The sequence below is a fragment of the Trichosurus vulpecula genome, chromosome 9 (genome assembly GCF_011100635.1).
Source record: "Trichosurus vulpecula isolate mTriVul1 chromosome 9, mTriVul1.pri, whole genome shotgun sequence".
Taxonomy (NCBI): Eukaryota; Metazoa; Chordata; class Mammalia; order Diprotodontia; family Phalangeridae; genus Trichosurus; species Trichosurus vulpecula.
The window spans coordinates 8,923,454-8,995,542 of record NC_050581.1 but is presented as its reverse complement, the minus strand read 5'-3'; the positions used below and the strand labels follow the sequence as shown (position 1 = coordinate 8,995,542).

Genomic DNA, 72,089 nt, shown 5'->3' with positions numbered 1-72,089 from the left:
TCAGAGTAACAGCTAAATAAATGCTTAATTAAATTGATTCGAAGGAGTCCAACTCTCAGCAACTTCAAAATCTGAAACACACATCCTCAAACTGTGGGAAAGGTTCTGAGCAGCTTAAATGACTATCACACAGCCCATATGCTTTACCAGTAGGGAAAGTTCTCATGTATTAAGAGACCAATGTATCTTATTCATCTTAGCATACATACTACGTAATGTCTAGCACATAATACTCTCAATAAATATTTACCAAGTGAATGAATTAAATTGATGAGTATATCCCTACCCTCAAGTTCTTTCCTCAGTCTCTGTTACCTGACCAACATCCTCTCCTTCCACTGATTTACCTAAAATATAGTCAGTTTAGTTCATGAACCCTGATTTTCCCATTCCTAAGACACTTTGAGACTTCAAGTGCCTATCCCTGAATTCCCACTTTAGAATAACTGCTAGCTCATTGCTTAATAGCTAAATAATGGTCCAAGGATATGAAAAAGCAGTTCTTAAAGGAAGAAATCTAAGGAATCAATAGCAATATAAAAATGGTCCAAATCACAATTAATTAGAGAGGTGCACATCAAAATAATTCTGAAGTTCTACTTCACATCTATCGAATTGGCAAAGATGGCAAAAAATGGAAAATGACAATCACTAGAGGGGCTTTAGGAAGACAAGCACAATGGTAGAGCTGTGAATTTGGTCCAGTCATAAACTCTGCATACATATCCTTTGACCCAGCAACATCACTACTACATCCCAAAGAGATCAAAGAAAGAGGAGAATGACCCATTACATACAAAACTATTTATAGGAGCTCCTTTGGTTGTAGCAAAGAACTGAAAACAAAAGGGATATCTATCAACTTGGGAATGCTGGAGCAAATTATGGTATATAAATGTAATGGAATATTAGTACTCCATAACAAATAATAAAAGGGAGTTTCAGAGAAGCTTGGGAAGATTGGTATGAACTAATACAGAAGGAAATGAGCAAAATCAGAACAGTTTCTACAATAACAATAACATTGTAGAGAAAACCAATTCAGAAAGACGCAAGAACTCCAATTAATGCAATAACCTAACCATAATTTTGGAGGACTGATTTGAGGGGAAACTGCTAGTGACAGTGTCGTTAAAAAGAAGCAAAAGAAGGTCACTGATGCATCTTTTAAAATGTACAATAGGGAAAAGAACGAAGTACAAAGGGAAATGTAAAAAAGTACGACAACTTTGAAAGCAATCTGTTGAATTATGGGACATTTTTAAAGCAAGCTGCATTTAATGAAGATTTATAGTTTCATATATAATCCTCCTTTTTTATTCACCTTGTATATGGAAATGTTCTCTGTCTCTCTTTTAATTGGGGAGAGGGGGAAGGATGTATTTGTAAATTGTAGAATAAAAAAAAATTTGAACCAATTTACCAGTGACTTAGAGGTAAAGACATGTTTATCAAATTTTCAAATGATACAAAGCTGTCAAGTTGGATCACACAGTAAGGATCCAAAAATTTTTTGAGAAACTAAAACATTAAGCCAAATCTTAAAAGATTATACTTTTACACTTGGGTTCAAAAATCACCTTCACAAGTATAAGATGAGGGGTGCATAAGAAGGTAGCAGTTCGTCTGAAAAAATCAGGGAATTTTAGTGGACTGAAAGTTAAACATGAATCTAACAGTGTATGGTAGCCAAAAAGCTGACGTGACCTTTGGTTGCTTTAAGAGAGGCACAGAGACCAGTACTACAACATTCAGTTCTGGTCAGATTTTAAGAGGGACATTGGTAAGGTAGAGAGTTTCCAAAAGAGGACAACCAGAATGGTGAAGGAGATCAAGAATATAACCCTGAACCTTGACTGATGGAATAAAGAGTATTTAGCCTGGAAAAGAGTTTGTGGGGGCCATGACATTAGTCTTTAAGTATCTAACAGATGATCAAGTAGAAAAGTAAGATTAGCCTCCTCTGCTTGACCAAGCCCCCCTCTCGCCCCAAGAGCAAAGGCAGGAACAATTAGTGGAAGCTGTGAAGAGGCAAAATTAGGCTTGATGTAAAGAAAAACATCCTAACAATTGCAGCTATGCAAAAGAGGAATACACTGCCTCAGTTGCTAATGGGTTCCATCTCACCAAAGATCTTGTTGGTACATAAAAGCACAGCTTTAGAGCTAGAAGGGGCCTCAGAGGTCAGAGTCCTGCATTCTACAGATGAGAAAACTAAAGTTAAGAGGGATTAAGTGTTGCAAGGCCACATAATTAGCATACCTGGGGCAGGATTTTGACTCAGATCTTCCTAACTTCAAGTCTACTCCTCTATCTACTGCACCACATTACAGAAAGGATGCTTGTTTATGTTTGGATAGGACTTGATGCCCTCAGAAATTTCTCCTAATTCTAAAATTTTGCAGTTCTGTGATGCTATTTCCTAATCCAATCTTGTCCAACTTTCTCATCCTACTCCATCTTCAGCCCATCTTACTGTTCAGCACTTGACCAAGACAGATGTTTTGATAGATTAATTCAATGGCCTGCACATCCACTCAGGTTTTTTTTTTACTTTTCAACGTGAATGTTTAAACCTTTTTATGCTTATTTTTTGCATTGCTGTGAGTTTTACTGAAGAGCAATGGTGTCAAACTCAAATAGAAGACTTACGGTGAAAAATGCTATCTACATCCAGAGAAAAAACTGATGGAGTCTGAGAAGCATAGTATTTTCAATTTATTTTTTATTTTTTTTTCCTTTTGTCTGTTTCTTCTTTCATTAAGATGACTAATATGGATATATGTTTTACATGATTGCACATATATAACCTATATCAAATTCCTTACTGTATTAGGAAAGTGGAAGAGAGAGAGAAAATTTGAAACTCATAGTTTTATATGAAAAAAATGAATGTTAAAAATTGCCTTTACGTGTAAGTAGAAAAAAATAAAATTATCTACTGGGAAAAAATAAAAACACTGGCTATGACTTGAAAAATATATCTTTAAAATATTTTAAATATAAAAAAATGTCAAATAGAAAGGCCTCTAATCTATACATAAGGATTCCTGTGGTTCGCATATTAACTTGATGCTACATGTGTTTTATTGTATTTTATTTTGTCAAATATTTGAAAATTACATTTTAATCTAGTTTTGCTACACTCAGGACAGTTTCAGGACACATGGGCTGCATGTTTGACTCCTCTGCTCTAGAGGCTTCATGGTGTTCTAAAGTGTCAATGCAATTAGTATGCTATCACCTATGATTAAAAAGAAATTTTAAAAGGATAAACATAAAATCTTGTATTTTGGTTCAGAAAAACCAGTAATACAAGTAGAAAATTAGCAAAGCCTGGCTAGACAGTAGTTCATTTGAAAAAGAATCAACTCTAAACTCTGTGGAGCCCATGCTGCCAGCAATGACAACCTCAGCCACAGACCCGCTTCTGGCACTCAATGCCACTGTGCTGGCCAAGCCAATGCACTTCAACTGTGGCTCTGTGGTTGGAAAAATTCAAGAGGGGAAGTTGCCCAAAGGAGAATCCTACAGTGTTAATGTCCCCTTCGCCAGTGATGTCTAGTCTCAGAACAGGACTAGAGTGGTGCCCTAGAGATGTAAAGAGTGGCATCAACTATCCAACAGCAAAAGGCAAAACTTATACCTAATTGAAATTCCAGTGAAAAGCAAATACTCTCAATTAAATGGTGGCACAGTAAGAGCTTGTAGGTGACAAAAAACAGAAGTCTTCTACTAGCAGATCCCAGACGAGACAGAGTAAGCTAACGAGCTAATTCATGCCAATATTCCAGTCTCAAGATGAGAGGAAATGAAGGTGAAGGATGGTTTGTTAGAAAAGAATGAAGCCTAAAACAAGTTCCGTGCCACAAGACAAAGGGAATGCTCCCAGAATCCGTTTCATTAATTCTTCCTTCTGCTTTGGATGGCTTTTATTTGAGAAATAGATAGTTTTTGCACTAGTTTATGGTGAATGCACAGGAACATATATCAGCTGGGTCTTTTTTAACTTAATTAACTTGAAACTTTTATGTACCTGGCAATACTCCTTGGAATAAAGTGTTTATAAATCTTTATAAAAAGATAAAGAATCAGAGGTTTTGGTGGACTACAATTTCATTGTGAGTCCATGTTAACACAGCACCCAACAAAGCAAATAAATTTTAGGCTGCATTAACAGCATAGTGTCCAAAAGAAAGATGTGATAGCCACACCGTTCTCTGCTCTGCTTTGATCACATCTAGAGGATTTTTTTAAGTTCAATTTTAAAAACTACTTATCAAGCATGGCTTAATAAGATTGTTAGGATAGGTGTTAGAGGAGGTACAAAACTTAGTTAAGACATAGTTTCTATCCTCATGCAAGTCACAGTCTAGCAAAGGAATGTAACAAAATTCACAAATATCTAAAATACAAAATAGACATGATAAGCATACGAAAGATGCAAAGTACTATTCTGAGGGGTGAAGAGATGGGAAGGAGACAATGATTAGGGAGAAAATGAGGAAGCTTAAGAGGACAAAATGACAACAAAAGGATCTTAAAGAAGGTAGAATAGAGGGATTATCATTTCTGAGACAAGAGATAAGAAGAAAATCAAAGGTGATGCTGGGAAGTTTTCAGGAATGAAGAGATTGAGGAAGCTCCTCATCAGATGCCTAAATTTTTCTCTGTGAAATGAGGGTAGGTTATTTGCAATAAATATAGTGTATCTAGAAGCAGCTATGGGGACTTGAAAAAGAAGAAAACTGTCTAGAACAGTTAATACGGTAAATTAAATAGGAAGCAAATAAGAATAGATTAGAAGTTTTATGGAATTATAGGACAGAAATTACCAAGGGTCTTACATTAATAGATTGGCAATGGCAGGTCAGAGAAACAAGCAGCTAATGAATCATAAAAATAGCAAATTATAGAGTCACTACTGGATATGGAAGCCAAGAAAAACTATAGAAAGGAGATGGACTTGGAGAACAGGGAAGAGTCTAGGGACAGAAGGTAATGATAAAGTTGAATAGGAGGTTTATTGTGAATGAAAGTACCAATGGGAGAAGTAAAAGATAAGGGATTATGATAAGAGACTGAAATTCTTAAATTTAGAATCCTGGATGTGACACAGTTTTCAAATGTCAGATACAAGGTGTAAATAATAGTATATACTTGAAGTGAGGTAAAAAGGAAATCACTGGAGCTAAGTTAGAAGAGACATCAACATGGACACTGAAGACTCAGAGGATGATAACAGGCAATAGGATAAATAGGTCATAAGAAAAGCCAAGAAGTTTGTTTAGTTATCTGGAAGTTGTTAGATGAAAGCAACAGAACAGAGAGAGGATAGTATAAACAAAATGTACGGACTTTAGGATGAGGGATAGGCATATTGAAGGATGGCAGTAGGGAAATGGTCTGGTAGCAGTAATGTGTACCAACTCTTTCTTCCATTTCTATGACAATTAAGTCCAATGGAGAGAGCTGTAAGGAAATGTAGTGTCCTTGAAAGAAATCCAGGTTTCAATTAAAGTGGAAGAAATACTGAAAAAGCTCAAAACCAAACATGAATTTATTAATATAGAATGGGGGTCCTAAAGGGCACAATGGAATGGGAAAAAACAGGGTGAAAATAGTGGGAAGGAATAGAATTGATCTGAAATAAGGGTTCTAGAGATAGTCAAGTATACAACTTTTATCTAAGACACTGGATGACAGGGGATGGGAAACTAGTATGTCTGCAAATAGGTTGACAATGAGGGGAATTTTTTAGTCAGTATAAGTTAACTAATAGAGAAACTTGTACATTTAATTGATCCCAAAGGTCAGTTTCTGGGTTTCATGCTTTAGTAAGGATATTGACAAGCTGGAAAATGTTTACATAAGAATAAGATTTCAAAGAAACATTGTCAAATGAAGACTAAATGAGGAAATTGGAAATAAACATGGAAATAAGATGATGGCTTAGTGAGTATATGACAAGCTGTCCTCTAATACCTGAAGTACTATAATATGAAAGAGTTATTCTGTTGTGGTACCAGAGGGTAACATTAAGACCAGTAGGTACAAGAACAAAAGGATGCAGGTTTTGATTTAATATGAGGAAGAAATTTCTAACAATTAAAGTTGTCCAAAAATGGAGCAGGCTGTTTTGTGGGGTAGTGAAATGTCAAAGTAGAGGCTCCATGATGACCTGTTAGAGATATTCTAGAAGCTATTTAAGTATGGTTGGACTATGGTAGATGATCTCGAAGGTATTTTCTAATTCTAAGATTCTAGGTTGATTCTAAGTTAGAAGACAATGGATTTGGGCTCAATACAAGAAGACTTTTCTAATAATCAGAGTTGTCTAAGAACACATGTTACTCCCTCATCATTAAAGGTATTCACACAAAGGCTGAATGTCAATCAACTGTCAGGGACAACATCCACAGAAGTCCTACTCCAATATCTTATCATGGTCTAAACGTGACTCCAGGTTCTTGAAAGTTATGCCAATGGAGCACAAGCTCTGGCAAGTTCTGTCATGACGGAAAGGCTTTGAGTATGGCCTAGAAAATAGACCAAACTTACTTTACAAGGACCAGTCTAGCTAAATCAGTTGGGAGGCAAGTTGGTGATCAAACTTTTTTGGCCACTGCAATTCATGAAATGGGGAAAGTGAAAGATACGTCTCAGTCCTGAAGTCCCTTCTACTTCTGCAGCGACAGAGGCAGAGTGGTAATAAAGGGGGCAGAGGAGCCCAAGAATCACATTTTTTAGACTGATACAAACATTAACTTGACTGGCACTCTAAATGTGAAAGCCTTGTCTAATAACCAAGTGGACTTATTTCTGGAAAAGCTACATCAGTACTGACATTCATTTTTGCATCAAACAAAAACCAAAAGAAAGAAGGAAGTTGAAGCTAGACAGAAGGATGGCTAACACATACTCTGATGAAGCAAAGAGAGGAGTTAGCAAAGTGGATTTTATCATTTACCCCAAAACTACAAGAAATATTATTTCATGAGACATATGTTCATAATGCAGTGAAACATTAATAGCGTCTGCCAAAAGCAGACAATAACTACAACTTATGCACAATATCACTTCCTAAAGACAAAGAAGAAGAAAAAAATCTATGCAGAACTTGGAAAGGCCCTCCAAACAAATCAACATACCCTCTGATACTTGATTACTTCAATGCAATGGTGGGAAAAGATAGGGATGGGGAGAAGTGTATGGTTCACTAGAAAGAATTTAATGAGGCAAAAGACATGTATAGAAACATAATGCCTCTATGCCACAAACATATTCTTCAAAAGAAGAAATGAAAGGTATTAGACACGGTCAGAAACAAAGAACATGACAAAGCAATTTTAATAGACAGGAAATAACTTATAGATGTGAGAGTCATCCCTAAGTCAGCTGTCTATGCAGATAATCATTTAGTAAGAGCTAAGATCAGAATTTTTTTTATTTTTTGACATTTTTATTTAGAGTTTTAAGTGCCAAATTCTATCTCTCCCTCCCTCCCCTCCCCCTTCCCTGAGACAGTAAGCAGATATAGGTTATACATGTACAATTATGTAAAATATTTCCATATCAGTCATTCTGTACAAGAAGACTCATATAAAAGAAAAAATGAAAGAAAGGAAAAAATAGCATGCTTCAGTCTGTATTCAATCAGTATCAATTCTTTTTCTGGAGGCAGGTAGTATGCTTCATCATTAGGCCTTTGGGACTCTTTGGGGATCATTATATTGCTGAGAAGAGCTAAATCATTCACAGTTAAGATCAGAATTTATTTTAAAAAAATAAGAATATTAATGAGAAAAACATATTTAAAACATAATTAAGAAGATATAACTCTGAATTAAATAAGCTATTAAAAATCAAAAATAGGAAATGGACAATAAAAATGACATTGAAACCAACTATAATAATTTCACCCAGAAATTAAATGAATGCAAATATGTAAATTTTTTGCTATAAGGATAATAAAAGGGCCTTCACCTTAGTCAGCAAACATTCAATTTACTTGCTAAATAGAGATGACCACCAAAGGTAACTCCAGGTTAGATATCAATTCATCTGTAAAATCTCAAGAATAAATGATAACCAAATGAACATCACGCAGCAGACAATGGAAAGGTACATGACAGGTGTAAGCAGATAGTAACATATAAACAGGAGTAAAATATGTCATCAAAGAACTGGCTATAGGAAACAGGCAATGGGCTAGTCACATGTCAAAAGCAAAGGATGGCAAGTGGACAACCAGAGAGTTAAACTAGTACTATTAAAAGAAATTGAGGAAGTCCTCCAGCATTTTGGTTGGACTCACTCTCATAAACTTTTGGGAAGACATGTATTTGGATCATACAGTATGGTTAGGGATCCAATCAGCACCATTAAAAAGAATTCCCAAATGGCTAAGATCATAGATTCACTGGAGTATTGAGTCATGGAGAGGATTCCTGTATAAGGTAATTGGTTAGGCCATATAACCTTCAAGGTCCCTTCTACCTCTAATCTAATTCTACCAGTCTGAATTGGCTATGCCTCATGGGGGCGCTTCTAACATAGTCAAGCAAATATCCCAACTAGCATACTTATTATTGGGCTAAAAGTTTAAGCTAAGCAGCAAAAGAACTTTTATAACAGTCCGCAGGACCGATATTTTAAAAAACAATCTTAATCTCAATTAACTAACACCCTTTCTGTGTTCAGAAACTAGTTGATATGAGCTCTTTAACTGTGATACATGCATTCCTATAAATAGGAGATAAAGGAGTAAAGAGGCAGTTAGACGGCACAGAAGATGGAGCACAGGATCTGGAGTCAGAAAGACCTGAATTCAAATCCAGCCTCAGATATTTACTAGCTGTATGACCCTGGGCGAGTCACTTAACCCGAGTTTCCTCATCTGTACAGTGAGGATAACAGCACCGATGAACCTAGGATGTTGTGAGGATACGATAAGATGTTTGTAAAGCGTTATGTAACTTTTAAGGCACTTGTTGTTCAATTGGGTCCCACTTTTCATGGCCCCTTTGAGGGTTTTCTTGGCAAAGATACTGGAGTGGTTTTGCCTTTTCCTTCTCCAGCTCATTTTGCAGATGAGGCAACTGAGGCAAACAGGGTTAAATGACTTTCCCAGGTCACACAGCTGAAAAGGGCGTGAGGTCAGATTTGAACTTACACAGATGAGTCTTTCTTCCTGACTCCAGGCCAGGCACTGGACTCACTGTGCCACCCAGCTATCCTATGTAATTGTTGTTTGTTGTTGCTGCTGCTGGTATTGCTGCTGGTGTTATTCTCCATGCATTTTACGAAAGCATGGTATTTCAGTATAGGTGGCACACAGTCATCAGTGTATTTACTTACGGTAGAAAATGTTAAAATATTATAGGAGTAGTTTAAAGATTTAAATATTCAAATTTCTTGCCACAGCTTCTATTCCTTTTGTAGAATGGTGGTAAACTTATGGTAAATGCACATTTCTCATGAAAGTGCAGTAAAAAGTCATTCAATGTGATGTTTTAATTTTTTAAGCATTCATAGTATTCTAGCATCCACTTTATGTAAGTTGTCCCCTCCATCCCCTGACCACCATCACCAAATAAAAGTCTATTAACATAAGATGAGAGAATGGAAAGGAGTCTTCATTTTTACCGCTACCCACTTCCCATGTAAATATGTATTCTGATAATCTATCAAAATGTGACAGTCATACGATGATGATCCATCTTGCAAGGAGTAAGTATATCTGGAGATCCTGGTTTTAGGGGACAACTGTTTATAGAGATTTTTTTTGTGACTACCATAAAACTGTTTACGTTATGATGCACAAAGTGTCCCAAAATTATTATGTATGTAATCTTGAAATGATTCCACATCGTAGTGGCTCAGTTTCTAATTCAAATCCTCAATATATGTCAATCAACAAGAATCTAAAAAGCATTTACTCTGTGTATGGCAATATGCCAAGCACTAGATACATAGAGCTTATGCCTCACTAACTGCTGCTGTTTTTTAGAATACCCACTTATTTTGCTCAGCCACATTTCCGCCAGTTAGAATTTCTACTATTTATCGTCTTATCATACAACAGAATAAACAGTATATTTATCTACATTTGTAAGTTTCTTATCAACATTCTAACTGCATTTATCTTATTGAAATGTTCGCTTTTTAATTTCATATCATAGAATCACATTCAGTAAATTTTTTCATAAGAAAATATTTCAAACCAAAGCCTGGATTTATTCAAACCCTAAAGGTTACGTTGAACGGAACAGAACAGAGGGGAGTGGAAAAGAGTAATAAGGCACAAGTAAATCTGAATCATAACAGCTACCACTGAACAGAGGGCATTACTCCCACTTACAGCTCTTGATGACATTTTACAATCAACAAAGCCAAATACTAGGACCTTGTTGGCAGGTAGGTAGCTCCGAACCTGCTTGTCTCAACTGTCTGCAGTGACTTCATTGTTAGAGACTTATGCAGTCAACTTCAACAAACCACAAGAAGCAAAATCCAGGAGACTGTTATTGATTGATGTTACTAGCAGACTCTGGCTCAGTTACAGACCATTGCACTGACAGAAAAGACTTTAACCTTTTACTTAACTCTACCACCCACTTTTACCATAATTCTGGGAATTAAATGGCTGATATGGAACAACTTCCTCTGCCTATCTCCAGTCCCACCCTCATCCCCAACATCAAGCGGACCGTTCATATCATTAAACCATTTGCTTCATCTCTGGGATCTGCCAACAACCAAACTGGGAGAGATTCAATGCTACAAAGAAACAAAAACTGAAAGGAAAACTAAACTTGTCTTCCTAGGAAAATAATGCAATTACCACAATGTTTTCTATCCTGTTGAAGTATATACCCTTCTATCATATCTTTTACAGCCAGACTTCTCTGATTCTATACTAGATGCCTCTGCCAGATGCCTAATGATCCACTCATACCTTTACTGTTTGCATTCTTTCACTACTCCCACTGTACTAAAACCATTCTCCCAAAGTTCACCAACAATTTCCTAATTGCCTTTTATCAGTCATAACCCTTGATTTCTCCCTTGGGTCTATACTTATTTTCCTCTTATCTCTCTCACTACTTGCTTTGTCTCCGCTGTCTGTGTCTTCTTCCTGCAACCACAAAAGAGAAACATTCCAAAAATTTCTGTCTTTAACCTTCTTTTATTCTGCCCATATTATTCTCCCTCAGCAACTTCATCCATTCACCCGGCTTCAACTATCTTCTGTGTGAATGACTTTTCCAGTCTGTTGTCCTGATCTCTATCTCTAATGTAGCAGCTCCCAATTTTTCATGTATGAAGACCCCCTACATAAGAAAGGAGTTTTACTGTTATTATCCACTGATTGAGAATATGTACAATGTCAAAAAGCTACTACAAATTCTGTAATACTTTCAAGGAATTTTTATTTTATTAATCACATCTATACGATACATATATTTTAAAAGAGAACTACTACTTATTCCACATACATTGTACATTTATCTAGATTCTAACCAAATGTAGCTACTCCACAAACTTGACATTATATCTCCTGCCTCTGTGCATTCATATAAGCCACCATCCTCATTCCATGTCTATGTCACATATCTCTTCTTATATGTACAGATATAAATAACCCAATCCTTATCTTCATTCAAGACTCAGATCAGGTGCTGCCTCCTTCATGAAGCCATCTTTGATCTCAATTATTAGTAGTATCCCTTCTCAAATTACCTTGTATTTATCTCTGTGCATGCTGTATATGTTCAGTGAAATATACACTATGAGAGAAGAAAATGTGATAATTTTGTCTTCATAATGTCAATACCTGGTGCCTTGCACATAGTAAGCACTTAAATTCATCTGATATTTATTAAACCCCTACTATATCCAAGGCATGGAGCTAGGTATAGAAAAACAAAAATGAAATAGTCCTTGACTTCTAGGAGAACTTAATAAGCCTTTATCAACATGTCTTGAATGTGAATTTGTGGACCCCTTACAATAACTCTACTAACCCCAAGGGGTCTACAGTTCAGATTCATAACAACTGCTCTAATCCTATATTTCCAACTGCCTACTGCATATCTGTTCCATGTTATTCCACTGATAACTTCAAAATTAGTATATAAAACTTAATATATAATCTTGTTCCCTAATTAGCTTCTCCTCTGGACTTCCTTATTTCTATTCATAGTACCACCATCCTCCAAGACTCATCTTTGTCCCTTGATCACTCACATCTTATCTAATCACTAAGTCTTGAGTCACTGAGTCCACCTTTGACATCTCTCTTTAGAAATGCCGTCCTTTCTATTCCCATAGTCCTCACCCTAGTCCAGGCCTCCTTTGCTTCTGACAGTTTCGCTACTGCAATAGTTTCTATACAATAGCTCCCCATATTTAATTGCTCCACCATCCATCCAATGGTCAGGTCAGTTTTCTTAGCCTACAACTCTAATCATGGGATTAAATCCTTTCCCTGCTTTAAATATTCATTAATTAATCAATCAATTAATGAAATGATGCCTTCCCATGGATTCCAATTCCCTATTATAGTCCAAACTCTTTAGTTTGCCATTTAAAGCATTCTAGAAAGTCTCTGTGATACAGTAGAAAGAAGACTGATTCTAAGATCAGAAGATCTGGATTCTACTCCTGCCTCTAATGCTTGCTGCCCATATGACCTTGGGAAAGTCATTTAACCTTCCTGAATCTGTTTTCTCATCTGTAAAATTAGGAGGTAGGACTAGATGGCCTCTGAGGTCTCACTCATCTCTGGCTCTATACCATCCTAGGATCTACCCTTCTTAGCTTTATTTATTACTAAAAGGAAAAAGAGTATTTCATAATTTTTATCAATTATCAATTCTTGATAACTTAATAACAATTGATACTAATAGTTCATTCTAACTAGTTGTTTTAAATGAATCTGTACATACAACTATTTGAACACAAAATTTGTGGTTCTAAATTTTCCAAAGCTCCAAGATAAAAACACAGAAAATTTACAGAATTTTAAATTTACATTTAAATTCTTAGCTTGCTGAACACATTTCAACAAGAATATATGGGGATAAGGAGAAAAGAGAGTCAGAATAAAAAGAGAACCAAAAGTCTGGGTGAAGAAAATCATATTTAATTTTCCAAAATGTAAATCTAACAGGTATAACTGGATTGGTTTGAAAAATTATAAAGTCTAAAACTGTTAGAGTTATTAAGATTTATGTGTATATTTTACAGGGTATAAGTCATGTAACGTTATAACAAAAAATAATGCATTAAATCAATGGTGTCAAACTCAAAATAGAAACAACAGTATATTGGCTTTGAACACCACAAATTGACATTATCTATATTGTATTGAATTTTTATTTATTTTACTAACCATATTCCAATTACATTTTAATCTGGTTCAGTCTGCACTTAGAAGTTTTATGGATCACTGGAAATTTGACATCTCTGTTTTAGACCATATACTTACAGTAATACTAGAAAAGCCATCTCTTGAAACAGTATCTCCTTCCCCATTTTTATCTTCAGAGACACATTTACTTATGTACACAGCTAAGTGAAAAATGAAGTCTTAAGTAACTGTCCTTTGAGCGAGACACTAAGTGGTAAAGGATATCAAAAAAGGATGAGATCGTGTTGGGCTACCTTTGTTTATCCAGACACTTCTCTTGATTAAAGAAACTTCCCTCTCTACAGACTCACTCACCACTCTGTGCATAGTAGTAACGGAGGTTATGCAGTATAATGGAGAAAGAAATCTGGAGGCAGAAGACTCCAGTTTCAGTCCTGTTTTCATTACTTAATATTGGTGTGATTTAGGGCAAGTCATTTTACTCCTCTGGGCCTTGTTTCTTCATCTGTAAAATGAGGGAGCTAAACTACATGATCTCTAAGATCCCTTCCACTTCTTGATGAATTAATTCTTCATCACTGTTATATCGAAAAAGCACTTACAGCCATTTCAAAATTCAGTTTTATTAAAGTAAGTACCAACTGAAACAAAATTACCTTCTCCAGGTTTTATTTTCTTTTTCTCAGGAAAAGAAATGTTTCTTTATTGTAGGTTTGGCCTATAAAACCAAAGCAAAGTAGAAGGTATCATCAATTTACTGAATCCATAAAAGTATACAGAGTTTTTAAGAGTAGTGTAAATTGGTTCTGGAGATTGATGACCACAATTGCCTCCTTTACTTTCTCTATGCTGACCAAAACAGAAATGTACGTTGAAACAGCTATATTTTCAATATTTCACTAATTCAGATGTTATTGCTCTGTTGAATATCCTACAGTGAACATTTTAATAACTAAAATTCTTATTATGCAAGAACATTTTTAAAAACATAAATGGGGGAAAGCAATCAGCTAATTTTGCAAATTATAAAATAGTCCAATTATCTTACAGATTTTCAAAATGTCATATATACAAATATTCAGTACAATTTATGTCGCTTTTAAAAAACATTTTACTACATATGTATTATATACTTCACTAGAGAGGAAGCATTGTCATTGTGGATAGAATTGGTCCTGAAGCCAAAAAGACTCCTACTGGCTCTGTGACCCTGGACATGTGACTTAACTTCTCAGTGCTCTAGGCCAGGGTGGGGTCAAACTGTTGGAACCTGATTAAAATGTAATTGGGAACTGTTTAACAAAGTAAATAAAAAACTACTACATATGGTTCCACAGGGATCTGTTTCTATTTGAGTTCACTACCACTGTTCTAGGCAATTCTTTTCACACTTGAAGTTGCAAAGAAGATATCAACTTGTGTTGGTAGAAAGTTTCCGCACCTGGGATTTCTTTATACCAATGAAATCATAGGTCAAGTTTCTATCCCTATATTTTGTTTTAATCAAAGTATATAATTCAGTATGTGTTTAGATAGATTATAAATGCATTTATTTATTTATAATATATCCGTATAATATAAAACTGGATATATATATATATATGTTACTGATAAATCCACCTTTAAAAAGCACAAAACTTTAGATGTTTACTGGAAACAGCCAACAAAGAATTTATTTTCATTTCAAGCTACATGCACAGATCTAGTCTCACAGGATTATGATAAAACTTAAATAAAGTCCCATAAAAAATGTGAATAATTATTATATCACTCCTTTGTTCAAAAGCTCTCACTGGTTTCTTACTGAACTAAGTTCAAACATCTTAACCTAAAAATTCGAGGCCTTTTTTTCAAAGAAAGCTCTTTTTCGCAAGACTTGCATGTTGTTTAAGAATTTCTACTTTATATTGTTTCCAGTTTTACATTTTTAAATGTTTTCTGGTCTTCCAAAGGGGGGAGGGGAAAGCAGTAGTGGAAAACAATGGACTATTCCCTGTCCCCCATACATATCTCAAACTCTTACATATCTTTGATCACATCATTTCCTGCTGACCTAGAATGTTTTCATTAAAACTCCATCTTGGTAAAATACCACCTGTCCTTCAAGGCCAAACAAATGCAAACCTTTCATGAAAGAACTGGTCCCTCTTCCTCCTGTACAAATTATCTTTCCCCTCCTTGGCATTCACATGGAACCTGAGGTGAATATCCTCATATACTTATCTAGCAGCAATTTGTATCACAGCCCTTTATTTCACCTCCCCACCCAAGTTGTGGGTGCCAGGAACGGCAGAGATTGTTTTATTTATCTTTCCATCTTCCCAACATTTGTTACAGTACTCTGCACAGATACTTAATAAATATTGACAATGCCTAAAGATCAAATAATTGGGCACCACATGAATTTAGGGGTTTAAGGGAATCAAAGAGAGACCCAAATAAAATAGTAGTTTGTAAGAAGTCTTAGTTCCATGGTTCTCTATACCTGCAAATTGAATGTAACTGAGATCCCATTTCTCAACTATTACTAGAATCTCATATCTAACTAGATTTCCTCTTAAGAAGCACAGTGAGCTAAGGAAAAGTTAACTGAATGAACTGGGTCAGACAAGTAACACCAAGTGAAAAGTCATGGAGCTTAGGTTACAAAGAGTATAAAACAATTATCATCATCCTACAGAAGGCAGTGACAACCACCTAGTGAGAAAATGGTACCTTGAGTTACTTATGCTAGAATCAACAAATAAATGGCAAATAAATACCTAATTTCGAAAACATACATGAAGGAGCTTATAGAAATGTCAGAATAAATATTAGGAGCTGACAAAGGATGGACTTATTTCAAGTGATGCAAATCATGTCAAAACAGGACAACAAAAATTTGATACACATCCTGGGTATGTGAAGATCTTTTTCATATGTGAAAGAAAACTGGGTTTGGAGTCAAGTGAAAACTAGGTTGGAATCCAGCCTGGCATTAATAGTTCTGTGACCATAAGCAAGTTACCCTCTGAGCCTGTTTTCTCAACAGTAAAATGTGGATGACAATAACTGCAAGAGGTTATTGTGAAGATCAAGTGAGACAGCATGTAAAGAAACTTTCACACTTCAAAGTATGTCGATTGCTACTTTCTGTAAAATAAAGAGCTGTAAATACTTAATTTTAAATTTAATTAAAATAAATCTGATTACATGCTCTCTAAGGCCCCTTCCACTTATAAAATTTTACTTTTTCTCTATACTAATTTGTATAGTTAACTGCTGAAAACTTTTGCCATTTAATAAATCAATTAAAGGCCCTTGTCCCCAAGACTCTTCCACATTATTTTAGGATTTCTTCACGCTCATCACAATTTTGCATATTTTTCAGAAATGCATTTTGGTCCTTTGAAAGGAGAGGAGGGTAGTAGAATACACATTATAAAGTTACACCATGGAAATAAAAGTATTTTTAAACCTCTTTAGAGTGCAGTTAGGTAAGAAGAAATACGTGGAAATTGTCAGATGCTTCTCCACACATCCACCCACCAGATACCATCAGAGCCTGCGTGGGGGAGTCTCCCCGATCTTGCCTGACAGCCTCCTTGACTTTCTTTGAGGTCTGGAGCTAGTTAGTGATCGCCCTGGCCCGTCATGGTATTTTCAGTTAACAAAGCAGTTACTCAACAAGGGGGAAGGGAAAGGGGGGAAGCTACAGAAGAGGAGCAGCAGCTGCCGCCGCCGCCGCCGCCGCTGCACCCGTGATGTCAGGGCAGGATGAGCCCCGGGGCCGCCACCTCCTCTGCTCCTCCGTGACGTCCGGCCAGGGGTATCCCCAGACGATCAGGAAGTGGCGGCGGCAGCCGGGGTTGCTGCTGCTGCTGCCGCTGCGGCTCCGCCCCCACGCGCGGCCGCTGGGCACCTCGGGCCAACCCCGAGCCCCGCCTGCGCCTCCGCCCCGTCCCCTTCCCCTCCCCCTCCCGGGGGTCCACACTCAGAGCGACCCACTCACTCACCCCGACCTCCGCGCCGACTTGTGTGTGCGTGTGTGTCTGTGTCTCTGTGTGTGTCTGTGTTTGTGTGGACATATGGAGGCGAGGCGAGGGGGAGCAGGGTCCCCAACGGCCCGGGTCACCGGACCAGGCTGACAAAAATGGCGAGTGTCGCCTGGCGCGCGCGCCTCTCATCACCCCCCGGCCGGCTCCTGAGGTCCTCAGGGCCGGGGTCAGGGCGCCCCCTCCCTGCGGGCTCTCACCAAGGAGTGCCCGGGCCTGGGAGGAAGGGGGAAGGGCAGGGAGCGCGCGCCGGGGCCCACGGGTCTAAAAATAACTGCCCAATGCTATATTTGGTTCGGCCGGATCACAGCCCGGCCCGCGCCTGAATGGAGCAAGTGAGGAGGGAGCTGGGGGGGAGGGGGGGTGACGGAGGGGAACCTACTCCGCTATCTCCGGCGCGCGGCGGCGGCAGGGCCCCGGCCAACTGCTAAATTTAGAAACCTCGCCTGCGTCAATCACGCGCCTCCCGTGCGTCAGCGCCTAGCTGCTCTCTGTCCGGCTCCCTTTGAATAGATACAATGTAGCAGCGCCCTCCACCAGTCCCTGGATTGGTAGCAGCGAGAAAGAGGGCGGTGTTCCACAGTACTGGGCTACCTTCCGAGCTTTCTCCCACACTCGGCTCCCTGCTGCCCTCCCCGTTTGAGAAAAGAGAGAAGGGGGCGAGGAGGGTGGAATATATACACATACACATACATGCATATACGCTTATATTCATATGTGTGTATATATACATATATGTATGTATGTATTTCTAGATTCCCGTCCCCTCCCGAACCTTCTCCGAAGGAGTCCTGAAATGGAATATGCTGCCAGTTTCCCTGTGTCTCAGGCTAAGATTGTGACATATTAAAGAGATGGAATATCAGGTCTCATTCAAGCAGAGAACCACAGGGATGGTTACTGGTTGTGCGGACTTACCTAGACAACCACCGTCCACAGTATTCGATCCAAAAGGTTGTTTGAACACAGCAGCCGGCGTCCAGTCTCGGGACACTTTGAGTATTTTTCTCAGCGAGAAATTCTCACTCAAGACAATTTCCAGGGGGTGGGGATGGAGGGAAGAGTCTCATATTCACAGTCAATGGCTATTTGCACGTAATTCCATAACACAGTGGGACGATATATCCATACCAAATTCTCAAACGAGTAACTGATTGCTATAAATCTTATTATCACAATTTTTAATTTGGGGACACGCAGAAGTCACCTGTTTCCAATATGCAAAAAGTAAAAGTGTTAGCTAGCTATGTGTTCAATTTTTGCCGTGGTGCGGGTGTATTGTGTTCAGCTAAATCATACGTGTGCTGTGTTGTGTTTTCAATGATTTTTATGCTCCCGGTTAGACAAACAATAACGTAAATGTCATGAAATAAAACCTCACCCTGAAAGTAACCCTCATACACTGTGCAAAATACGCACCAGAGTCGGGAGGGAGGATTGCTAATGAACCCTTTTTTGCAGAGGACTGGATAAAAGTAAGCAACTTTAGCAAGTCATTAAATGAGAAAGACGAAGTTTCACTGCAAAAGGGTCATTTGGCTATAGTGACCGACCCCTGTACATCCACTGATAGGAAGATCGTTCAGTGACACTGGATGACAAATCCCCTTCACTTTCTGAAGCACTGTCCTCCTTTTCACCCAGGCTTCCTGGACACTAGGCAGTCTTGGAGTCGTGCCAACACGTCTTCTCCTATTCTGCCCCAGCCCAAGCAACCTGCGCTGACAGTCTCTGGCTAGAAGCACAGATGAGCGGGTCTTCAGTCCAAGAATCAAACGTGTTCTGCAGAGGTTGGCAGCCAATGACTAGGGTCTCTCAGGGTGACAGGCAGCTGTGCTCAGCTTCCATTGTAAAACAGAGCGAGTGACTGGAACACGCGCGTGAGCGCGCGCGCTCTCTCTCACACACACACACACACACACACACACACACACACACACACACTCCCTTACTCACACACGCGGAACCGGCCGGGGTGAGGGGAGGGGAGGAGGAGGGTGACGTGAGCGTCCCATGGCGTCACCATTGACGTCTCGCATTCCAGGAGCTCTATGGAGAGGCCGCTAGGGCTCCTGTGGCATAAATGACGTTCGGAGAGAGCAAGCGAGCGCACAGCCGGGAGAGCAGAGTCTCCTGCCTCCCCCCAGCTTGCAGCACCTCTCTTTCTCCTTACACAATCCCGCACACGCTGACACATACACACACTCATCCCCAGATATACACACACCCAGAAGCACACACTGCATACACACTCCACACTCTCCAACACGCTCACACACCTCTCCGATAGACAGAGCTTTGCGGTGCACAGCCGCGCCGGCGAACCCCGCCTCCGGCTCACATTGTCACCCTGACAGGAGCAGCGGCAACGGCAGCGGGAATAACAGAGGCTACGGCAGCGGCAGCAGCGGCGCGGCTGCATTTTTTCTTGGGTTTATTCCTTATCCCCTGGCTCAGGAGCGGCAGGAGCCAGGGCGCCCGCTGAGCTCCTCTTCCTTGCTTTCCCATGAGTTGGGATCGCAGCATCTCCTGCGAGCCCGCAGCCTCCGGGAGTTCCTCAGTTTGTACAAGTCAGCCCTTCCGGGACCTCGGCTACTACTCCCCCATGAAGATTTCGGGGCAGTCCTCTATAAACTCGATATAAAGACGGAACCGCCACAGCAGTCAAGTACGTATGAGATTCGCAGAGCTATTTAGGGGAGTTGCTAAAAGTTGCTCGGAGGGCTCTCTGGTAGCTACTGATTTTGACAACTTTTTGTGGTTTTCTCCTCTTCGCTCCCTACAAGTGAGTCGTTTTGTAAGGAGTCCCGAGGACTCTAATCCGAAACTTTTACCCCGTAGGAGTCCCGCTGGGTTATTTCGTGTGATTTCCTCCCCCTCCTGGAGAGGCTTTTTCTTTAACAAAGAGGAGGACCAGGATTTGTGCAATAGCTGCTCCAGCGATATTATTCAGGGTATTTCAGGCTCTGGTTGTTGTCATGGAAATGATGCTCTCGGCGGCGGCGGCGGCGGCCGGGAGTTGCAGCTCCGGTGATGAATGGCAGTAATTTTCCTTCTTTAAGTAGGCTTGAAAATAGGTGATTTTGTTGGTACAAGTTAGTAGTACCTAATGGAAACTACAGGGCAGGTTGATTGGATTTGGGCTGAAAGAGGAAAATAACCGGGGGGCAGAGACTGCAGGAGCTACAGAAGCAGCTCTGAGGAGCACAGTGGTAATTGTTGGAATGTGGCATATTGTAATGAAATGAGTCGGGGGCTTCTCTAGGCACGTCTGCCCTGCATCTGCTCTTCTCACATTTACTCTTTTCCTTTTGGAGGTAATAAATTGTAATTACCAACTTTAGTGACCCAGCACGTGTGTGTGGTTTTCCTCTTCTCTGAGTCTTGGTTTGATGTAGAAATTACTTTTTTTTTTCATTTTTTTATTGTTAATTGAAATAGCTCGTGGCTCTAGAGGAGTAGAACAAAGTCATTTTTTTTAAATGACTGAAATGAAAGTTCTCGGTAGAGAGAAGTTATAGGAACGTTGAAAGTACCTCCTAAAAGATGCCTTACAAACGTGTTGGGAAAGGTATTGTTTGGTATGCAGATTGTAGGTGTATATTTTTCTTCCAGTTTTCCAGTAATATTTCCAAAGAATGCCATTTATAAGTGCTCCAAGTCAATCAAGAGGTTCTAAATGCCTTGATTATCTGAAATATTTTTACACACATACAGCCCATACTGAAATATATCAGGAAATAGACATCACATTGGGGCCAAGGAATGCTCATTTATCTCGGCTAATGTGAAACTTTTCATAGAAAGCAAAAAGCTGGAAGAAATAAAATCTGCCTGACTCGGAAACTGAGCTTAAATGTATTTGTTAGCAGTAGTGTGCTAAGGTAATTACGGTTTAATGAGATTTTCAGAAGAAATCACCCCTAACCTCCAACTTTGCTACATTTTCACCCCACCCTCACCCCTGTCCCTACTCTCAACCCCAGAAGTATGTTTCCAGAAATTTTCTTCCCTACTGTCCACTAATGGACGAGGTTTGGAAACTCCACTGAGGACCCTAGCCACAATACTGTTTCATGGTTTCTTCCAAAAGTTGCAAAGGGGAGGGAAACCCGGGGGTGTCATTGGAGCCTGAATATGGGGAAGAAAGCCGCTTTGACAGGAGTAGTTATCCCTCCCTAATTTACAGCCCCCAGGCTCTGTGTTCCTGGCTCTGGCTGCTGCAATCAGGAGAAGTCTTACGTGTTTAAAGGCGCAGAGAGTGTTTCTAGGTAACCAGCGGCTTTGGGGGCGGAGAGGAGCCCTAGGGCGCTCAGCTTAGAGAGAAAAGCAGCCTCGTTCACTAGGGGGCTAACCCCGGGAACAAGGAAGGAACAAAACCTCGGAGCACAGAGATGAACCGCTCACCTCCCCAACTGAGATCCTGGTGAAATTCAGTGGTAACGGAACGGAACAAGCGACGCTGAAAAAGTGTCTCCTGGGTTAGAAACCATTCGGAGACTCGTCCATCAGGCTTCACCAGTTGGGGAGCGGGGAGACGGGATATTTTGAGAGTTCATACTAAAGATAAGCAAAAATAATAATAATAAGGAAAATGTGAGGCATCTAATGCAAAACAAGATGAGGTATCACTTACACGTGGAACAGAACTGAAGGTTTCCGGTCTACCAGATGCTAAGGGACCGGAGGGGACTGGACAGGCGGGCTATGGCTGGGGAATCCCCACTTTCCCAGTTGCTATCGCAGCTTCACAGCACTATGAAGTTTAAACCCACTGCCACAGTATTTCTTCCCAGACACAATCCAGTGCCCGCACTTCTAAATAGGAAATGAAAGTTTTCTGAGCCTCCCTCCAGATTATGTAACTACAGACATTTTTGCTCTAAGTTCAAAAGCGAAATCCTAAATTCGTCCAGTGAAAGGGGGCGCTGCAAGCCGAAGGTTGTGGCTTGCCAAGCCAAGAACCCAGGCTGGCGCTGGAAAGTTTCACTGCTGCTTTTTGTGTAGGTTACCTCCGAGAAGCACCAAGTTAAAGCTAAGTGGGCTGGGGAAAGTGTCCACTCAGGATATAAGCGGGGCTGTAGACCAGTGGAATTGTAGAGGAAAGAGGAGTTGAGGGATTGGTGTGTGAGGTAGCATACAAATAGACTTCAAGAACAGATTCACAGGATGTCTCGTTGTCAGCAAGTGTCTGATTAACACTGTCTTATTTTTGTTTGCCTTACCCCTGGAAAGCTAAAGTCTGGTAATAGAACTGAAGATCTATTAGCATTTAGACTAAAAAGCAAAGATTTTGTCAATTCCCTGGAGTAGTCTTGCATTCGTTACGAACGATGTGCACCTCCTCTCCACCTTGTTATTCTTGTATTCCTTGGCAGGAGAGAGAAAAAGCCTTCATTCTGCATATTTACGTTCATTGATCCACCAGTTCTGTTAGAACCCCGAATATATTTTCATTTCTTTCAAATGTATGTGTGTATGCTGAAGTGCTGAAATTTCGAATAATATTGAGAAATTTTTATAGTTGAGGAAATGATTTGGGATAGTGCCCTGATGTCATAGACATAGGATATAGGATGGAAACAGTAAGTTTAGTTTCTATTACTACTTTTTTCCGTGTGTCGCCTTCTCTCCAGAAAGGTACTAGCTTGCTCTTTAGTGCTGGAAAATGAGGATCTTTCTCTCTTATTACTGTTCTTATGATAATTATCGACAGTTACATGGCATTTTCATTATTTCCTGTACCTATCCCCCCTCCTCCTTCTTTTCCCTTGACAAATAACCAACCAACCAGACAAAAACCTAGCCCAACACCACTGCAGCGTCGAAGTCGGAAGATGTCACTCTTAATGTCGATTCCTTAGCGTCTGACTGGTTTCATTGTCCGGCTGAACACCCAGCTGGTCTCATTGTGAACTTTACTCTCTCCCCTGCGGTGCCTAACGCTGACAGAACCCAGTTCGGAAGAGCGCCGCCAGCCCAGCGCCAGCTCTCAGACTGGAACCACTGACGACCACAGCAGCTTCACAGCCGCCACCCCGCTGGGCCCAACGCCCCCTCCTCAGCCTCTGTCTGTAGCCTCCTCCGGAGAGACCACCAGCCCCATCATTCAGCGCACAAGATTCCCTCCAGGTAACCCCGCCGCCCGAGGCCCTAAACTCTTCCTCCCCTGGTGGACGGGGAAGGGAGATATTGCAGAATGGGCTGGCTAAGTCACTCTTCCTCTTGGTTTCCAGGCCCGATGTCTATGAGAAGGTTTACCTTAACCAGGATCTCATGGCCTGATCATGTCACTGGCAGTTAGTATATAAACTTCTTTTTTCCTAGTGAAGCTTTGAATATCCTAGTAATGGGACTTGCGCTTTAGGGCTAAGCTATACATTTTTCTGAATCATTTTTTCCAAGAAAATCACAGACAAACCTACAAATTATTATCCTCCTTACGGTTCAATATATTCGTTTTAGTCATAGAATTGGGGAGGGGGGCATCTCTTTTTTGCATTTAAGGGGTATGGCATCATCATTTAATATAATAATAAAAATCTATTTCTATAAACCACAGGATTACCATTTATGGCTATTGAAAACCACTTTGTTGTTATTAAAAGTCATGTAAGTGACAGTAAAGAAGTTTTCAAGAAGATGGGTGCTCTGGGGATTTTTTAAAAAGAGGGTTCTATTCTTCCCTTGCATTATAATTATTTTCTTTCCTTTAAAACAATTAAACAGTGATTATTAGTCTTTCATCTCATTTTAACAATCCTAGCAGCAAAGACAACAGTGTTTTGATCCCAATTGACGCCAAACAGTCCTCTCTTCTCTACGTTTTAGAAGTACAGATGTCTTCTCCTAGGATAATAAATCAGTGAGATTTGGAAATATGGGTAAGATAAGGTTGTCAAAGGAAAAGCAAATAACTAATTTTAAAGTCCTTCATTCTTTTTATGTGGATCTGACCATATCACCTGCCCTTCCTTTTTCAAGGAAAACAAGTTACTACAAGCTGCTGCATTCATATAATCATAAAGCAAAGAGATGGGCTATTTAGACTTTTAGTTAACTAAGCCTATAAAATATTGTGACTCAAAGTTACATCAGATGGACGTCTCAAATTGCTGTCTAGCTAGAGGGTTAAGTACACTAAGAATACCTTGTGCCAATAACTGCTTCAGCAGTCTTGGTTGAAACTGATAGGGAAGCAGATCCTAATTCTGTGACTGCTTAGCTTCTCTTCCCTACCTGTCCACTCATTTACTGCCTCCACCCCATAATACTTGATGTAGATGGGGGAAGGGGTAGGAGTTTGAAAATGCTGTTTGTTTCAGTCACAAATATGTGTGTATATATGTATGTATGATCTAAGGCGCAGAATATCCTTGGGATGGGCATTTTGTCGCAGTTGTGGAATTTTTTTCTTTGCAGATAAAGCAAAGTGTCCAAAGTCTATTTTCTGGGCCTACGTTCCATCTCCTTGCCTAGAGGACTGAAGTTGGTGGTGGTTTGGGGAGGAGGGGCGGGGAAGGGCCTGGGGCGGGGTGCAGAGGATTGCTGCTTCCAACTGAGTAGAGCTATTAGAAAGGGGAGTATCCGGAAGAAAAGTGACTCTAAGGGGGATTGACCTCCTCTGTCCCAACTCATAAATATGTCACTGTTCCCCATGAGTACTAGGTCTGATGTCGGGCTGCTTCTTTATGAACTCGGTTTCTTATGGGCAAATGGTCTGTGCCTGGGTGAATGAAGTGGTCTCTCCTTTCCCAAAATAAACAAACAAGGTACTAATTTGCTAGTCAGTTAGTTTTCCACTCTAGGTCTTGGTTGACAAAGAGGCCATTGCAGTTAATTCTCAGTGGAGTTTTCTAGCAAACGCTTCTGGGTTTTAACCAGTGACACCAGGCTCCCTGGGTCTGGCGGAAGGCTCAGGCATTAACTGTGCTCAAGCCTGAGGCTTGGCTTCAGAGGACAACGCCTGCCTAATATGCCCTTTGACACAGCACAGCCAGTCAGGAATTTCTGAGGAGTGAGAAAGATTGGGTTTTGGTGTCTGCGAAAGGCGGCAAGCTTTGGCTTCGACCGCTTCTGGAAGGGAGGAGGAGGGTAGGAGACCTCTTCACAAATTGAAGGGGGAGGGGCAGCAATCAACCTTGCTAATGAATTAGTTTAGGGAGAATTCATATCTGTTTCTGAGGGCTTTTTGTTTCTTCTTTGCAGATATGCCCTGCGTGCAAGCTCAATATAGTCCTTCGCCTCCTGGTTCTAGTTATGCTGCGCAGACGTATGCTTATGGCTCGGAGTACACCTCGGAGATCATGAACCCAGACTACACCAAACTGAACATGGACTTAAGCAGTCCTGAAATCACAGCCACAGCTACCACCTCCCTGCCCAGCTTCAGCACCTTCATGGAAGGTTATCCCGGGAGTTACGAATGCAAGCCCTCTTGCCTGTACCAAATGCAGCCATCGGGTCACCGGCCCCAAGTCAAGATGGAAGATTCCCGGGGACACAGTTATCACCACCATTCATCCATTCCGCAGCCTTCCTCCTCCTCAGAAGAGGAAGTGATGCCCAGTACCTCCATGTACTTCAAGCAGTCTCCCCCTTCCACCCCAACCACGCCCAACTTCCCCACGCAGCAGACGTCCATGTGGGACGAGACACACCAGCTGCAGGCCACCCAGACTTGCCTCGCGACAAGTCACCTGATGGATGCCCCAGTGAAAACCGTTCCAGCTGCCACCCGCTTCCCTCTGATTCACTTCAAGCACTCGCCACCTCACCCTCCTACCCCCATCCCGGTGGGAAGCCATCACCTCCGCTATGATCCCCTCCAGCTAGGAGCCACGGACCGCGTTACTGCTGGTAGCCAGCCTGCCCCCATGGAAGGCCACCCTTTTGGGCTGCCGATAGTCAAGAGGGCCGCCCCCTTGCCTTTCCCCCAGCTGAGCCTGACACCTCCTGCTGCCGCCGCCTCAGCCGGGTCCAGCTTGCTAGGAGAGAGTACCAGCCTCCCGTCACCTCCCAGTAGGAGCTCCTCCTCCGGTGAGGGCACTTGTGCTGTGTGTGGGGACAACGCAGCATGCCAACATTATGGTGTGCGCACCTGCGAAGGCTGCAAGGGTTTCTTCAAGGTGAGCACCTTCGTTCCCTTTTCTTCTTCTCTCCCCCAGTCTCCCTATTGTTAGGCTGCTTCTATCCTACGTCCAGAAATTTAGCCACTGTCATCCAAGTGCATGAACTTATGTTATTCATGACTTTCGTGGTCCTTGTACTTAAGGTAACTCCCCAGGCGTAAATTAGGAATGGAAAGGGGCAGCTGCCTGAATGCATTTGTAAAGATGCCTACCTTACAATCTAGGAGTTAGTTTAGACTTTAGGAGAAACTGACTCATCCAACCTCTCAGTCTTGCTTGCACTCAGCTATTTATTCATTCATAGACTTTGTAGAACACTTAATTATTCTGCCTTCCCTCCAACAAAACACACAGACACCCCGTGCATACCTGATTCTGTATCTCTCTCCTTTATATCTTCACCAGAGTTCTAATCCGAACTCAGTGTTGCTGCTTGTCGTTTTTGGAAGGTGGGGGAGGAATGAGGAGAACTAGGAGATAAGGTTAGGTGAATGAAAACTAGAATTTAGAGTGGTGGACAGCAAGTGATTTGAGTAAGTAGGGCATAGAACTAAACATGACTTATTACTGTCAGCAGATGACAGAGACTACACGGATAAATGAAATCTACAATTAATACAGACATTTCATTTGAGCCATTTGCTTTAAAACTCTTATATTATCAAGGATTTGCCAGAGCTACTTTTCAAGCTATTGTATGCCTTTAACTTGGATTTTCCCATCTTATGCCTTTTCCTGGTTACAACTGCTAAAGAACAAATAAAAGGCTAGATGATGAGCAATAGGAGAAAAATAATGAAAATGAAGAAGGTCATGGATAGTCCACAAATAAAGTCAACCCTGAATAATTGAAAGTTGACTGAGATACCTAAATAGCAATACATTCCAAGATAGAAATTTCCACTGTGTCCTACCAAGAGCCCTCTGGCCCTCTGTTTGTTCTAGCTATTTTACTTTGGGGGGGGGGGGGCGGGGACCTATACATAACAGGGGAAACAATAAACAAGCCAAACAAAAATAACCTGTTAATTAAAGAAATGGAAGCATATTTTACCCAGTGGTCTTCCACCATTAAATTGAATTCTTTTAAAATGTGACATGAAGTGCAGTTAATGATGGGAATTCAATTATTGAACCGTACCGATCTCTCGTGCTTCTTAAACTCTGCAGCCACACACAAATGCAGGAAATGTTTTAGGTTATTGGAAACAATGTATATGGTACTTGAAACAAAACGCTACTGGAATTCAATTGGCATATGTCACTGGAGCAAATAGAGTTTTAGGAAGGGCTACATCTTCACCATTTAGTAGCTTTTCTGTTAGTTTGGAATAGATTTACATTATGTATGGATATATGTATATGTATATGTACATGTATATATGTATACTATATGTACATATACATATATACACACATATGTATGTCAGAGGTGTTAATATTGAATTTTAAACTTTTGAGAATATTCACTTATGTAGGTGAAATTTACATTATTTTTGACATATGTGTTTAACATTTACCTTGTTAGAACTCAGTTTTATTTGAATATTGTTGTTAAGTGAAGTCTGAAGTCTCAGAAACAAAAAAATAGGTTACATGGTGAAAATTGACACTCATTTTGAAGACCCTGGTAGAACTTGTCATCAAAAAGCATATAGAGAATCTATCCTAGATTATCTGGATTTGTTTTCTACACTGCTCTAATGCATCAAAGCACTTTTCATTCTCCACTTTGTTTTGTGCTGGGTAATCCTAGTTTGTAATCATTTGTAAATTTTTATTCTAAATGTAGACATATTCTGTCTAATTCCTTAGTTGGTTGGGGGAGGGAAGGACATTATAGAAATGAAACAATATTACAGCAGGCAATTGGTTCCATAAAAATAATGTTAGAATAAATATTATCAATAAGTCATTAGCTGAACAATGGTACATCTGTGGGTATTGTAGTAGCTTTATTACAATGTATTAAGGATGTTATTGTAATGTGATGATGGGTGGAGCAACGTTAAAGAGAGTGCTTGTATAATAAATAATTCGTTTATACAACTTTCTTGTAAGGCTAATATTATTTTTAATGTTGGAGAATGAGAGGATTTCATTTTTAAAGTTACCTTTGCTAAAATATTCAGAAAGAAGTATAGGGAGAAAAAAGACTGGACCTTGAAGTCAGGGAGACCTGGGTTCAAGTCCTCTCTCTGACACATACTAGCTGTGTGACTATGGGCAAGTCACAGTATCTCAGTGCCCATAGGCAACTCTCTAAGATGGATAGTGGAATTGCCTCAATAGAGGGAATCTGCATATCAGGAAATTCTTCACACTGATGAAATCACAAATCCAAAACAAAAAGAAAAAGAAAAACTATGATTCTGGATGAAAATAATGTAGTTCTTTGTCTAAGCCTGCTAAACGTAACATGACCCAAAAAAATGCTTGTTTGAGATGACATTGATGGAATTTTTCCATAAATACTTGATTGTAAGAAAAGTTTTTGTTTCCACTATCAACAGACAAAAAAATTGAATTATAATATTCCCTTCCTGCTCTGTCTATGAGATGTTTTTTTAAAAACAGTAGTTAAATTTATTTGTCACCAAATCATTTTATCTCCACTAATGTTTCTTCTTCAAATACTTCAAAAAATCATGTCATTATTGTGGGCATTTATACCAATGAAATTCATCACAAGCCCATCCCTGCCCTGGCTGACAATGTTTCTGAGTTTGCTGTGGCCAGCCTTTCCAAACTTAGCTAAACTAGTATAAAGATAGCAGATATACAATCCATTTGTAGGCAATATTTGAAGACTTTCTAGCTTGATGAGACCTACCGAGGATAGTAATGCAGTGGCATAGCCATCACCTCCATGCCAAGATGAAACATTAAACAAGGACTTTAGTGAATGATTTTTAACTAATATGTATTTGTATCTTAAAATCTGAAATCTTATTGAAAGTTTTCTAACATCAAAGAGGGTAATGTAAGCTAATTAAAATTTTTATGGTAACACGCTTAAATTTTCTATATATTTTAAACTAATTTGGCCCCCTTTCCATTACTCTACCTCCAAGGCTAACACACCAGTTACAATGATGTATTCACAATAAGCATAGCAAATCAAGTGCATTCCAAAGAATTTTAATAAGGAATTCTAATAAGGTCAACAATAATCAGGGGGAGTGAAGCAAGAAGAAAATTGTTCCTTAGGGGATTTTACAAGTGGAGATAATCTAATCCATAAAGGTATGATGTATTGACCTGGTAATTTCAGATATTATTTTATCATTCAAAGTTGACTGTCTCCTGAGACTTGCTTCACAACAATCCCAGATGATTTTCATTGTCAGCAGCTAACACTAATAAAATTGTTTTTCCTGCAGGCTAGCATGTTAGGAAATTAAATTTATCTAATTATACGAATTGCACTGTCACTTTTCACATTGTAATTAAAATACATCTTGTCGGGTCCTAGCTCTTTCAAGAAACTATTAGTTAACTATCTCTATATTGTATTTTGTCAGAGAACAGTGCAGAAAAATGCAAAATACGTTTGCCTGGCAAATAAAAATTGTCCAGTAGACAAAAGACGTCGAAACCGATGTCAATACTGTAGATTTCAGAAGTGTCTCAATGTCGGCATGGTTAAAGAAGGTAAGAAAGTTATGCTCCTTTTATTAATAACAGCCACTTACTCTAGAAGTATAAAAAATTTCCATTTTAATGTTGTAGTAGTGAAATTTCTGGATTCATTTTTGCTCCCAAATGTTTTGTTACTAACATATATTTTTACATCTTTTAATGTTTTGTCATTCTAGTTTCCTAAAATCAATTAATGTATGAGAGTAAATACGGTAATCTTTATAAAGTCGATTTTTATCAATATTTCATTATCAACTATAGATAGAAGATGTCTTTCATAATGCTTATTTTAGCTAGCTCTCAGCTGTGGAGTGAACATTTATTTAGAATTCATTGTTGTTTCTATAAAATAGATCACATGAATGATTTTTTTTAAATCATTGAAAATATGTCTCGATTTTCATGACTTATGAATGTCTTTGAAGGTCAAAATTTCTTATTCTTTTGAAATCAGTTGTCCGTACTGATAGTCTGAAAGGAAGGAGAGGTCGGCTGCCTTCCAAACCAAAGAGCCCATTACAGCAGGAACCTTCCCAGCCCTCTCCGCCTCCTCCTCCAATCAGTGTGATGAATGCCCTTGTGCGAGCTTTAACGGATTCAACTCCCAGAGACCTGGATTATTCCAGAGTAAGTTTTTATAAAACTTTGACCTCAAGTAAAGGAACAAGGTATCTCTATATTTCAATAATTACACACATTCAGTTTGTAATTTACCTATGCAACATGTATCATCATAAGTAAGCCTTTCAGTACCAAAAATATGCAGTCACATATTGCTAGATGATTCCTGATTGTTATGCCAATGGAAGTCTGCACAGATTAATTTTTAAATTGGAGATTTCATAGGATCAGAGAGTTGGAAGTGACTTTAGAGGTCATCTAGCCCAACCCCTATATGATTAAGAATCCTCCACCCTCATAACAGCCCAAAGAGTCTAAATGCCTTCTGTCACATTGCCAGACTCTACTTAAAGAGCTCAGTGATGGAAAACTCACAGCCTACCAGGGTAGCCTATTCCATTTTTTGCATATACAAATTGTTGGGAATTTTTCTTTAGAGTAAACTAATCTTCCTCTCTATTAACATCCACCAACCGTTCATTGTTCTGTCTACTGAGATCACACAGTATAAGTCTAATCTGTCTTCTACATCCCAATCTTTCAAGTATTTGAAGACAGCAATTGTGCCTCTCTCGCTTAGGAAGATCTCTACTCCAGGCTAAATACACTCAGTTCCTTTAACTGAGTATGGTATTATAGTATTATCCAATTATGGTATTATTTCAAGTCCCTTGCAGCTTTGATCACCTTTTTCTAGATATGCTCTTTTCTGCAAATGTTATTCCTAAAATTGGTGACCAGAAACAAAGTGCTCTAGATATAGGTTGACCAGAACAAAATAGAACAAAATGGAATGATCACGTCCCTTGTTTCACACACTATAATTCTAATAATTCAAGCTATAATCTCATTAGCTGTTTTGGTTGTCACAGCATACCATTCATATTGAACTCCAAATAAACTAAAGGCCTTAAATCTTTTCTACATGAAATGCTATCTAATCACATCACCCCTATCCTGTACATGTATGATTGATTTTTTGCACCTGTTCAGCACTTTCTGTGTATCCCTATTAAATTTCATCTGATTAAGTTTGGCCTATTGTTCTTCAAGTCTATCAAAAACTGTTTTAGATACTGGTTCTATCATCTAACTTACAAGCTGTCTTGTCCAGTTTTGTTTCCTTGACAAATTTGATTAACATAATATTTATGTCTTTATCCAAGACACCAAAACAACACAGACTAGAAGGCTAAGGACTAAGTCCTACAACAAATCACTACAGATCTCTTTGTAGTTTGAACATCAGATCATTAACTTATCCTCTTTGGGTCTAGTCCCTCAAATCAGTCCCAGATTCACCTATGTAGCCATGTTATCTGCAAGGATATCATGACAGGCTTTGTCCGTGCTTTGCTGATATTCTAGTATACTGTGTCTACAGCATTTCATTGATTAAATGTCTTATCTAAAAAAGGAAATTATGTTAGTCCAACTTGAATTATTCTTAAATGATCCCATACTGACCTATAGTGATCAATACTTCTTTTTCTCAGAGCTCACCAAACATACATTTAACAACTCACTCTAGAACTTTGCCAAGGACAAACATCAAGTTTACTGGCCTATAGTTTACAGAATCCATTTTCTTCCCCTTTGTACAAATCAGTTGGTTTGCCTTTCTCTAGGCCTGCAGCACCTTTTCCTTTCTATAGGATTCCTCAAAGACCATTCAGAGTTCTGCAATCATATTCATAACTTCTCTCAGTATCCTGGAATATAATTCACTCAGGTGAGGTAACTTGAAGACATTTAAGTTCTTTCTTGTCATCTCCTCACTTATCTTAGTTTTCAATCTCCCTTTAGCTATTTTTTGTTTGAGTCTTTCTAGTTCTAAGAACATTCTCCTAGGTAGGAACTACTGCAACAAATATATGTTCTCATCAATGTGGACACTCTCTTTTAATGATGCAAGATGAAAATATATTCTTATCCTGTGTGACTTTGGTCCATGTTTTCCCATAAATCTGCTCTACGAGAGATCTACTCAATGTACAAAATGTCTTCCTCTAGGTATCTTAACAGTCTATGGGTACCAGTGAAGAACTCAGAGTATTTGTTCTCTATCTTTTATTCTTGCTACATGGCTAACCCACCTCCTTTTCTTTTCAAATATCCCTAGGATGATGCCCTGAATAGGGAAAACAGGAGCAATATAAGTTTAATAATTGTGCTTTCTCTCTGTCTTCTGGTATCATCTACTCCCAAACAATGGGATTGTTTATTTCTTACTCTTCTGACCTCCAATACAGCTAAACCGAAAGTTCTTTTTATTTTCCTTAGCATACTTCACCACCCTCAGGTCATTCTGAGCCTTCAGTAACCTTCCTAGCAGTATTCTTATAGGTCTGTGGTATTGATCCTCAATTAGGTTCCATATTTTGTGTCTTTAAAATCTGAGCTCAACAATGAGATTCTGTATAGCCATCTCACAAAGATCTCCCCTCTTTCTTTCTCATCAGGATCATTTGCAATTGCAACATCAGAGTTTCCTTCTTGCGAGTCTCTTCATATCTCTTGAGCCAACTTCCCTTTAAAAGGCTCAGTCCGTGGGATCCTGCCTGTCTCCTCTCTGAATTCTTTGACATATGTCCTCCATAAAGTCCAAAGTACAAGTCATACTATGGCTAGTATCTATTAGAAATGCTAAGATGACTTGGTCAATTTTTTTGAGGTTCCCTGTCATTTCTGTTTTACCAGTTGGAACCTACAAGTCATATCCAGGATAGCAGTTCTCCTTATCATTTTCTCTAGGTTCTTAAAAGAAAATTATCAAGGCCTCAGGAATTTATCAGTTACTTTGCTTTTAGCAGGACAAGACCCCAAGCAGATGTCCATATAGTTAAAGCCCTCACATATAGGTATATTTTGCCTCCAAATAAGTTTCCTGATCTATAACAGAAAGTCATCACACTGTTCTTCCATCTGACTAAGCAGTCTGTGGTTCATACACATCATAATAGCATTCACGTTGTACCTTCTTTTATTCTTAATGTTTTCCAACGTGCTTCTCACTCAGGCTTAAAACGTCCCTACGAACATATATGTCCATAACATAAAGTAACACCATCTATTTCTTCTGAACAATGAATACAGCTCCATTGCCATACATCCAGCCTAAGCTGCATCCCACCAAGTCTAAGCGATACACTTGTGAAGCTTTACTTTTATGTTAAAATCTGAAATTCGCTTTATTGCTCATTTTCTATGCATTATATAATCTGACATACCCATGCCTTTCTGTCTTTTAATGATTTTTAGAATGTCAGTCATTATAATTCAATTTTATTGGATTCCATTAAAATGTCATAGCAATAGCAAGTTATATTTTAGATGATTTTTCTTGTCTTGTTTTGAATCATGATAAGTCAAGTCAACAAGCATTTTTTGAAGTGCCTATTATGCGCCAGGTGCTATACTAAGTGCTAGAGATATAGAGAAAGATGAACAGGTAGCTGAATTGTTCTGTACCTTAAAGCCTATAATTTCTGCCATTGAATAAGTTAAAAAGAGAAAGAGAAAATATGTTGGTTAAAACATTTTAAAATTTTAATCTTCATATATCAAAATGCAAACCTTTCAGATTGCTAAGTGAACATGTTTCCCAAAGCCTGTAGGAAGCTGAGTCAGAGAAGTTTTATTTAAAGTCACAAAGAGATAGGCTTTAAAAACCAACATAAGAATTCAAGAGCTCTTGGTTCTATGACTTGTACTCTGACCATTGAACTAAACCCCTTTGTTTGAAAAGTACACTCAGGTTATTTTGTATTTATTTAGTCAAAGTATCTCATGTTAGATTTGCTTCTCATTACAATTTTTTCATTTGTTTTCTGTTTCATTATTACTTTTAATTCAGTAATACATATTCATGCAATGTTTCAGAAAGCACATAATTACTAATTTTTTAAAAAATGTGTTTAATGTACCCATTTGTTGGCCATTTCATGTATTCTTCATCAGGCTATGATGATTTCTGGCAATCGAAATAAACTAGTAGTAACTGATCCCACATATAAGAAAAGTTATACAGAATGAGTCATCTACAAGCAAAAATTACCATTATGTGTTAAAAAAAAAGATATTAGAATTAAGTCAACAAAACATTTAACAGATGCTTTGCCTGCTAAATAAGTACTCTAAGGAGACAGAGAGAGAGAGAGAGAGAGAGAGAGAGTGTATGTGTGTATAGTAACTACTCAGAAGAATCTATCTCTTCTTAGATTTCACATAATCACATGAACTTTTCTCTCTGGAGAAGGCAACTCAACTAAAGAAATATAATTAAAATTTTGGGAACTATAACAGAAAAAACAAACTTTTTTGGAAGTAAAAATGAAAATTGTGGAATTTTTTGAAACATATGTATTAATTATTTTAGAACCCTTTATGGATTTAAATACACTAGGTTAGATAAGGAATGCAAAATATACATCTAACTTAATTTTCTAAAAAAAATAATATTTGTTATATTTAGAGATGTGATTGCTCTCATGGATCTAGTCAAGGTTGAGAGACAAGAAACTTGATTTTCTTGCCTTAGATCTGCTATTAAATAAAGTATTGTAGGGTTGCCTTTTTTAATGAAGCAATATTAATGTTAATAACAGATCATATCTTCAGTTTTTCAAAAAAATTTTACTTTCCCTACATCTAAATTATTTCTTTTCCACTCAAACTCCTACTATCTTCTAACTGTCATGTCCACATCAATATGATATAAAAAACTATTCAAAGATTATTAGATGAGCACAATGGCTATTGGAGGAAGGATAGTGAAGAATGAGCACCTTATTCTAATGGATATGGATTTGAAAATAGATTTCATTCCAAAGAACAAATTTGAATAATTTTCATTCTTCCCTGGCCTCTTAAAATGTTATATTTTTTAAACATATCAATTTTTATATTACTAGCAGCAATATTGAACATTTAACATGCATTTACATGTAGTTGTCACAACTTTAAATGAGTCAACCTGCCATGAATGACTGCGGATCTCCTAAAAGAAAAGTAGTGACATTAATAAATATGTGCATATGTATACAGGTATCTAGATCTATATTTCATATGTATATATGCATGCACAGGAATATTATATATGTAATGCAAATATATATATATATATGTATATAGGACATAATGCTGGACTTGGAATCCAAAGACCTAGGTTCTAATCCTGCTTTTTATTTTTATTAGCTGTGTGGCCATAGGCTAGTCACTTAACCTCTCTGAAGTTTAGAAAAATACCTATAGTACCAACCCTAAAGGGTTTTTTTTTCAGGTTCTAATGAGATAACATATTAAAGTGCTTCCAAAAATTTAAAGTACTAAATAAATCTAAGCTATTCTTAGTGACATTCAAGATAATTTTCAGCATCTTCACACATCTATACCTAGTAGAGAACAATATTCCTTTAATCTCTGTGTGTTTCTGAGCAGCCTAGTAATCACGTCAATTCAATGAATATGCATTAAGCACCCAGCACCTATCCGAAGGGTGCTACTAGATGCTGCGGATATAAAGGTAAAGAAAAAAAAGACCCTGCTCTCAAAGAACTTAATTTCTACTGAGGAAATAAAATATTTTCACAGATAGATACAAGGTAATTTGAGTAGGAAGATAGCAGTAACAACAGGGTTTGGGGCTTCTCAGAGGAAAAGATAAAAGCTTGAGTGTGATTCTGAATTATAACATTCCCATCAGCTTTTAATTCTCAACTGTGGGAAACTTTTCTATGCCTTTGGCTACTGCCATTTGTAAATTAAATAGCCCTGTATACAAGGAAGTTTTACTGCCCCAGTTTAGTAGAACTAGGGGACTCTCTGGAGCAATGATATCAGCCCCGGCTACTCACTGTTAATTTGTTCTTCCCTGGAAAAAAGAAAAGACGCAACCTTATGATTGAGATGGGTACTTCATTTTCCCTCTCCCAAAGTGAATATCTGAATAATAACAATTTCTTCCTCCAGACAGAGCAGAATCAATGAAGAGGTGAATGGAAGAGCAGTACCATATTCTAAACCCCGGGTATAACTTAACCTTCCTCTCTCATATGGTTGTGAAAGGGAAAATCTAGGCCAAAGAGTAAATTGAACTCTTTATTTAAAATGAAGACCACTTAATTATTATATTTTTACTATCAATCCTGAAAATAAAGGTACTGATAAAGCTGGGTATTTTTCAAGAGTTCAGTAAATGTAAATATTCTTTAGCTATAACATCACATATAATAATTGTGATAATAAATGTAATTGTCAGACATAGGACACATGCCTGTAATCCCTGCTACCAGGGAGGCTGAGGCTGGTAGATTTCTTTAACCTAAGTAGTTCTGAAATGCAGTAGGCTAAGCTGATTGGATCCTTGCACTGAGTTCAACATTAATATGACAAAACCCAACCTAAGAAGGGGTGAACTGGCCCATACTGGAAAAACAGAGCAGGTCAAAGTTTCTATGCCATTCAGAGTGGGACCAAGTCTGGGAGTAGGCCCTATACTTTCAGCCTGGGCAAGATAGGAAAGTCCAATCACCACCACCACCACTATCATCATCCTTGTAATCTGTAATAACAGCATCAGTATCACACTTTAAAGTCCACAAAGCAATTGGCATATGCTCTCATTTCATCCTCACAAGAACCCTGAGAGATGAGAATTATTATTATTCTCATTTACAGATAAGGAAACTGAGGCAAACTGAGATCAAATGGTCTGCCCAAGTCACACTGCTAATATGTATCTGAGGTTTGAACTCAGATCTTCCTGACTCCAGGCCAGGGGCTGTATCCACTGTGCCACCTAGCCACCCCATGAGAATATTTAAATAAATATACTTGTCTGTAAATACAATAAGTCCTCACTGTTGGTTGACCCATCATACAGTGTTTTATTAAATTTATTGTCTTTTCACGTGGCAGGAAGACTCTGCCCGCCATTGGGTCCCCTAGCTCGCCAGGACTCTTATTCTGATGGGAGCAGCCAGCTTGAGGGTACAAACCAAGCCACTAAGGAGAGGGAGGGAAAACTGATGAAGGTTTTTGCACTCATCGCATTCAACAGATGTCAGCTGGGTCCTATAGGAAGAGTCCTTTCCATGATGAATCATGAGATATTTTCATTCCTGTCTGTGGTTTCCATTCCAGTACTGTTCCGGCGATCAGGCTGCGGCAGGCACTGATGCAGAACATGTACAACAATTCTATAACCTTCTGACAGCCTCCATAGATGTATCTAGGAGCTGGGCTGAAAAAATTCCAGGATTTACGGATCTCCCTAAAGAAGATCAGACTTTACTAATAGAATCTGCCTTTTTGGAGCTATTTGTACTCAGACTTTCCATCAGGTAATGACTTCTGTTGCTTATCTATCATCCTTCTACCATAAATTCACATACTTGAATGTCCTGAAAGCTTTCACATTTTTAGAAAGATTTAAAGCTGGCTCTATTGGTAATTTAGCAACTGACACAAAGTTATTCTCTCAAGTAACTGAATGAATGAAACTCATACATAAAAGAAAAGTTTCTCACCTATTTCCTAAGCAAATCTATTGCATTAAGCAACTATATGATTCTTTCAAGACTCTAGGGTACCATGTAACAATTTCCAGTTTTCAGTATACCTCATAGTACACATGCCACTTAGTGTCCTGGAAGGGTTAATACAATTATGCAAAGTAAAGTCAACAAGTCTTTATGAAGCAATTACTATGCGCGAGGCATTTTACTCTTAGAGAATATTTGAAGAGTCTGACTCAGTATTTGTACTCAATAAAATTAAGCTATAGATACTAATATATTATGCCCAATAAAATTAAACTGTAAATACTAATGAAGAAAGGAAAGCATTTTTCAATCGTTCAGAGCCTTAAATAGTTCTCCTAGTGAAATTCTAAACGTAATATTTTTATTATAAATTAATTATTAATATGTAATTTAACATTTCTGCCTTTTGTCTTTCATTCATTGTCTTGAAAGTGTTTTCAGGAGATGGTTGTTCACCAATATTTTACCACAAATTTTAAAGAAAGTAGCAGATCTTGCTTCCCATCCATTTTATACCTTAGAGAGGTTTAAAAAGTTATTTTATATAATCTGAGAGGTGTCTTGTTCACTCTTTAAAAAAAAATTTTTAACATGGGAACTGGATTAGGTTAAATAAGCATTAATTAAAACAAGGCACAAAAGCCATTGTCATTTATATACCATGTTGTGGTATATAACATAACAGTCCTGGGAGGCAGGTAGTCTAACTATCACCGTCACGGCTCTGATCTGGAAATAATGCTGGATCTAGAGTCAGTGCAACAGTTTAAATCCTGTCATTACTATATATAATCTTATGTATTAAGTTGGGCAAGTCACTACCTCCCTGGGCCTTGGTTTCCTCATCTGGAAAACAAAAGGATTGGATTAAATTACCTCTAACATCCTTTCCAACTTTCAATCTATAATCCTATTCCCGTTCTACAAACAAGGGAACTGAAGAGAAATGATGTGCCAACATTCAGACCGATAGTACGGATCTGAAGCCATGTTTCCCAATTTTCTACTGCTTTCTTCACTACAACAGGCACCCAGTGACAGAAAGGCAATAAGATAAACCAGAAAGATGGGTTAAGAAATAGAGGGAGCAGGGAGGAAAGCGCACACACAAAAATTAAACTGAGGCCACCAATAACAGAAGTGAGGAAGGTAGGCCTTGGAGTAAGGGAGCCAGTTAAGCGTCACCTCTGACACATATCTGCTTTGTGACCATCGATAGTTCACTTAACTTCTCATTGATCCAGGCAGCTCTCAAACACCATAATTTGCAGAAGAATTCTTGGTCAGCATTTTGGAGGCAACTTCCACACTGAGAGCGCTCTATCATCATCAAATGAGATGATATTTGTAAAGAAAGCTCTTGGTCTAGGTCTGACACAGCAGGTGCTATCTACTTATTCCCTTCACCTTTTTTAAATTGCAGACCTGAACCATAAAAAATAGTACAATTTGAATAATATAAATATGGCTAAAAGAAAAGTTTTAGGGGCAGCTAGGTGTTACAGTGAGTAGAGCACCGGCCCTGGAGTCAGGAGGACCTGAGTTCAAATCTGGCCTCAGACACTTGACACATCTACTAACTGTGCGACCTTGGGCAAGTCACTTAACCCCAATTGCCCTGCCAAAAACCAAAAAAAAAAGTTTTAGACATAAGGATAAGAGAAAACAGATTATAATATGACATTTTTTTTAATCAGAAAAAAAGAGAACTGCACAAAAATAGAAATACCAACAGTAACAGAAAGGAGCAAAAACAGATCAAGACAGTACCACTCTGAAAAGAATAGAAGGAAAAGAAAAAGAATTTTTGCAAGCAATTTTTTGGGTGTGATTATGGTCCGGCACTTACATTGACTTGATTTTTTACAGTCAGTTTAGATACATTTGTGTATTTTTAGTAACTGTAACATAATGTCTTTATTCTCAGGTTTTTTGATAAAAGAAGCAAGAAGAAGCTATTATAATGACAGCTTTTAAATCATCTTTCATAAATTTCATGGCAGTACACATCACTATTTTTCCATAACTCATAAGTGGAACCTCAGAGGTGATCTATCTGGTTGAGTCCCCTAATTTTACAGATGAGGGAACCTCAGAGAGGTTAAATAACTTGCCCAAAGGTCTCATAGATAATATTTCAGTACCTACCTTGCAAAATATTTAGTGTAGAGTGAAGTTTTTCTTTTTTCTTTATGTCTTTGGGCCAGCCCTAATCCCATTTGGACATGAGGCATTAGCAATTATTAGAGGCAATGTGGTGCACTGTAGTGATCTTGGGATGTGGAATTAGAAGACATAGGTTTGCATCATGGTGCTGACCCCAGCTCTATGATTACAGGCAAGCTTACAATGCTTTTCTGACCCCTCAGCTTTCTCTTCTGTAAAGCAAAAGGTGGTAGGGGTGGAGGAAGGGACAGTAATATTTGAACTACCTACCCCCACAAGATTGTTGGGGGAAAAGCAATTTGTAAATGTGATTAAGTATACTAGTCAACTGGAGACTTAAAATTTCTACCGAGTATGATCATGAGTATCTGAGTAAGAAGCATATTGTTAAACATTAGTGCTTGCATGTGTTGGACAACATGTTAGATTCTAAATGACGCTGTATGGATATTTGAGTGCGTATATTTTATAATAATGTGCATATTTGTAAAATACTCCTGAATTCCTTTTAATTTCAGATCTAACACAGCTGAAGATAAGTTTGTATTCTGCAATGGACTTGTGCTTCATAGACTTCAGTGCCTTCGTGGATTTGGGGAATGGCTCGACTCAATTAAAGACTTTTCCTTAAACTTAAAGAGCCTTAACCTCGACATCCCCGCCTTAGCATGCTTATCAGCTCTCAGTATGATTACAGGTACACACTTTCTTACTAAGTTCAAATTCTTCAATTCTGCTTGTCTAGTGCTTTCAATGTCATAGAGAGCTCACCTGGTGGAAATGTGAATTTACTCATTACTCTGATTTAGACTGTTAAAAATTGAGTTAATCTTTGGATTTTTGAACAAATAGTATTTCTACCTTTTAATTTTGCTATCCACAGATTAGCACTTGAGGGGAAATGAGAAGTTTAGATAAAAGGGGATCACTGCACTAATGAAAAAATAGAGTCAAATAGAGAAATATAAGATAGACAAATAGCTATGATACAAAATAATGGGACTTAGTATTGGACATATTGAGATTGAGGTGGTGGAACTCAAGGTGGAACTACAACTTATAGCTGTAGATAGAGACTTCATTTATGTTAATATGATAGTTGAAGTAAAAGAAGAGAATTCAGGTAACAGAGGGAGGAGATAAGAGGGCTGAGAGTAAACATTGAAAAGTACATACCTTAAATGATCAGAAACAGCAGAAGAGAGAAGTATTTAGAGTGGTAAAAGGATTAGAAGAGTGTGTTACCTCAAAAACAAGGGGAGGAGAGAATATCTGAAGGATATGCATAGTCAGAAGTATCAGACCCTACAAAGAGCTCAAGGGGGATGAAGACTGAATAAACATCATTGGTAGTATTTGAGAGATTCATTTCAATAGAGTGGGGAGAATGGAAAATACATCTTAAGGTTAAAGGGGAGAGTGGAGTAGATGAGGAAGGTTAGGGACAATGAAATATAGACAACTTTTTAAAGAAGTTGAATGGGGATAGAAAAGTCAACAGGTCTTTTTTACGGATTTTGGAGACCTGAGCATGTTTGCTGACAGATCTAAAGAGATTAAAGATATGTGTGTGAGAGAGGAGATGATTGCTGGAGCAAGTCAGTCAATCAATAGTCAGTAAAAATTTTATTAATGCCTAGAATGTGCTAAGTACTGTGATAAGACAGTTCTTGCCTCAAGGAATTCACAATCTAATGGGGAGGACAGCAAGCAAACAAATATGTACAAATTATGTACAAGGTAAATAAGAAATAATTAAAAGATGGAATACACCAGAATTAAGAGAGACAGGAAAAGTCTTCCTGTAGTAAAATGGGATTTTAGTTGGGGCTTAAAGGAAGCCAAGGAAGGCAGTAGGTGGTGATGAGCAGGGAGTCCATTCAAAGCATGAGGGACAGCCAGACAAAATGCCAGGAGCCAAGAAATGGAGCATCTTGTTTGTGGAACAGCAAAGAGTCCAGTGGATTATGCGGTAGGGAATAAAGTCTTAGAAGAGTAGAAAGGGGCAGGGCGGAGTAGGTTATGAGGGACTTTGAACACCAAACAGAGGAAGTGGAATAGGTTGAGATCAAGGGTACAAGTAGAAGGATTTGCCTTAGCAAAAAGTTGGGGTGCCTCTTCCTGCAGGCAGAAGGGAAAGAAAGAGTAATGATCCTGAGAAGTTTCTTAGAAGTTAGGGGGTCAGCTGGGTAGTCACGATTTTCTCACTTAAGTAGGAGGATAAACTATCTGAGATAAGTGGTAGAGATGGAGAGCAGTTGGAGATTTGAGGAGAAAGAAAAATACTTAGAACATGATAGATACATTCAAAAATTTGAAGATTTGTGATGTAGAAAGTAGATTAGATGTATTTTGATTGACCAAGGAGGGCATAGCTAAGAAAAGTGGGTAGAAGTGGCAAAGTGTTACATTTTGGCTTGATAATTAATTATGATAATACATTGTTTAGATTATTCTATATGTATCCTATTTGATCCTTCCCAACAACCTTATGAAGCAGATACATTCTTTAGCAATTAGCATTATCCAAAGATGCCTCAATAGATAGTGAACTCTTTAAGCAGAGGTTGGATCAGATCTAGTTAGAGATGTTGTAGATGGATTCCTGTTCAGGTGTGGGTTAAGCTATATGACCTCAGGGGCTCCTTCTAACTGATAGTCTTTGTGGATATTGAGATAGAAAGTAATAGATGGCTGCACTTTCTATTGTACCAGTGAGGCACTAGCTGAAGCTATGCTCCATAAATGTAGACTAGATGAAATTTGTTCAATTTCATGGCTTTCTCCAGTAGTACTCAGCCATGTGGGAGCAGAAACAGAAGAATTCAACAGTGGGGGTTACTCTGCAGTGAAAACTAGCAAGTTTGGAATGGCAGAAAACCTAGAGGAGGAAACAGGGAATTTAAAGTTGGTGCTTTATTCAAGTGGAAAACAATGAAATTAAGTCTGGGAATAGAGGCAAATGAAATCAGTGGAGGATATAGACTGGGGGTGGGGGGAAGGAATGGGTCTTATTAAGGGAAAAGAGCAGGTTTAGTGTTATGTAAGGGAATGATAGAGATGGGAGGAGAATAGGTCATAGGATGCAGAATAGGAAGTCAGAGTAGGGAATTTCAACCTTAAGGATCTTATAGTTGAAGCCAGTTCCTAGAGATTGGGGAAGTCTAAGATATTTGTGATGTGTTGCTGAAGAGGAAGAGAGGAGGTTGTTGGAGTTAAGAAATCATGTGGCCATACTGTTAGAAGGGTCATCAGTATGAATATCAAAGTCTCTGAAGATGATGTTAGATAGGTATTAAAGTCAGTAAGGAAGTTATGAAAACAAATCACCTGAAGGTCAGTAGAAAATGACAGCATCATAGGGAGAGAGTGATTAGTGCTCATGATTTCCAAAGAAGGAAAGGTTACTGATAGAGGAAGATAGTGAACTGGTCTGGATATGGCAGTGGAAAGGAAGGAGTAATCTGGTCCTACCCTGGGCCCTCTTCCTGTTCCAGAAATCAGAGAAGAGGGGAGGAGAAAGAATAACTTCCAAAGGAGAGGATGGCAAAATATGGCATGCCCTTAATGGAAAGAAAGCCAGGTTTTAGTTAAGGAAAAGAAATGGGAGAAATTTTGGAGGAAATTTTCAAGGATATAAGAGAATTTGATTATAGAGGGAATGATGTGTTGAAGTGGAATTTTGTGAAACTTGGGAAGAATGAGACTGATCCTTGATCTGATATTAATGAGGGAATCCACAATGATAGTTTACAAACTTTTTGGGTTCCCAAACCAGTTTGACAGAGCAAAATCTCCCACAGATTGTGTGTACTATCCACTCTCACTTGGTACTACCTAAAATTTTATTCTAAATTAATGGGAACTCTGGTATTGGTTTTCACAATATATCGATGAGATGATGTATACTTTTAAAATTAAATGATTAGTAAGGTAGTAATGCCTTATTCAGGAAAAAACAACAGAATATGATAATATTATAAACATTAAGACTATAAGAGACCAGTCCATAGACCATCCGAAGGGGCATCTATGTACTTCAAGTAGGGAAAAATATTGGACTAGAGAAATGAGCCATTTGGCTTTCTGTCCACTTCATTGGTAGAGCTTCACTGGCATTTCAACCATGTTGGCTGAGCTTAGATTTCAGCAGTATTTTCCTGGTCTTGTAGAACGTAAGGCTCTAAGAATACTAACAAAGGAGTGCAGAACTAGGAACAGAAAAGGGTTTTCATAATAGTGAAATAAACCATTAAAACAAGTCACTTGCATTTTTCTTAAAGATTATTTGTGCTTTAAAAAGTGTTAAAGACAGAAAGCAATTGTTACCCAAATTATAAATTTCTGAATTGGTTATTTTATTTAATGGACCATTTCACTGTCAGAAAATGCAGGCTACCTATGTTGTCTGCATCAAGAATTAATGATTCTAAGATGTTTGCTGCCCTTGTATGGCCATTCACACTGTTTTACCCTGGTTCTGCTCATCAGCAGGTAAGCAAAAAGCAAGGATGCTAACATAATTTTCCTTTAAGACAAGGAAAAATAGTTATTTAAGTAATAGTTTTAACAAAGAGAAAAAATGGAACTATAAGAAAGTACCATACTTTTGAAAGTACTATGCTTTTGAAAACAGTCAATTTTAAAAAATTAATGTGTATATGAAAAATGGACTGGGGTAGAATCCATTTAATTTTAAAATGTATTTACTAACATTTGTATGTATATGTATATGTGTGTGTGTGTGTGTGTGTGTGTGTGTGTGTGTGTGTGTGTGTGTACACATGTATTCTGAAATTCTGACCTGTTCCTAAGCAATAAGAGCATCTCACTCCTGTCTGGATCTAAGGAGACATTTTTTTCTTATGCTTTTTTCTATAAGTAGTCCATGATTTTTCCTCGGTTCAAAGCAGAGATCAAAATGTATCTGATCACTCCTCAACTATATGGAGTCATAGAATTTTGGAGCTGGAAAGAACCTTAGAGATCATATAATTCAACCTAGGTCATTTTACAAATAAGGTTACTGAGTTTAAGAGAGGCCAAGAGGCCTAAGGTGTCACACAGCTCATGGTGACAAAACAGGTCTAGAATCAAGGTGTCCTAACTTCTACTGCAGCATTACTCAGTTCCACACAAAACACAGAGATTGGTCTTTAAGGTCAGAGTCATGGAGGTCTCATTCAGGATTTTAAGATTCTTAAACTATTCATATGAACTCAAAAAAGTAGAAGCTCTTTGAAGAGTAAAATAAGAGTTTAATATTCCATCAAATCCTTTTAAAAGACTTTGAAAAATTCTTACTGATTTTGTGAAATATCGTAGTGTGATTGATTAATCTTTTATGCAACATTCTAAATATTTATTCTGATTGACCCACACAATTCAGGCATATGCAATTATATTAAGAAATATGACAGATAATTCCTTAATCCTTCAAGTTTTAACCTAATTTTAATATCTATTTTAAAAAATTCTTAACGAGAGGCCATCTTTTGACCACAGCATTTCATGTGTGTCTAAAAAACAGAAAGTCTTCAAGTTAAAACCTACAGAGTAAAGGCTATAGGGAATTCAAATAACAGTTGATCATGGACTTGAATATACTTATATTTTGAACTTTCCTGTTTCATTGGTACATAAGAGAGTTATATAAAATGTATGTGAATATTTGAGTTTGGTTATAAATTCACATCATACATATTCTCTTTACCCATCATCCGAAGCAAAACCAATATTTGCTAGTTAAGTCAAAATACCATATACATGAAATAAAACCAAACATTAAGATTCTACATGTATAATATATACATATGTGCATGTAAAATTAAAGATCTACATTATCTAGTATATAATTAATAAGTTATAAGTGATGAGGAGACAGGTTTTGCCTCAATATAAAGAAAGTACTGTTTAATGATTAGTTACCTTAAGCTGGCATGGATCACCTCATAAGTTAGTGAGCCAGTGAGTCATACAACCATCTATTAGGAATATCCAGGGGAGTCCTGCACTGGGTGGGAATCTGAAGTATATGGCCTCAAAACTGCCTTCCAGTGCTAAGTGCATATGGTCCAAAGGCTCTAACTCAATCTAATTCATTATTTAAACATTCTTATGAGATATATGTTCTTAATGGCTAGAATGCTACATATTAAAATAATGACTAATTAGATGGTAGGCTCTTTGCAGGCAAGATCTTTTTAGTCTGGTAGAAAGGGATATAATATATATATAACAAGTATGATACAGCATATAATTGTGTTAGGATAAACATGAGATCAAGACTACTCTAGGAAAATTTTAATGGGGAAGAATCACTCAGGCAGAGGGATCAGGGCAAGCTTAATGGAGGAAGTGGAACATGGATCCTTGAAGGAAAAGAAAAATTTTAATCAGCAGACAAAAAGAAGCAAGTTTCAGAGACAGAGTAAAAGTGAAAACTGTTGAAGTAGTCATCTTGCAGCAGAGTTCATGAGGGGATGGTGTGAGCTAAATCTGGAAATGTAGATTAGAGCCACATTATGCCATTTTTCATTACTGTATTACCAATATTTAGCACAATTCCCTGTACCTTGCAGACATTTAATAACTGTGTGATGAATTGAATTGAATGGAATTGAAAATCCAGAATTTGTGAGTAAAGCACAAAAAAAAATTAGGAGAATGTTTTATTATAGAATAGTCATTTAGACTAGCTTATATACTCACGATATAATTTCAAAATTATTTTCAAATTTTTGTTCTGTATAGAGGAAACAGTTGAAGTAAATGGTCTCTGAGGTCCCAACCAACTCTTAAGAATCTCTGAACCAGCATGGTTGAAACTGCTGAGAGAGACAGAGACAGAGAGAGTTGAGGTACAGAAGGTGGAAAGTATGCAATAAACAAAACTGGGAAGGAATAGTCAGAGAAGTAGGAGGAGAACCATGAGAGTGCAATGTCACAAAAACCAAGAAAGGCGAGAGTAAAAAGAATGATGTGGTGGGCAGTGTAGCAGAAAGATCAAGAATGATGAGGATTGAGAGAAATCCCTTTAGATTTGGAGATAAGAAGACTAGTCTTGTAGTTGGAAAAGAATTTGGACTGCTAGACATTGGGGAGTGAGTGCAGGAAACAAGCAAGCATAGTCTGCTCTTTCAAGTGTGGCTGTGAAAAATAAGACGCAGGAAAATAAGGTCAAAGACGAGACCATTTTGTTTTTATTTTTAATGTGAATGAGATATGATCATGTAGACATCGAAAAGGAAGGAGCAAAGAGATAGAAACTGAAGAGTCAAGAGAGAGGGAATGATTGATGGAGTAAAGTCCCAGAGGAGGTGGGTGGGATTGTGATCGAAGGCACATGGAGGAGTTAGCATTTAGAAGGAATGATATAGCATTTATAAGTAAGGAAAATGAGGGTGATACTATAGAGAGATTTGAAAGTGGGCAGGAGAGAGACTGAGCAAGCTGCTATCGGATGGCCTCTGTCTTCTTAGTAATGTAGCAGGTGAGATTATTTGTGCAGGGTGGGGTTAGGGGCTTGAGACGAATGAAAAAAGGTTTGTTTCAAACAGCTTTGTAGGGAATGAAAAAGAGGGTCAATGACATGAATGAGAGGATTTCTAAATAACAGTCAGCCCTACACCCCTCCCCCTTAACTTCCTGCTCTCCCAAACCCCATGATAAATAGCACGAATCTTTCTCCCCAAGCTCTTATTGGTGCTAAGTAATATCTCTGAAGCCATTTAACAGAGCATCAAGAAAAGGGCCCTTTAACTAAAATGTTGGTGCTTTAGGTTTTAAGAAGCCTCTGAGAAGGCTATAAAACATAGTGAATCCTCAGCATTTTATATTTCTTACTGGAAGCTAGAAACCGTTCTAGATTTATTTTATTTTAACTCTTAAAAAGATAAGCAATAGACCCAGAATATAATCAAAATAACAAAGGATGGTTGAGGTGTCTTTGGTTTCTAATAAGAGTGTCTTGTGAATTCCTTGTGGAATTCCAGGCCTAGCACTGATAGAGATGGCAGTGAGTATTGATCTCCACTTGAATTCACTGAATAAATAATGGTTGCCATAGTTATTGAGCTTTCACAACTGGTAGGGAAGCAGGGAAAACTCCCAAACACCTTCTGTGAGTTTGGCTATAAGAAGGTTCAATTACAGAATTTCATCATCAATTTGCACCCTAAATTAGGCCTCAAACATTGCTTAGTTTCTTTATGTTGATAATTAACATGAATTCTATTCAAGAGAAAGGGAGCATTGTGTAAAAAGGAAATTGTCATTGAATGTTGCATATATGAAAAGACCGATCCCTAGGCTATTGTTAATCTTATGGGACTAATTTGACATACCCTCTTATTTATGGAATTTAAACTTGTTGTTAATGAGATGACAGTTTACCTTGTTCAGATGAAAAACACTGGACTTAAATTCAGGAAATCTAAGTTCAAAATCCCAGCCTCCACACTTACTAGCTATATAACATTAAATCAATCTCTAAACCTTTCTGAACCTTGGTGTCCCTATCTATAATATGACAGGGTTGAACAATGATAATAGCTAACATTCATATAGTGGCTTAAAGTTTGCAAAGCACTTCACATTATGTTATCCAATCCTCACAACAGCCCTTTAAGGTAGGCGCTATGACTATTCCCACTTTACAGCTGAGGAAACTGAGGTTGAGAAAGATGAAATAACTTGCCCAGAATCACATAATAAATAATTTAAACACATATCAGTCCTCACTCCGAAGCCAGCACTCTATTCACTGGGCCACCGAGCTGCTTCAATGAGATTTCTTCCAGATCTTAATGCCATAGCACCTTTTAGCCTAAAATATATGAAGATCACTCTTTGGATTTATCTGAATCAAGTGACTATTTACTAAAGAACCAGAATCAAATGAGATAGACTAGCTGCCCTTGGGTCTGCTGTCAAGATATGGTCAGTAAAGTCAAGGAAAGAAAAATTTGTTCCAGAATTGTTTGTAAATTGAGAGCCTAACTATCCCAGAGATGAAAACTTTGTAGGTTAAAATCCAATAAGATTCTTCTTGCAATTCTTAGGGGAAATGTGCTTTGAATTCACACGTATAATTTAACTGGAGATTTAGTCCCAAGGACCCTCATTTTAATCAAATCTTTGCCTGAATTAATCTCACTGCAGTTTCCCATGTATACCTAATTTTACCAAATTTATTCACTCTACATTGTCAAAGCCAATAGAAATTTTAAGAAAAGTGTCTGGATAATTTCTTTAGTTTTCTGGCTGATTTTTGCTTTGGAAAAAATACTTTTGCAACCAGAAAGAATAAAAGTGACACTTAAATGAAATACAGAACTCACAATTTTTATCATTTGCTGGAATTCTTAGAATGTGCACTAAGAATTCCTATTTCAGATGTTGTAGTATCAAAGATATGAATGCTTTGACTTAAAAAATTAGGGCAACAATCAATTCAAAATTCTATCCAGATTCCAGTCAGTCTATCAATAAGCATTTACCAAGTGCTTGCTATGTGCCAGGCACTGTGCTAAATGCTGAAAATACAAAAACCGGATGAAACTGCCCCTGCCCTTAAAGAACTTGCATCCTCTTGGGGGTAAATACAAGGGGGAGGACAGGATGGATTTTTTCTGTAATTTTTCTTTAATTCTGTGAATGTTATCAATGCATCATTCTATCAAGGGATGACAAACTGTACTATATTTTCCCAGTGCCATAAGGAGGCTCCCCCTGTAGGTTCTTTCCATTACTATCAATGGAAGATAGGGGGTTGTGGGGGAGAGTGTGCTTAGCACAGCGTCAGGCACATAGTAGGTGTTTAATAAATGTTTACTGATTGGAGGAACCTAGGCTATCTCACAATACCTGATTCCATTCAAGGGTTTGGGCAAGCATAAGTGTTCTGGCCCTCCATTTTCACCATCCCTGTGAGGCTGAGCAATTTTTAGGTGTTTCCTAAGCCATTAAAAAGATTAGGAAAATTTACTCTGGAACACACCAGAGCCCTCAGGGTACCTCAGAACCTCTAGTGGTGCCCCCGTTTCTCTGCCTGCCAACTGATGAAAATTCTTCCTTCTTTCTCCTAATCTGAACTCAGGATGACTTCAAAATTCTAGGGTCTGCTTTCAACTTAACCGAAACCTCTGGACCATGTCTTAGTGAATAGACAAAACCTGTAGTTCCCATGCTTTCCTTTAACAGGTAGGGTAGTGGGAGCTTTAGATGGTAAATGGAAAGCAAAACTTTCAAATGCTGAGGTAAAGCAGACAGGACCTTGGGTATGCCTCACCATTTAGGTTTTTCAAAGCTGTATCTGAAGAAATTGATATACGGTTAGCTGAACTCTGTTAATTACAGAACAATACAATCTGGAATGAGAAACATACAGATAGTGCCAAGATTTGACCCTCCATAGTCTGAATGCAATATGGCAGCTTCATTTTGTGCTTATTACTATGGACAGCTCCCAACTGAGATATCAGCCGTGTTCCAAAAGTTCATTTCTAAGTTAGTTTCAGAGAACACATTTGCTCATAGGAACAATATATAATATCCCCTATGTGTCAGGTACTGTGCTAGGCGCTCTAGAAATATCTTATCTGATCCTTACAACAACCCTAAAAGTTAAGTGCTACTGTGATCCCCATTTTATAGTTGTGGAAGCTGAAGCAAACAGAGGTTAAGTGATTTGCCAAAGATCACACAACTATTAAGTGTCTGAGACTGGAATTGAGCTCAGGTCTTCCTCTGTCTAGGCACAGTGTTCTATCCACTGTTACAATGGTGGCCTCCAGATGCACTCATAAAAGCCTATTTGACCCCTTGTGTGCCTAAAATATAGAACAGACAACATAGCATGTAACAATCTGCATCTCAATGTCATGTTACAATAACAAACTGCACAGTGAGGTCACAGAACCTCCACCAAAGTATTATTTGGCCATTTACAACATTGCTCCTGTGGAACTAACTGCCTCCCCACCTCATCTCATTGTTTTACCTAACATCCTGTTTAAAAAAATCAAAAACTCTTAAACACCATGAAAAAGAGTATGCCTGTGCAATACTCATATCATTATAGAACCTTGGAGAAATATGTCCAAAGTTCCAACCTGGGACCCTAGGAGCTTATCTTTCTCTGCTATATAGCCCTGGAAATGGGAACATGAATGCTACCAGCTCCAAACTGTTGGGTTCCGGAAGAGCAAAGTTTGAAGAACTAAGGATAAAAGACTAGTCAGAGGCTTAGGATTTGGCTTTGGGACTCTAGTGGAGCATCACAGTGTAGTGGAAAGAGCTAAGGACTTGGTTCTGCTACCTACTAGTTATAGGACCCTGGGTAAGCCTAAATCATCAGTAAAGTAATAGGAATGCATTAAAAAGGCTTTGAGCAGAAGGATGGTATAATCAGATTTTGCTGAAATCGACTCATCTTTTAATTCTCTCTGCAGAAAGACATGGGTTAAAGGAACCAAAGAAAGTGGAAGAGCTATGCAAGAAGATTACAAGTAGTCTGAAAGATCATTTAGCTTTTGGCTGCCAGACTAAAGGACAACCTCTTGAGCCTGCAGAACCTAAGGTACTGGGTGCCCTTGCTGACTTACGTTCTCTCTGCACACTGGGACTCCAACGCATCTTTTACCTGAAACTGGAAGATTTGGTTCCACCCCCTTCTATCATTGACAGGCTGTTTCTGGACACTCTGCCCTTCTGAATTTGGAAATTAACCAATGGATCACTATTGCTTTTCTGAGCAGAGAAGCAGATTATTAATCACAGCTAGTATTTCTGCCCTTGCTTAAGAGAAAAGCAGGTCTAGTGTTAAACAAGGACTTATTTACTGGCACGGTTCCTCAAGACCTTAAGCCAGAAGACATAACATCTTATTGTGTTGGGGTTGTGTTTTATAGTCCTCTTTTTGTGCGATTTTGTTGGGGTTTTCTAAGAAATTGCTAATAAAGCACTTTTGGACGATGCTATCCCAGCAGGAAAAACAGTTAATATGACTGTTTTCAGTCTCTTTATGGGGAATAAAGTTGTAGATGCTTTGTATTTAAAACAAGAACAACAAACAGTTGTTTGCCAGGGTAGTATGTGTCTTGTGATTGATACCTTTAGAATATACTTCCTGTATCAAGGGCACATATGTGGTGCAAACTAAACAAAAGTTCATTTTTTGAAAACTATGTGAAATTGAAGATTTCCTATAACTCAAATAGAGCAAAAATAATAATGGTGTTAGCTTCCACATTCAAGTGCCATTTTTAAAGTGCTGTCTTACTATGTCTTGTTTATTAACTCTAATTTATTTTAATAAGGAAATTTAAAAAGTCAAGTGTTTTTAAAAAATTACATGCACTAATTTACACAACAGAGGCTTCACCTGATTGACCTAAAATATTAGACTGTGATGTTCAGGTCGATTTTTCATCTGTCTTCATGATGGAATTCAAGCACTGAACCACAGGTCTAGTTATTTGCAAAACCATCTTTTCAACAACCTAAAGAAATTTGAAAATATGAGACCAATCACATGCAATTGATTTAGAGCCATCATACTGACACAACCAGAGTTTCCCAAACTTGCATTAGTGTAATGTCTAAAGGACATATGTACTTGAAAAACAAAGGGACATTTCATGATACATTTGAGCACTTGTTCCCTAGATAAGGAAGTAAACGTAAGTAGTCATTGGATCACACAGGGTGAGCATCAGGGATAGTAAGGTTGTTTTTTTTTAATATAATTTAATCTAGATTTCAAATTAGTTTAAAAAAAGAAAAAGAAAAAAACAGGAAAAAAACCACCCAGACCTGAGACAATTTTCAAGAACAAGCAAGCCTTGTAAAAATCGTATGAATGTAAGTGCTTAGGAAGGCATAGTGAGCGGGCTGCGATTAAACATTCCGTGTTCGTATTCCCTTTTTGTATGTTTATACTGTTGATGCCATATTAATATGAGATACTTTGTTGCATAGTGTTCTTCTTTGTATAAACGTTTGTATGCATGGTATATTGTTATAGCTTTGCCTGTATTTATTGCAGTGACTGCCAGCTCCTGGGAGCTGTGTTACAGAGTGATCAAGTGGGGTGTTCACAGTGGCTTGGATACACCAATTAGAAACCTATAAATATATATATATATACATAGGACAAGTTATATATACATATATTTATAATGTGTCTTTTTATTAATTAACCATTTGTATAATATATGTCACTTATACATGCAGTTCTTTTATGGTTTATTTGCAGTGACTTTTAAGACAGTCCTTACTGTTTAGCACTTTGATATCATGATCTTGCTCATGTTTTGCTAAATTCAAATAATATTCGAAGATTTTAAGCCTAAAACTCTTTATATTATATGCACTATATCAAGTCAAAATTTCTTTCATCATTTTGCTAAGGAACAAACTTTGAATGTCAACCTGATGTCACCATAGCTTTTGTTAGCTTTAAACAATTTTGGCTTTATTCTTTTAAAGGAAAAAAAACTTATGTTGTTTATATGGAGATTAAATTATACAATCAAACAAATGCCAAATGAATTGCCTATTTGCTGCAAAGGATAACCCGGATGTCAAGTCATTGTATGATTTGTCATAATCATCTGATATTTTAATCATTTATTATGTTTGTATTTACTTTTATGAAAGGTTATTATCAAGACTTATAGCATGGTCATTAAGAAAACATACTTTTAATCATTATAGTTAATATTCTCAACTTATCTGAAGGTAACATTTAGGAAACTATTGCTATCTTCAGGTTACCTGAAGATAAACCTCTAGGACAGTATTGTTTTTTGCATTGACTTTCGAGCTTATATGCAAACATAATAAACATAATTAAATATCAGGAAAGCTAATGTTTCTTAGTGTCAAACTAAGTTTAAAATGGATTTGAATGAATTGAAAATTTTGCATACACACATCATTATTAGTATTCAGAGTGAATTGTTAGCATCATACCATTTCATACCAATTGGGCTCACTGAAAGTTAGGCTACTGAATAAGATCTACTGTTTAGAAAGGTCAAACAAGCTTTCCAGTTTGGGGTTCAGGTCCTGATGCTGAGCTGAATGTGGCCAGCATGCTTCAGTCTTCCACAATTATTTTTAACTTCAGTATCCTCCCACCTCATTTCGTCCACCTTTATTGACATTGACAGACTTGTTTGTGCAGAATGAATGATCAATGAGAGATCACTAGAGAAAAAAGAAAAGAGACAGCAGATGATTCTTCCCCTTTTTAGAGCTCTCTCGATGTGAACATGCCTTCGGTAGGCTGAAATCAGGAATATGCCAGCTGTTAAAGGAGAGTGCCTTGCTTTTCTTTCAGATGACAGAGTGTTTCAGAAGTTTCTCTGCTCTTCTAACAGCAGTGATGTGTGTGTGTGTGTGCGCGCGCGCGCACACGCTAACCAGTAGATTGGAAGAAATGATCTTGTACATTAACAATGTAAATTAAAATTATTAAATCAAATTACATTTTATCAGAGGCCCCATGTGTGTTTGAATAACTATTCTCAATTTTGTCATGGTAGGTTTTTTTAACAATAATTTGTAAATTTTTTTGCATTTAAACCTGAAATTTTTTAAAGGCTAGAAGCATACTGTGAAGTGCTAAAAATGGATATATTCTGAATTAAACATATTAAGCTTTACAATTAAGACTAATTGGGAGGAAAAGAAATCTACATTAGTGAAAAATCAGAATTATAATATTTTTAAGGAAATGTTTTTCTTTCACGTATTTACAATTACTTGAAATAGGCTACCAAAGTGGTTTAGGAGATAAAAATGATTTGTCTTTATCATATCAATTGCTTGTGATTTCTATTACTAACCTCCCTGAAAAGTTTGTTCTATTATATAACATATACATTCTCTCTGCAATTTTGCTTATCCTGTTACTTGTTTGGCAAAATCTTTCTTCACGAAGAGTCCAAAGGTAAACCACAGCCCAGCTTCTGTTCAGAATTTTATCACAAAATTTGAATTGGTGGAATCAGAATTAATAAGGTTTTTCATTATTTATTTAGCTCCTTGAGAAGCAGCAGTGGTATATCACATAGAGCAGGCCTCAAAACCAGGAAGACCTAGGTTCAAATCTCACAGCTGTCTGACCTGGAGCTAGTCACTTAATCTCCTCAGTGCTTTGAGCAATTCTCTTAAGTTTCAGAGGAGATACCGACCTGCATTGGTAGAGAGAATTTCTTCACTAGAGTTCCCCACACCAGAGAAACGACAGGTCTAGTCCCTATCTCTATTTAGATCATTATGTATATTGCTCAAAAGAAAAGCTATTAATTTACATGCTTGAGGGCCTCATCCAGCTTGTATATTAAGGCATATCTAAGCAATGCCTGTTATCTGACAGATAAAGCAAGGCACAGCACCTGATAATTGCTTTCCACCCTACTGTCTCAATACCTCAGTTTCCTCACCTTTTAAAATAGAACAATGTGAGGGAAAAATCAATGAAGTTTGAGGTCAACAAATGAAAAATGTTATATATTACTAATTGGACAAATTGGACTCTTAGGGCTGAAAGGAACCTTAAGTGGTTGTCTGGGCCATCAGTGCTGCTGTTAGACTGATCCACACTTAAATTGTTGGAAACAGATGAGAAAGCTATTCTCTTTTCAAGACTCTCTGGAGCATATTCTATAGCTGCCTTTAGTCTCCCATTTCAGTATTTCACATGCTTTACTGTGAAGGAATGCTACCTTTTCATCCATATTTTTTGTATATTGTCTATTAGTACATTGGTATGGCCATTTTAGGGTTCTATTAGCCTTCACTGACCTTTGCTTCCGCCCTTGGGGCTCCTCTGGATGCTGTGCACATCCTCCTAAGGCTTCTGATCTCGCTATGTTAACATCTCCTGGGGCTCTGTCCTTAGACTCTCACTCATCACCTGAACACTTAGTGATATAATCTCATTTTATAGCTTCAGTTCCCATTTCTACAGCTGTTAGTCAGCTCTGCCTTTCCAGAACAGCCTCCTCCTTGTAGTTTGGTTCTACCTCTCACTGTTCACTGGGAAATATAGATCAAAAATTATTAACAGGGAGAGCCCATTTTAAGGAGGATCTGTCCAGAATTAAATGGATTCTCTAACATCTAGGCAATCTGAGTTAGGAAATAAAGGAGGGCATTTAAGAGGGCACCTAGCTACAGCCTCAAAGATTTCATGATACCAGGAACAAACAAATCTACATCCCAGGGCATGGAAAGGACTTACAGATGAGATTGCTGAGCTACTGGTGGTGATCTTTGAAAAATCACAGAGAATGGGAGAGCTGAAGACTGGTCAATGTCCCGATTTTCGAAAAGAGAAAGAAAACACATTCTATAAACTATAAGCCAGTAAGCTTGATTTTGATTTTGATTCCTGGCAAAAATCTGGCATGCATTACGAAAGAGAAGAGCATTTAGAAAAGGAAACTGTAATGATGGTGATAATGATATCTGACATTTGTACAGCACTTAACATTATCTCATTAGAACCTCCTAATAAACTTGTGAATGATGAATCAATGTGGGTTCAACAAGATGAACGACTAGGTTATTCTAATTTCCTTTTTGGCAGGGCTTATGATAAATCAAGGGAACACTATGGACATCATATGCCAACTTCATAGGGTAGCCCAATTTCAGTAAGGCAGCTTACAAATCCTCTTAAAACATCATTGTAGACAAAATAAGCAAGTGTGAGCAGGATAATAATGACAATCATGGGGTAATTATAGAATTGGCCTAATGACTGGACCCAAAGATCAGTGGCTAATGGGTTGACGTCAACCTAAAGTGAGATATTCAGTGGAGGGGCTCTATACATGCCCCTGTTCTGTTTAATGATTTTATTAGTGATTTAGATGAAGCCATAGATCACATGGAGCAGCTAGGTGGCACAGTGGATAGAGTGCTGGGCTTGGAGTCAGGAAGACCTAAATTCAAATCCAACCTCAGACACTTACTAGCTGTGTGAGCCTAGGCAAGTCACTTAACCCTGTCTGCCTCAGTCTCCCAACCTGTAAAATGAGCTGGAGAAGGAAATGACAAACCATTTCAATATCTTGGCCAAGAAAAGCCCAAATGGGGTTATAAAGAATTGGGCACAACTGAAACAAATGAACATGTGCCAAGTACTGTACTAAGTCCTAGGGCAATAAATACAAAAGTAAAGATAGTACCTGCTCTCAAGAAGCTTATATTCTCATAGGAGACAACACATAGAGGGTATTGGTGACCAGAGATGGGTATCATGTTTTGGAAAAATTATAGGAATAGTGACTAGAACCATAAGGGAGTAGTTGAAACATCCTTTTAAAGACTAATATCAGAGTTGGTTTGATTGTGGGTTTATAGATGGAACTCACAGGAGGGCAGCGGGTGAGGAGAATACTGGACAGTGAAGTAAGTTGTGACTGAAATCTGGACCTAGATATAGTGGGCTACTAAAGCAAACACCAATCAGTACTGTGAGACCTTGAGGTTGTAGTTTCAGGCATAGAGCTACCATCATCATAGATCTACCACCATCTAGAAAATGTACTGATTTGGAGTCAAAAGATCTAAATGTGAGTCATCACTCTGCAATTGCCAAACCTGGTTGATGAACACAAGCTTTCTGAACTTTTTTCCTTATTTTCACACAGAGAGAAAAATCCTTACATGTTCATCTTACAGGGGGTTTTGTAAGGAAATTGTTTTGTAAAGTGTAACATACTTGATAAATCTGGGATATTATTAGTCCAGCTGTGTCATTAAATTTCATTTGTCAAACTCCCATTAGATCCAGTAACAGCAAAGCATTTCCTAAAAGAGATAGTGCAGCCACATATGCTCTACCAGTTCAGATGATTTCAGACAGACAGTTCCAATTTATTATGAGATCTTGGAAAGATTAACAGAAAATACCAGGAGTATAACTTCTACAAGCAACATTCCATAATTCCTGGGTGAAAAAACAGGTAAATATATATAAATTAGGCTATTAAAGAGTTCCTGGGACACTATGCTTCCCACTTTCTAGAGGACTGGACACTCTACCTACTGATGACAGTTTGGAAGAATGACGTACTAGAAACCTCCATATTTAAGCTTGATTCTAGGATCACCCCTAGGTTGGGCTCAGTACATGTCTTACTCTAGATGTAAGACAGATGCTGGCCTTTGTTATATCTGACATCAGAGCCCAGATAATCTTAGGACACCCAGGAAACAGAGGAAAGAAGCAAAGAGAATTAAAACCCCTCTCTGAAAACCTAGAGACTATTCTTCAAGACCACCATCACTTCTTTATATGACTATCTTTCAAGGTGCTAATCAACCAATACACAGGATCCTTCTCTATCTTGAGCTGCCTAAACACAATATGAAATCAGAGTATCCAAGATTTGGAGAATCTACCTAATCCTCAAAATATCCTAATTAAAACTGGTTCTTCCTGCTAAATTTTCAGGACAATAAGAGGTATCATCCTATTCAGTATGAGCAAAGATACAGAGTAAGGGTACACATGAAATCTTCAAATACTGGAAGATCAGGATGAAATGACAGTATTTAGTAGTTTGGAAAGACTATAACTCTGGGGATTACAATGAGGAAAAGTCCAAGGACATGAAAAGCTATGACCAATCCCACCAGAAGGGGCTAGAAGGGAAAGAAATGGCAGAAAGATGAATGTGAAGGGAGAGAGGAGAGAGGGAAAGGGGGGGGGGCGGGGTGGGGAGAGAGAGAGAGAGAGAGAGAGAGAGAGAGAGAGAGATTTTAATAAGTACTATGTGCCAGGCACCATGGTAGGTACTGGGAATATAAATACAAGCAAAAAGAAAGACAAGCTTCACCCTTAAAAATCTTACATCTTAAGTGGGAAAAGATAATACACAAAGACCAGAAAAGTTCAGGGGCAGGGGACAAGGTAGAGAAGTTACAAAGAATTTATTTGTCTTTTTTTCCCTAGTAAGAGAAAAATATATATTTCTGATAATAAAAATAATGGTTTTTAGTTTTGGAAAAAGTACTCCAGGGATCATGGACTAAGCCATTTTTTAATTATTTATTTGTTTTTAGTCTTCAACATTCACTTATATAAGATCTTGAGTTCTAAATTATCTCCCCCTCTCCAAGATGGCATGCAATCTGATATAGGCGATACATGTACGGTCATATTAAACATATTTCTACATTAGACATGTTGTAAAAAAGAATTAGAACCAACAGGGAAAACCATGAGAATGAAGAAACAAAGCAAAAAAAAAAGAGAGAGGGAGAGAGAAAATAATATGCTTCGATCTGCATTCAGACTCCGTAGTTCTTTCTCTGGATGTGGATAGCATTTTCCATCATGAATCTTTTGGAGCTGTCTTAGATCCTTGTATTGCTGAGAAGAGCTAAGTCTACCAGTTAGTCATCACACAAGGCTGCTGTTACTGTGTGCAACGTTCTCCTGGTTCTGCTCACTTCACTCAGTAAACTGAGCCAATCTTGCGGTAAGCTTTGGTTGGCATTCATCGAATGGAAGTTCCAGGGAAGAACTCACCAAACAGAGGAGAAGGCCTACCAAATAATATTGACCAAAAAGGGAATACCCCGCAGAGTAGAAAGCAAGAGAAAGATGTGCGAGGACAACTAAAACTATGCCCACCATATGATAAGTAACAAGAAGAGCTATCAGTATACGGAGGGAGAAAGCTACATACTAGAGATGCACTACTCCTCAAACATGATATAGCTTGTGTCACTTATCTTCAGTGCTTCTCTTCCATGTAATCAATCACTGGCTAGGGATGAACCCCAATAGAAGCAGTAGCTTCTCCATTGGTGATACACTGATTTAAACTCCTTCCTCTAGTATATCAGGAGAAGTTATTGTAATGTGTATGCTAGCATTTGGCAGAGGAGAAATTCACCCAGAGCCATGTCCTCCAGGGAACTCTTCTTACTGGCAGTCATCTGGGAATTACCTATTTGAGTTTTGCCTTTGTCCCTGGGTTTCCATGCACCTAGGTCTGGGCCCAGGGCAGATTGTTCAGACTGTGTGTTCGCCTGGGGAAACTGTGTTCCCGTTAGAGGTCCTGCCAGTCTGAGTGTATCTGTGGGCAAAAGGAAATTTAATTGTTTAGCTGAAACTGATCCCATCACAGTGGACGTAAGCCAGTGATGAAACCTAACTGTGGACTCTACTTGTTGAGTGCGTATCTGAGATGATGTCTCCAAGGCTCCTTTCCACTCTTGAGAAACTACACCTAGGGAAATAAGTAGTCCCTTATAAGAAATTTCTAATACTGCTAGACAATATTTTGAGTTTTAAAGCTCTCTTCAGGGAACTAACTAAGGATCACAGCACCATGTTCAAAATATAACAGGAGAAAATCATTATCAAAGCCATTGAAATAAAGCCTTATTCTAGGAATCAGCTTACTCTGAGGTCTTAGTTAATAATGTCCTTATTGCCAGGCCTGCGATGTCTGGTATTCTGATATCTATTAGGTTTTTCATGGAGCTGATGGGTAAGTGAGCTGAACTTGATAGTGACTGCCTCTTTCCTCTAAAGTAAGTTTCATGAGACAGTCACTTTTAAACTTCAGTTTCCTCATTTGTAAAATAGAGATAATAATAATAATACTCTCACTACCTACCTCACAAGGCTGTTGTGAGGAAAGCACTGTATAAATAAAGCACTACAGTCATCCCTTCCATATTGCAACTTTTCCCCAACATGGTTAGGATACATCACGGGTCAGCGTAAGAATTAGATGGGAATTTTGGGGAGAGTTTTGTAGAAGCTGCAGATGACACGTGAAGGTCAGCAGATGACACAGAAAAAGTTTAAAAACTCAGGAATGCATAAAATATATGCATAGTATTGTATAATATCAACATATTTTATCTTTTAATACCATAATAATTCATGCTTCTTCTCCGGTACAAAGGAAGGGCCAACAAATTTTAGGCAGATTTTTCAGATTGGAGGAGGGCCACGTTCCTAACCTCTGTGATGTGGAAGGGATAACTGTATGTAAATTGTATAAATAAAGCACTACAAAAATGTGAGCTGTATGTTATCATCACTAAAATAATACTCAAAGACAAGAGTCTCTGGCTCAAAGCATTCTCTATGGCACTGTCTGCACCCTAGACTAGGAAGCTTCTTCCCAAGTGGAAATACAACTCCATCTCTTCAGTGGGTACCTGCTGGTAGCTTTTGGACTGTTTAGTCTAGATGGAGTATATTGCTTGGCCTTTAGTCATCCTTTTACCTCATCTGAATTTTTATTGTTGTGTCTTCTTTAAGATTGTGTTTTACCGGGGGGCGGAGCCAAGATGGCAGCTGGTAAGCAGGAACTACTGTGAGCTCCGTACCGAGTCCCTCCAAAAACCTATAAAAAATGGCTCTGAACCAATTCTAGAACGGCAGAACCCACAAAACAGCAGAGGGAAGCAGGGCTCCAGCCCAGGACAGCCTGGATGGTCTCTGGGTGAGGTCTATCCCACACGGAGCTGGGAGCTGGGAGCTGGGAATGGAGTGGAGCAGAGCCCAGCCTGAGCGGCGTTGACCATCCAGACCAGAAGCCGGGCGGAGGGGGCCCTAGCGCCCTGAATCAGTGAGCTGCAGCAGTTACCAGAATCCTCAACCCACAAACACCAAAGACTGCGGAGAAGGTTAGTGGGAAAAGCTGCGGGAGTAGAAGGAGTTCGAGGTTCGGCTTCCAGCCCCGAGGGCAGTGGAGGTGGGGCAGCTATAGCTGCCGCTTCTGGCCCCAGGCCCACCAGGTGGGAGGAATTAAGTGGTGGATCAGAGCAGGAGTGCACAGCCTGCTGAAGTTCTAAGCCCAGCCCAGGCTGGGGGTTCTTGGGGAAGGAGTAGTGCTGGTGTGACAGAGCTGGCACCTCCCCTCCAAACGTGGAACATAGAACTCTCTAGTCTACAAGCAGTCATACCCCACTCAAAAACTCAAGGGTCAAGTTAGTTGGTTGGTAATATGGCCAGGCAGCGAAAGCACACCCAGATTCAGTCTCAGACTTTGGATTTTTTCTTTGGTGACAAAGAAGATCAAAACATACAGCCTAAAGAAGACAACAAAGTCATAGAGCCTACACCAACAGCCTCCAAGAAAAACATGAACTGGTCCCAGGCCATGGAAGAGCTCAAAAAGGATTTGGAAAAGCAAGTTAGAGAAGTAGAGGAAAAATTGGGAAGAGAAATGAGAAGGATGCACGAAAACCATGAAAAACAAGTCAATGACTTGCTAAAGGAGACCCAAAAAAATACTGAAAAATACACTGAAGAAAACAACACCTTAAAAAACAGACTAACTCAAATGGCAAAAGAGCTCCAAAAAGCCAATGAGGAGAAGAATGCCTTGAAAGGCAGAATTAGCCAAATGGAAAAGGAGGTCCAAAAGACCACTGAAGAAAATACTACTTTAAAAATTAGATTGGAGCAAGTGGAAGCTAGTGATTTTATGAGAAATCAAGACATTATAAAACAGAACCAAAGGAATGAAAAAATGGAAGATAATGTGAAATATCTCATTGGAAAAACCACTGACCTGGAAAATAGATCCAGGAGAGATAATTTAAAAATTATTGGACTACCTGAAAGCCATGATCAAAAAAAGAGCCTAGATATCATCTTTCAAGAAATTATCAAGGAGAACTGCCCTGATATTCTAGAGCCACAGGACAAAATAAAAATTGAAAGAATCCATCGATCGCCTCCTCAAATAGATCCCAAAAAGAAATCTCCCAGGAATATTGTCGCCAAAGTCCAGAGCTCCCAGATCAAGGAGAAAATACTGCAAGCAGCCAGAAAGAAACAATTTGAGTATTGTGGAAACACAATCAGAATAATCCAAGATCTGGCAGCTTCTACATTAAGAGATCGAAGGGCTTGGAATACGATATTCCGGAGGTCAATGGAGCTAGGATTAAAACCTAGAATCACCTACCCAGCAAAACTGAGTATCATGCTCCAAGGCAAAATATGGATTTTCAATAAAATAGAGGACTTTCAAGCTTTCTCAATGAAAAGACCAGAACTGAATAGAAAATTTGACTTTCAAACACAAGAATCAAGAGAAGCATGAAAAGGTAATCAAGAAAAAGAACAAGAAAAAGAAATTGCAAGGGACTTACTAAAGGTGAACTGTTTTGTTGACATTCCTACATGGAAAGATGACATGTATGATTCATGAGACCTCAGTATTAGGGTAGCTGAAGGGAATATGCATACATATATGTTTATGTATATATATGGGTGGTTGTGTATGTATGTATATATCTATGTGTGTATGTATATATATATTATATATATATATATATATAGAGAGAGAGAGAGAGAGAGAGAGAGAGAGAGAGGGAGAGAGAGGGAGAGAGCAGACACAGGGTGAGTTGAAGATGAAGGGAAGATATCTAAAAGAAATAAAATCAAATTAAGAGATGAGAGAGGAACATACTGAGAGAGGGAGATAAGGAGAGATAGAATGGGATGGATTATCTCCCATAAAGGTGGCAAGAGGAAGCAGTTCTGTGGGAGGAGGGGAGAGGGAGGATGAGGGGGGAATGAGTGAACATTGCTCTCATCAGATTTGGCCTAAGGAGGGAATACCATACATACCCAATTGGGAATCTTACCCCACAGGAAAGAAGAGGGAAGAAGATAAAAAAAAATGTGGGGGGATGATGGAGGGGAGGGCAGATGGGGGTGGAGGTAGTCAAAAACAAACACTTTGGAAAGGGAACAGGGTCAAGGGAGAAAATTCAATAAAGGGGGATGGGTTGGGAAGGAGCAAAATATAGTTAGTCTTTCACAACATAAGTATTGTGGAAGGGTTATACATAATGATACACATGTGGCCTATGTTGAATTGCTTGACTTCTTAGGGAGGGTGGGTGGGAAGGGAAGAGGGGAGAGAATTTGGAACTCAAAGTTTTAAAAACAGATGTTCAAAAACAAACAAAAATGTTTTTGCATGCAACAAGAAAATAAGATACACAGGCAATGGGGCGTAAAAATTTATCTTGCCCTACAAGAAAGGAAGGGAAAAGGGGATGGGAGGGGAGTGGGGTGACAGAGGGGAGCGCTGACTGGGGAACAGGGCAACCAGAATATATGCCATCTTGGAGTGGGGAGGAGGGTAGAAATGGGGAGAAAATTTGTAATCCAAACTCTTGTGAAAATCAATGCTGAAAACTAAATATGTTAAATAAATTAAAAAATAAAATAAAATAAAATAAAAAGATTGTGTTTTACTTCATTCTGCAGTGGTCCTTTTAAGCATATCTCCCCAAAATGGATCTCTCAATCAGTCACTTAAGTCATTCTAGGGGAAGCCAGCAGCCTCACATCTAAAAGAAACCTTCCTCAACCCTTACCTATCCCCCTGGGGGCATTCAGCAGTTTGGGGCTAAAGTTTCCTTTCAAAAGAATAACCCAAACCCAATCCCAATCTCAAAGGTAGCTTCTCAGAGCTTTTTAGTAAAAAGCATTTTCTTATATCCAAAACCTTTTAGTGACTATGCAAGGCCACACGCAATTTAAAAACCATGGTTTCCAACCTACTAAGCATTTACTTAACCTTCAAATATCAGCCAAGCTTCCCAAACAGTTCATGTATTCCAGCTATAACTTGAGAAATATGTGAAAATGTATAACTGGGGAGAGCTCTATCCATCTCTAAATGCAATCCTTTCAGTAGTTTAATTTTAGAAAATAACTAGGTAGTTTTGAACGTTTCTATAAGGCTTTCTGGTGAGAGGCAAAGTAGTACCTAAGTTATCAGAATATATCCACACTGGCCTGTTCCTAGACGTTTTGGGGGGGGAGGGGTGTACCTGGCTGTAATTTCATTGGTGAAGAGAACTTTCCCTTCACAGACACAGTAAAGCAACTTATACTCTTGGGACATTGTCTTGGGCACTAAGAGGTTAAGTGACTTGCCCAGACTTGAACACAGGCTTTTCTGACTTTGAAGCCTGTTTTCTAGTCATTATACCATACTTTGTCTAGCATTAATATAAATAAACTGGTCAACTTTCAGTCAAGGGGGGCCTTTGAAATTTTTTTTCTAGTGTTTAATAACTTTCAACAGTATTCTGTCATCACAATTTATAAGGAGAGCTTGGCTAGGAGTTGAGATTATTTCTCCAAGAGTGCCTTTAGGGTAAAGTTGACTACATCCTTGTTAGGTCATCCCACTTTTCAAATGACAATTTCTCCCAACTTCTTTTGATATTGAGGACTCACAAGAATTCTAGGCTCTCTCGAAGAGAAAATCAGTGTCACACCTTCACCACAATAGCTTCTGATCTTCCATGAAGGAAGAAGTTCCAGGAAAATATAGAAATAGGATCTCATGAACCCTTTTGCATGTCCTCCAAAAAACAGACAGGAAGATATCATGTATAGATTTAAGACATTTTAAAAACTGATTGAAAATAAAATGAACTCATATTTCCTAGGCTAAACCCTAATTCTCTGTGTCCCCCCTCCACCTCATCTAATTATATTTTCAGCAACCAAACTTCCCCATTCTTCCTCCTAGTTTCCCCCTTAGTAACTCTTGGTTAGTCATCTTGTCCTTTCTAGAAAGCCCTATTCAACAATGTTCTTTATCAGCCAACAATACTGACCACTCTGTCTCTAAAAATGATCTCCCTCCAAATTTCCCAATTAATAACAACCCCCCAGGTTGACTCCTAACTCTTCCCGATCTATCTTCTGAAGTCATAGACCATAGTAAGGAGTATGGTTGACTCTTCCTCAAAAGATCACTCCTCAGTTCTCCTGCTAGAAGAACTTGCCTTGCTTTTTTACATTTTAGCCTATTTAAGATAGATTTGTGTGACCTCAGTCTCCTAAACACCATCCACCAGGGTATTAGCAATTGAGTAAATGGAATTATTGAATTCCAAGTTCATGAGGCCAAATGGATAGCTCTCCTCTCCCCATGTGGGTGAACACATTTGCCAGTTACAAAAAAAAAAAATAAAAATAAAAAATTTTAAAATTCTGTCCTAAAATGTAGCAAGATGAGAAATCAAATACAAAGACCCTTAACCATTCACAGTAGTATTTCTCTTCGGATTTAATGTCCTCTGTTTATGAGACACTTCAATTTCAGAAAATTAATTCTCCTACGTCCAGGTCCTTTTCTCATCCAGTCTTATAACAATGCGATTTTGGGAAAGGCAAAGTCACATTGATACATATTAAAATCTTACAGTCAGTTTCCAAGTTATCTATTCCACATATAACAAAAAGACTCTTCTACCAATTTTGGGGCAGGCAAAATGGCATAAAAAAAGGGCAGTAATCTTGGAGCCAAAATAATCTAGTATTGAATTCAGACTCTACCATTTACTAGCTTTGTGCTTATGAACAACTCATCTAACCTCTTTGAGCCTACCTTCTGCGCAGGGTTGTTGTGAGGAAAGAGCTGTGTAAATGTTATCTTGATTATTGTTATTATTTTTATTCACCTGCCTAATGAGATTGGTCCAGCAGATGAAACAACAGGCCTGGAGTCATGAAGACCTAAGTTCAAATCCATCCTCACTTCCTAGCTGTGTGACCATGGGCAAGTCACTGAACCCTGTTTGCCTCAGTTCTTCATCTCTAAAATGAGCTGGAAAAGGAAATGGCAAATCACTCCAGTATCTTTGCCAAGAAAAACTCAAATAGAGCCACGAAGAGTCGGCCACGACTGAAACAACCGAACAGCAACAATAAGATTTACTTTATACGCCTTAATGTACGCCTCTCCTACTAAGAGGAAAATGGCTCACTCAGACATCGGGAACAAAATTTGACAACTTTGTGAACTTTGTATTTTTTTAGTTATCAACTTTCATAATTTTAAAAGTACTGAAAGCCAGGACTGGAAATGATCTTCCAAGAAATCTGTACTGGGAATATTCTTTCTGTAGAGGCCCTTTCTCCAAGAATAACTGCCTGAATCAAAGGCAAAAATCTCTGGTCAAATTCATTCATCATCACATTCTAATAGTCAAATAGCAACCCAACGAGAGAGGGCTACAGGGAATTTCCCTCGCATCTTTCCCAGAGTGTCCAGGATCTGGGAACATTGTTCTCTTGGGGTAGTATGATTTGCTCATCAGAATTTCATTGCTAATCTCCATTCTCAAGATGGCCACTTTAAACTGGGTTGAAGCTCATGATTACCCCTTTAAATTGACTCTTGTATGAACTCTTACTCTCCCTGAGTGTGACGTACTATGTGGCTAGAATGATGATATGATGAGCGTGAGAAGGTTAAGATGGTAAGAGGGTCTGGCCAATCTCATGATAAACTTTATGAAGTTTTGATAAATTTAGCACTGCATTCTGGATGTGGTTTGCCCTCTAACTAGATGGTAGAAAAGTTGAAAGATGCCTTGTCTAGCCCATGCCAGAGCAATCAGAAGACTAGCCGTTCTGTTTCTCAGCTCAGGGAAAATTACCCTTGTCTTCCAAAACCAGGGAAAAAACTTGGCAAAGGTATTGAAGAAATGCTTCAAATGAAACTTAATTAAAGTACTCAATGACTTATTAAATTAAAATATTTTTTACAAACAACTTGTTTTCTCAAAAACATTGAACCATAATCATTCCAAATGGGATCTCAGTCACCAAGAGGCAAACTAGGTGATACAATGGAGCACTGGGCCTGGAGTCAGGAAGACATGAATTCAAATCTAGCCTCAGATAGTCAGACCTCCTTCCTAAGATGCCGGTCTGCTTTACTGGGGTACTATCAATAGAATGTTGTCATAAATGCAGAAACATGAAGATTCCCTGTGGGTGCACAGATCCCATTCTCCAAGCCATAAACTTTACCAGCCAACGATGTACTACAGATGCCTCTACTAATGTAAGAAGTCCAAGATGGTCCTGATCATGAACTCTTTTTTCACAGTGTTCAGAACTGAAGGATAGTGAGGGGTCAGAGAATGAAGGTCAGAGACCAGCCACTCCCTGCAGAGGAACAGGAATGCTGAGGGAATGTCTCAATAAAGATACAATGAAAGGCAAGAAAGAGTCCTTGCCCCTTGAGGAGCTCACAATCAAATGGGGGAAGACGATAAACAAATATCTGTACAAACAAGTTAGATACCAGATAAATAAGAAATAATTAACAGAGGGGAAGGTATTAGGATTAAAAAGAGATTAGGGTGTGGCAGAATTCTTCAAATTTCTATTAAAACTTCCTATTTCATGAAGAAGCAAATTCTGTTAAAAACATAATAAGCCTCACTCTAAAGAATCAGCAGCTGAGCCTTAAACACAAGGAAGAGAAATGCCACTACAGTTTGTCGCAAGTATCAGCCATGAGAGTTACCAACAGGAACGACAAAAGACTGAAAAATTTGTCCACAATAAGTATGTAAGTGTTGGGTTAATGGAATATAAAGCTCTTCCCTGTCCATTAATAGGTCTATGTGACTATATGTGTTCCTTTTTTCTCCTTGGAACAGGGGCTGTGTTCCCAGGTTTAAAGGTATACAAGTATTTTACCTTATCAGTCATGGATGTCTTGCTCCTTTGAACTCTGGCCCAGTCCACAGTTGTGTCACTTCCCGTGCCAAGTCACATAGAGCCAGTTAGGCACATAGGCTTCCATGCCTTTCTACACTGAGCCAATCACGTGCCAAGTCTTTATTTGGAAACTATATATATGTGTGTGTGTGTGTGTGTGTGTGAGTGTGTGTGTGTGTCTCCTGGAAGATTGATATTTCTGGTGGGGTGGGACTTGCTGAGAGGAGAACTGCTGGAGGGGAACTCGCCTATAGGAAGGACACTTAGCTTAAGACATTTTTGATTTCCTGGATTAGGGACTCTAGCTGTTATCAAGGAACCTCCCAGCTGTGAACAAGAACTGAGATGGCAGTGCTCTACGGTTTGGTGATGTGTATCAATATTTTTGTTGCTCTGTTGAGCTTTGTTTTTCTATATTTCTGTAATGATATTTTGTCTTGTCCTAGTGTGCAGAATAAATGTTGTGCTGGTTTAGTTTTGAGTGAAAAGTGCTTATGTGATTCGATCCTTAAAATATATATATATACACACATACTCATAGCAGCTGCTCATAATGTATTGGTGATACAGTAAGACAAGGGGACTTATTTTCCTTTTTTAATTAGCAAAAATCTATTTTCTCTCCTTCCTATCTCACCTGTACCATTGGAAAAAAAAAAACAAACAAAACCCTTGTAAACAAATCAAACAAAATTAATTTCCATATTGGCCATTTCATTGCACCTTAAGTCCGTCAATTCTCTGTCAGAAGGCTGGTCATGCATCATTGATCAGAATTCTTAAGGCTTTCAAAGTTGTTTGACTTCAAAATGTTACAGATATTGCTCTGGTTCTGTTGACTTTATTCTGCATCTATGCATACAAGTCTTTCCAGGTTTCTCTGAAACCTCTCTTTCATCATTTCTTATAGCAAAATGTCTCAGGCCATGGAAGAGCTCAAAAAGGATTTGGAAAAGCAAGCAAGAGAAGTAGAAGAAAAATTGGGAAGAGAAATGAAAGTGATGCAAGAAAACCATGAAAAACAAGTCAATGACTTGCTAAAGGAGACCCAAAAAATACTGAAGAAAATAACACCTCAAAAAATAGATTAATCTAAATGGCAAAAGAGGTCCAAAAAGCCAATGAGGAGAAGAATGGGCCGAATGGAAAAGGAGGTCCAAAAGCTCACTGAAGAAAATAATTCCTTAAAAATTAGAATGGAGCAAATGGAAGCTAATGACTTTATGAGAAATCAAGAAATTATAAAACAGAACCAAAAGAATGAAAAAATAGAAGACAATATGAAATATCTCATTGAAAAAAAACACTGACCTGGAAAATAGATCCAGGAGAGATAATTTAAAAATTATTGGACTACCTGAAAGCCATGATAAAAAAAGAGCCTAGACATCATCTTTGAAGAAATTATCAAGGAAAACTGCCTTGATATTCTAAAACCAAAGGGTAAAATAGAAATTGAAAGAATCTACTAATCGCCTCTTGGAAAAGATCCCAAAAGGAAAACTCCTAGGAATATTGTAGCCAAATTCCAGAGTTCTCAGGTCAAGGAGAAAATATTGCAAGCAGCTAGAAAGAAACAATTCAAATATTGTGGAAATACAATCAGGATAACACAAGATTTAGCAGCTTCTACATTAAGGGATCAAAGGGTTTAGAATATGACATTCCAGAGGTCAAGGGAGCTAGGATTAAAACCAAGAATCACCTACTCAGCAAAATTGAGTATAATACTTCAGGGGGAAAATGGATTTTCAATGAAACAGAGGACTTTCACACCTTCTTGATGAAAAGACCAGAGCTGAACAGAAAATTTGACTTTGAAATACAAGAATCAAAAGAAGCATGGAAAGAAAAACAGGAAAGAGAAATCATAAGGGACTTACTAAAGTTGAATTGTTTACATTCCCAAATGGAAAGATGATGTTTGTAACTCATGAGACTTTTCTCAGTATTAGGGTAGTTGAAGGGAATATACATATATATAGACAGAGGGCACAGGGTGAGTTGAATATGAAGGGATGATATCTAAAAAAATAAAATTAAGGGGTGAAGAAGGAATATATTGGGAGAAAGAGAAAGGAGAGATAGAATGGGGTAAATTACCTCACATAAAAGAGCCAAGAAAAAGCTGTTATAATGGAAGGGAAGAAGTGGGATGTGAAAGGGAATGAGTGAACCTGATTCTCATTGGATTTCGCTTCAGAAGGTAATAACATAATAACTCAGTTGGGTATCTTACCCCACAGGTAAGTAGGGGGGAAGGCAATAAAGGGGAGATGATAAAGGGGAGGACAGATTGGGGGAGGGGGTAGTCAGAAGCAAACACTTTTAAAAAGGGACAAGGTAAAAGGAGAAAGTTGAATAAATGGGGCACTGGATAGGATGGAGGGAAATATAGTTAGTCTTTCACAACATGACTACTATAAAAGTGTTTTGCATAATGCTACATATATAACCTATATTGAATTGCTTGCCTTCTCAAGGTGGCCGTGTGGAAAGGGAAGAGGGGAGAGAATTTGGAACTCCAAGTTCTAAAAACAAATGTTAAAAACTGTTTTTACATGCAACTGGATAATAGGATATACAGGCAATGGGGTATATAAATTTATCTTGCCCTACAAGAAAGTAAGGGGGAAGGGAATGGGGGGGCGGAGTGGGGTGAAAGAAGGGAGGGCTGACTGGGGAATGAGGCAATCAGAATATGTGCCATCTTGGAATGGGGGGAGGGTAGAAACAGGGAGAAAATTTGTAACTCAAAATCTTGTGGAAATGAATGTTAAAAACTAAAAATGAATAAATTAATCTTTAAAAAATAAAAAAAAAAACATAAAATGACTGGATTTAATTCACAGCTGCATCAACAATCCATTAATGTGCCTGTTTTCCCACAGCCCTTCCAATATTCATCATTTTCCTTTTTTGTCAACTTTGTCAATCTCAAAGGTGTGAGATAGACCTCAATGTTGCTTTTGGTTTGGAGTATCGCTTCATATGGCCATTGAGAGCTTGGATTTC

The 72,089-nt window shown here is 38.3% G+C and overlaps 1 protein-coding gene across 1 annotated transcript; it reads left to right on the top strand.

Moving 5' to 3' along the window:
• Positions 1-19,495: 19,495 nt before the first annotated feature.
• NR4A3 (nuclear receptor subfamily 4 group A member 3) lies at positions 19,496-55,023 on the top strand. Its single transcript, XM_036739133.1, is given in 11 exon segments — positions 19,496-19,537; positions 19,540-19,651; positions 19,654-19,700; positions 19,702-20,080; positions 23,365-23,544; positions 25,621-26,540; positions 30,068-30,197; positions 30,640-30,812; positions 37,950-38,149; positions 41,035-41,213; positions 51,970-55,023. Coding segments are annotated over 11 exon segments (2,625 nt in total). The 3' UTR covers positions 52,233-55,023.
• The last annotated feature ends 17,066 nt before the right edge of the window (positions 55,024-72,089 follow it).